Source organism: Gossypium hirsutum, chromosome D06 (assembly GCF_007990345.1).
Source record: "Gossypium hirsutum isolate 1008001.06 chromosome D06, Gossypium_hirsutum_v2.1, whole genome shotgun sequence".
Taxonomy (NCBI): Eukaryota; Viridiplantae; Streptophyta; class Magnoliopsida; order Malvales; family Malvaceae; genus Gossypium; species Gossypium hirsutum.
Genome location: NC_053442.1, coordinates 10,101,237 through 10,173,325, shown reverse-complemented (window position 1 = coordinate 10,173,325; position 72,089 = coordinate 10,101,237). Strand labels below are relative to the sequence as shown.

The 72,089-nt window shown below is 33.7% G+C and overlaps 2 protein-coding genes and 1 long non-coding RNA gene across 3 annotated transcripts; 2 read left to right on the top strand and 1 right to left on the bottom strand.

The window, feature by feature from the left end:
• Positions 1 to 41,566: 41,566 nt before the first annotated feature.
• On the bottom strand, positions 41,567 to 43,642 carry LOC121218286 (uncharacterized). The gene is made up of 3 exons (XR_005914485.1): positions 43,477 to 43,642; positions 43,215 to 43,307; positions 41,567 to 42,044 (listed from the first exon to the last, which is right to left on the bottom strand). It is a non-coding gene; the product is annotated as an uncharacterized lncRNA (long non-coding RNA).
• Positions 43,643 to 44,090: 448 nt separating this feature from the next.
• On the top strand, positions 44,091 to 46,726 carry LOC107901228 (uncharacterized). The gene is made up of 6 exons (XM_016827147.2): positions 44,091 to 44,327; positions 44,415 to 44,484; positions 44,571 to 44,676; positions 45,160 to 45,258; positions 45,345 to 45,479; positions 45,557 to 46,726. The coding sequence occupies exons 1-6, from the start codon at positions 44,192 to 44,194 to the stop codon at positions 46,571 to 46,573; spliced, it is 1,563 nt and encodes a 520-aa protein (XP_016682636.2). The 5' UTR covers positions 44,091 to 44,191; the 3' UTR covers positions 46,574 to 46,726.
• A 2-nt stretch (positions 46,727 to 46,728) lies between these two features.
• LOC107901229 (lysine-specific demethylase 2A) lies at positions 46,729 to 50,182 on the top strand. The gene is made up of 3 exons (XM_016827148.2): positions 46,729 to 47,388; positions 47,691 to 49,604; positions 49,736 to 50,182. Exons 1-2 carry the CDS (start codon positions 47,158 to 47,160, stop codon positions 47,877 to 47,879), a joined length of 420 nt encoding a protein of 139 aa, XP_016682637.1. The 5' UTR covers positions 46,729 to 47,157; the 3' UTR covers positions 47,880 to 49,604; positions 49,736 to 50,182.
• The last annotated feature ends 21,907 nt before the right edge of the window (positions 50,183 to 72,089 follow it).

The following is a 72,089-nucleotide window of genomic DNA, read 5'->3' as shown; positions in this document are numbered from 1 at the left end:
GTACACTTTTGGTTGAACTCTGAAAATGGCATATATAGGACTACCCTTTTGTAGTGGGTCATGGACCCTTTGGATTTGTATAATTTTGGATAGCCATGTGAAAATGGCTTATATATGTTTGAGCATAATGTTATAATCATTTAGTATGGATATGGTTATTGAGAGGTGTGGATATGCTTAACAAGGATTGGCCATGGGAATGGTCAATCACTATCATAATTTGTGCTATTTATGCTAAAAGGGCTAGTTGAATCATGGAAACTATTAATAGGTAAAGTCTACCTTAAAGGCAGATGCTGACAGCAGCAGTGATGTAGATTTGGAAAATCACTAAAAATAGTAGGAATAGAATTAAATAGTGAATAAATTATTTAAATGAACCTTGATGAATCCACTTTCATATGGAAGAAACGAAACGGTCATATGAGTGGTATGTTAAGAGATAATTAGGTTTTCGTGAGACAGGGCCAGAACGGTTTCTGGATTCCCTGTTCCGACTTTGGAAATTCATTATAAATTAACCAGAGATAATTAGGAGTCATGCCATATATGTATAGATTCCTCTCTGAGTCTAGTTTCTATAGAAACAAACGGCATTAGTATTGAAGCTCTGTACAGGGATATATCTGAATTGTAATGCATGAAGGTCAGTGTAGTCGCACCCTGTAACAGGGGAGACTTTAACTAATAAACTGTACTAATTGGCCTGACCAAAAATTCTAGAAAAAAATATGTAGATGGACATAGGAGTCTAGTTTCAGGAAAAAATCACGAAACTCATTTTCGAGTTGTGAAACGCAAGATATGATTTTTAAGGTGACAGCGACACAGTTAGCCAGCTGTCTAGAAAAATTTAAAATGGACTGCGATAGTAAGCGAATTTAGTCTGTGAACCCCTTGTGTCCGACTCCGGAAATGGTCTCGGGTACGGGGTGTTACAATTTTATTGGTATCAGAGCTACGGTTTAGTCGATTCTAGGACTACCGTAATACGTTTGGGTCTAGCTATACATGCCATTATGTGATTATTTGATAGTGTGGTGATTTTTGACAATTGAAAATGTGTTTATTTATTGTAATGAATTCCGATCCCGATCGAGCTGTAGTAGATGGTATTGAGAGGACTGAGACATGCTTATGACGTGTCAATATTGAGAAGGGTATAACAGAAGTAAGTTTTGAGTAATTGAATTTGGTATTTAACTTAAAATGCCATGATATACATGTATGATAGATGAATGATGTCCCATTGTCCTTATCATAATAAGGTTATTCGAGAAATGAACAAAGGAAGAGATTGGGGATATATGCTTTTGTGTGATTGCTTATTGAGCTGAAAGTTTAGTAAAAGAAGCATACATGTATTAGATTTGAATGATATTTACGACTTAAAGTCAAGAATCATGTTATATGTTTACATGTGAATGAATTGATTAAATTATAAATGTGATTTGTGCCATGTGAAACATGATAACATGTGAATAAATATGTATGAGACTCAGTGATGTGAATCCGAGTTTAAAGACCCGCTGACTATATGAAAAGATTATGTCCGGATTAAAATTTGCTGGCCTTGTGTGGAGATTTCATCCAAGCTAAAGGTCTCGACGATGATCCGGGCTAAGTCCCGAAGAGCATTCATGCTAGTGATGTACCCGGGCTAAGTCCCGAAGAGCATTCATGCTAGTTATGTATCCGGGCTAAGTCCCGAAGAGCATTCGTGCTAGTGATGTACCCGGGCTAAGTCCCGAAGAGCATTCATGCTAGTGATGTATCCGGGCTAAGTCCCGAAGAGCATTCGTGCTAGTGATGTATCCGGACTAAGTCCCGAAGAGCATTCATGCTAGTGATGTATCCGAACTAAGTCCCGAAGAGCATTCATGCTAGTGATGTATCCGGGCTAAGTTCCGAAGAGCATTCGTGCTAGTAATATATCCGTGCTAAACCTCGAAGAGCATTCGTGCTGGTGTTATATCCAGGCTAGGTCCCGAAGAGCAATCATGCTAGTGACGTGTATTCGGGCCTTCGTGCCTAGTAGGCTTCGTGCCGGTAATTTGAGCAAAGTTTAAGTATTCATTACTATACGAATTCAAATTTAAATAAGATGATATGTTTAAAAGTGTTCATACATGATGTTTATAGACTTGGTTAAGTCATTTCAATGTGTAATAACGAATGAATAAGAGCACTATGTGTGTGAATGATTAGAGGCACTGTGTGTGTGCGAATTCCTTTAATCGAGCACTATGAGTGCGAGATCGGTCAGTGAGCACTAAGTGTGTGAAGTGGAATTCATGTAAGACCTCGTCTGGGACGAAGGCATTGATTTGAGATAGTGTGTAAGACCATGTCTGGGACATGGCATCGGCTCGATGTGAGAGCATATGTAAGACCACATCTAGGATATGGCATTGTAAGAGCTATATGTGCTTAATGAGTATCCGTAATGATTTCGAATGATTCAACGGGTATCGTTAACAGTGATTAAATGTGCTAAATGAATTCAATGTTCAGGTATGTGGAAGTTGATTTTCTGTTGGAAATAGGTTAAGTTGAATAGTGAGATATGATGGAGTTATAAAGGATATTTATTAGGATGTTTGAGTATATGTGTACTTTCGGTCAGGTTACAGCTTATACATGAATGAAAATGTGGGTTACAAATATGTGGGTTGATTATGTGAATTATACATGTTAATATGTACTTAATATGTGTTTGAAATGCAATTGTGAATTAAGTTAAGTGATTATTGCTTACGAAATCAAGAAAATGAGATATATGCGCATACTTGTAGAAATGTTTATGTATTTGTTTTAAGATAAGAAAATGATTTTATAGATCGATGCGAAATCAATAATGAATTACAATTGCTATCGATGAGCTAATGTCTTTGTGGATATAATTCAATAAGAGGACGTTATCCTAAACTATGCATCGGTAGAAATTTTCGGGGACGAAAATTTCTTAAGTGGGGGAGAGTTGTGACAGCCTTAAAATGACCCTAGTCAGAAAGCGGTTTCGGGACCGCTAAACCGAGTCACCAAATTATTTGAATATGATATTTATTGTCTAAAATATGTGAATATGAATGTGTGAAAGTTTTGAGCTTCGATTTAGTCGATTGCATGTGAAGTTAATTAATAGGACTTATGTGTGGCACTTTTAAAAGGTGATAGGTTAATCTATAAGGACCTATTAGTGCATGTTATGAAAATAATGGGCTTGCATGTCAAATTTCCACCTATGACAAGTAGTGGCCGGCCATGCTATGGGTTAAAGCCTATTATAAACATTTTTGTGTTAGTGATTTATGTTAGAAATAATAAAATAAAAGGTTAGTAATAAAGTAATAAAAAGGGAGCGGTGATGAAAACAAAGTTGTCTCATCCTTGCTCCCCCTATTGCCGTGACTTGAGGAAGGAAGAAGAAGAGGATTTTCTTGCTTCATGATGGGTTGGCTGATGTTTAGGAAGAGGTATGTTAATGCTCTTTCATTGAAAGTCTTTGTATATTTGGAGTGGTCATCAAGTATAGAAGCTAACTCATGGCAAATGTTTTTGTAAATTTATGAAGATGACATTCGGTCATGGATGTTTGTATTTCTTTGATGTTGTTTCTGATGCTTAGGTGTATTGAGGGTTGATTATAGATGAGTTGAGCTTGGTAAAATTGAATATTTGTGGCTTAATTGCTTAATGACAATTGGCTATGTTGAAATGCCAAATTAGTGCTAAATTGTAAGTATTTAATTGAGTGTTCGAATATGAATTTAAGAAGAATGATACATTCGACTATACTTTGATGTGCTTGGATTATTGTTCATTGAGTAAGTGATTGAGGAATGATTAGAAGAATTTGAATGCTAAACTAGTTGATTTGTTTATAATGTCCGATTATGATCAATTATAGAGATGTGAATAAAAATTTGTTTGGTGATATATATATATGTATTCGGCAATGGGATAAAATGTGTATCAAGGTAAGTTTCATGGTGATTATGCTTGTGATGTTGGGTTAATATTCGGCATTGAGTAATGTTGGGGTAAGGTGATTAATCGGCTATGAAATTAGCTAAATTAAATAAGCATGAAATCGAGTCATGGTATGTTTTATCGAATATGATACATATTGAAATCTATTGTTTTAGATATAGATTAAATGATATGTGATTGCCCAATGTGATAGTTAAGTGAATAATATTGGTTAAGTACTTAAGCAAATCTATTGTTTTACTTAAGCTTAAGAGCAAAGAGGATCAAAGTCGGATGGGGGAAAAGAGAAAGTAAACAAATAGCCGTGGATATCTAGTCGTCGACCACTTCCGAGGTAAGTTTTAAGTGATTAAACGTTGAGTAAATTCAATCATAATAGGACATAATGAGTTGATTTAATAAGATATGATGTGGCCATGATATGTCTTAAACTCAAATGGTAAGTTCATATGTGTTTGGACTTGGAAAGTTAAGAGCAAATTGTAATAATTTGCTTTGGACAGCAGCAGTAACGTGATTTTAGAAAATCACTATAAATTGTTGGTGTGGAGTTATAGGCTGAATAAAATATGTCATCAAGGCTTAATTAGTCTAGTTTCTTATAAAAGAGACCTTGTGAGCAAACAAATTTCCTATAAAGAGATATTTAAAGTTGTGTGAGACGGTGTCAGAATGACTCCGAAATCCCCTGTTCTTTTTTTAGAAAATCATTTTAAATTGTACAAAAATGGTTATAAGATAAAATTTATATGCTTAGACTCCTTAATGAGTCTAGTTTCAAATGAAATCAAATACAACACATTTTGAATTCTGTAAACTGAGAAATTTGATTCGTAGTGAAGAATGGTCAGATTAGTCAAATAGTGAAACAGGGGAAACTTTAAGAAAAATATGGTATTGATTGGCCAAACCTAAAATTCTGAAAATTTTATGGATGGAAGATATACGAGTCTATATTCAAGGAAAATTAACGGCAAGTGATTTGGAGTTTTTTAGCTCCAGTTATAAATAATTTAGTGACTACTGCTCAGGAAAACAGCTCGTAGTGAATATGTGATTTTGTTGTAAACATGGATAAAACTTGTTTTAGTTACTCATAAGCTATTGATTAAACCCATACGTGAATTCTAAATCGTGATATTGTAAAACGATACATGAGTGTTAGATGGATCTTTGATATTAAAATTTGTGAAATTGTAAGTTTATGAGTATTCGAATATGAAATGATAGTATGGCGTGAAATTGAATTATTCATTGGGAAATGATTAATGTAGATTCGGCCAAGACAAAGTGTATACATGATAGTATATGTGATAAGGCCTAATGGCCGATGTGATGAATGTGAAAGTGTATATATATGTGATAAGGCCTAATGGCCGATGTGATGAATGTGAAAGTGTATATATGTGATAAGGCCGATTGGCCGATGTGATGAATGTGAAAGTGTATATATATGTGATAAGGCCTAATGGCCGATGTGATGAATGTGAAAGTGTATATATGTGATAAGGCCGAATGGCCAATGTGATGAATGTGAAAGTGTATATATATGTGATAAGGCCTAATGGCCGATGTGATGAATGTGAAAGTGTATATATATGTGATAAGGCCTAATGGCCGATGTGATGAATGTGAAAGTGTATATATGTGATAAGGCCTAATAGCCGATGTGATGAATGTGAAAGTGTATATATGTGATGAGGCCTAATGGCCGATGTGATGAATGTGAAAGTGTATATATGTGACAGGGCCGAGTGGCCAACGTGATGGATGTGAAAGTGTATAAATGTGATAAGTCCCGAAGGGCAATTGTGTCAGTACTATATCCGGGTTAAAACCCCGCAGGCTTTATGCGAGAGTATTATCCTGATTAATGTCCGTAGGCTTCGTGCTCGTACTATATCCGAGCTTTAAAGACCCGACGGCTAAATGCTAGGATTCAAGTAAGACTTTGATATTGAGTATCTGCATTAAGTTACCATCAGATAAGTATTATGTATTCAAGATGTTCAGGTACGTATTACTTACTCATCGGTGGAGTGATTTCGAGGTGAATTATCAGTATCAAAGAGGTAGGTAAATGTGATTAATATTATAACTCCAAATGTGAGAATGTGCTTTGGAAATATTTGACCATCTAGGTCATTATTATTCGAAAGTATATATGTGGCAGCCAAGTGTTGCGTTTAATGATATAATAGATCGAGATGAAGCTCTAGATTAACTTCATCGAACAGTTGAAATGATTGACCAATAATAGTGATTGAGAACACTTTGTCTTGCTTAAAACTTACTAAGCATTAAATGCTTACTCCGTTCTTTGAATCTCTGTTTTATAGATTGTGGTTCGTCAGCTATCGGACTCGGGATTATTGAAGTCGAAGTCGCCCACACTATCAAAGCCCTTTTGGTACACTTTTGGTTGAACTCTGAAAATGGCATGTATAGGACTACCCTTTTGTAGTGGGTCATGGACCCTTTGGATTTGTATAATTTTGGATAGCCATGTGAAAATGGCTTATATATGTTTGAGCATAATGTTATAATCATTTAGTATGGATATGGTTATTGAGAGGTGTGGATATGCTTAACAAGGATTGGCCATGGGAATGGTCAATCACTATCATAATTTGTGCTATTTATGCTAAAAGGGCTAGTTGAATCATGGAAACTATTAATAGGTAAAGTCTACCTTAAAGGCAGATGCTGACAGCAGCAGTGATGTAGATTTGGAAAATCACTAAAAATAGTAGGAATAGAATTAAATAGTGAATAAATTATTTAAATGAACCTTGATGAATCCACTTTCATATGGAAGAAACGAAACGGTCATATGAGTGGTATGTTAAGAGATAATTAGGTTTTCATGAGACAGGGCCAGAACGGTTTCTGGATTCCCTGTTCCGACTTTGGAAATTCATTATAAATTAACCAGAGATAATTAGGAGTCATGCCATATATGTATAGATTCCTCTCTGAGTCTAGTTTCTATAGAAACAAACGGCATTAGTATTGAAGCTCTGTACAGGGAGATATCTGAATTGTAATGCATGAAGGTCAGTGTAGTCGCACCCTGTAACAGGGGAGACTTTAACTAATAAACTGTACTAATTGGCCTGACCAAAAATTCTAGAAAAAAATATGTAGATGGACATAGGAGTCTAGTTTCAGTGAAAAATCACGAAACTCATTTTCGAGTTGTGAAACTCAAGATATGATTTTTAAGGTGACAGCGACACAGTTAGCCAGCTGTCTGGAAAAATTTAAAATGGACTGTGATAGTAAGCGAATTTAGTCTGTGAACCCCTTGTGTCCGACTCCGGAAACGGTCTCGGGTACGGGGTGTTACATGTGTACTTCTGTGCAAACATGAAATAGAAAGTAACCACCATCGTTTAGAAAAGAAATATAAAAGAAACAAGTGGAGAATACTATTCCTAGACAATCTCGACTTGAATCTCTCCATTCCCTCCTGTGTCACACTTACGGCTCATTGACAGGAGCTGATCTACATCCCTTTCATGCCGGTTCACCTGTAGGATACTTAAACCGCCATAGCCGAAAAGCTTCAAAAGATAGGTTGAAGAAGATAATACACCCCCAAAAAGCCTCCATTTTTCTTCCTTTTCACGTGAATATTTATATTATTCCCAATAGCATAGGTGTCCTTTCATCAGAATCATGTTGCCTCTGTACACACAAGTTGGTTATACTAGACTGGATAGCTCACACATTTTTGTTCTTATCTGGATAGCTGTCAGGTGCAGCGACAGTTCTGAGCGCAATCTGGAAATACTCATGCAGTGACATCGGTACCAAAACATGACAAAATTAAGGATAAATAGGCTAAGATCCACTGAGTTTTAAAATGCATTATACTGAACTGAAAATGCTAAAATATGTGCTAAAGATAACTAAATGGGGAAAATTTAACCAATAAGTAGTGAGAAAACATATGTTATTTCTAGTGTTATCACACACTCCTAAACTTGAATTTTAACTTGTCATCAAGTAAAACAGAAACTAGCAAGGTTACACAAGAATTCACTAAGGAAAATGATCATTCTAGCAACTTGAATCTCCTAAAACCCCAATGAATGAGTTACATTCAGATGACAAATTATAACATCGACAATACATAAGTATGAATGAATAAGATTGCAACTTCATCAAAACCAGCATCATGCTTCAAATCCTAAATTCTATCTACCAATACAGTATTTATTGTACAATACTAAGTATCTATGAAGACCATAAATATATGTCTTTTTTTGTGAATAAGGGATATCGTTTCATTACTGTACCCTTGTTCCTGAGAAGTAACGATGGAGTACAACAAACCCCAAATGAGTATGTAATTGAGCCGACACACACTCATGCAATGACAGCCTTTGGCCAGATTCATTTTTCTAACGCTTGCATTGGAGTGTTCCCTCTTTAACATTTCACAATACACCCACTTTAGAGTGTCTCTTATTCATAACTATATATATAAGTAGCTGTAAAAGGCAAATTCTTTCAAGATTAAAGGGATGCTACTAGTCATCCATTACTGATGAAACCTAAATATTTCATCAAAGAATTAAAGATACAACATTCAGTCAAATTTTTCCAACTCATTTATTAATAATTTACATGATTCATGATTAAGCATCGAATGTAAAAAAAAATTTCAAACACATTTGTATTAACCACAAATAAACCTTGCATGCTTCATTAAACTCAATTTTCTTTTTTGAAATGTTGCTGTATTTCCAAACTCCATATGTATTCCCCCAAACTTTAAGTTTGCATTTTCCTCAATGCACTAAAATTCAAATGCAATGGCAATAGAAATACAATGACAATGTGCCCTAAGAAATGAAAATTACAGCTACGTGCAATGCATGAACACTACAACTAAATAAAACTGAAAATAAACTAACTCAATTTTCCTCAGCCACAGATGTGGTTGCACGATGTTTGTTTTTCCTCCTCTATCTTATGCTTTTTGTCTATGGAGCACTTTCTCTTCTTTTCTTTGGGCATCGCACAGTCCTCGGATCGTTCCTTAGGTTCTAACTCTACCTCAACATCATTAGTTGCTTCCTCTCTAGCTTCTGCCGGTTACAATCGGCACAGTGGGGAAGGCGTTTATAGCGAGTGAAAAAAAGATGGAAAGGCGTGACTTTTGTGAAGGGACATAAAGCTGGCGGGAATAAATATGTCCAATGAGAATTGCGCCCGCTTAGGCAGATTCTAGGTCACTATTGATCAAACTGTGGGATCTGAATTTTTGATATGCCCTCATTCTTGATGAGTCATAAGTGACAGTACAATAGTATGAACTGCGTTGACAATAAATCCCAAGTGCGTCGACAATGGTACCTAATTATTCTGAAAATAAAAAGAAGTAAAACAAACTTGAACAAAAATAAAATAAAATAAAATCACTAGGTTGATGCTAGCTCCCAAGTCGCATAAAGCCTTGCCCAAATAATGGTTGCCAATTGAACATGGGATAGTAAAGCTCCCAAGATTTTTCATTTTTGGGGGCAACTTATTTGTCAAAAAAAACTACAGCATTCTGTAAGTGCAATAGTTTCAATATCACTGAGCTTCTTCTTCTTGGACAAGAGCTCCTTCATAAATTTCCCATAATTCAGAATTTGCACAAGAGCGTCTACTAAAGGAATGCTGACCTGAAGTTGCTTCAGTGTGTTCAGGAACTGTTGGTACTGCTTATCCTGCTCATTCTCCCTAAATCTTTGCGGAAAAGGTAAAGGTAGAGATACATCTAATTGCGCCAACACATTTGATTGTGTCGACAATTTCGAGGGTCGAACATTAGGCATATGAGTGACAATTTGTGGAACTTCTTTGTCTGGCACATCGGCAAGCTCTTCAAATTCAACCTTCTCACCAGAGATCACTTCACCAGTATCTTGAAGTGCTATAGTAGATTTTGTAGTCGGATCGCCAGTTTGTTTGCCATTTCTAGGCTTGATAGTCTTGCAGTGTTCTTTCCCCATCGAACTGGGATTTTCTGTGTCACTAGGTAGTGTGCCCCCTGGTCGAGTATTCAGATTTGAAGAAAGTTATCCTAATTGTGCCTCTAACGCCAGAATAGAAGATGAATTCCCTTGTACAATAGCTTCTATGCAGGTAATATGCTCCTACATTAAAGCCTCAAGAGCTGCTAACGGGTCAGAAAGAGAAGCTTGCACGTACTATTGTTGCCGATGTCCTTGAACATGTTGATTCGACATTGAAGAGTGTTGTGGCTACATCTAATTCTGGTGTGGATGCATCTGGCTTTGTTGTGGATGCATCTGAGTGTGCTGATTGTAGTTTTGTTGTTATTAATTGTAATTCCCTTGTCTTGGATTATAATTGCCTTGAGTAGATATATTCCCATATTAGAATGTCGCAACATTTTTTCCAGCAGTCTGAATTTCCAAAGATTGTTGATTGTCTGCAGAATTATTATAAGAGTTCCCATAAGAATTGTTGCAGATGTTACTAACATAAAAGGCATTCTCTACATGTTGTGGACAATCTTCATAGCTATGGTTATCACAGTAAATCTCACAACAAAAGGTAGGAACATCAACTTGTTGAGTGACTTGTATAAGTACAACGTCACTACAACGTCACTAGTCCATTGCATATTTTTATCATATTTGCAAGAGAAGAAACTTGAGCACTAAGTGCAGATATTGCATCCAATTCAATAACTCACGAAGCAGCTTTTGCTTGTATAGCTTTAGAGATAGGATATTGATAATCATTCTGAGTAATTCTCTGAAGAATTACAACAGCATACTTATAAGTACAATCCAGCAAAGGACCATTTATTGATGGGTCAACAAGATTCCTTGTGTGTGAATTCAGCCCATTATAGAAAATTTCAATTTGTGTTTCTTGTCGAATGTCGTGCATAGGGCAATGTCGAAGTAAAGATTTATAACGTTCCCATGTAGAGTGAAGGTTCTCATCATCCAGCTGATGATAAGCTGTAATATCATTTCGGAGATGAGCATTCATTGTCGGCGGGTTAAAGCGCAAAACAAACTGTGTTGCTAGTGCATTTCAAGAAGTAATTGATCCGGCAGGTAGCCCAAGGAACCAAGTATGAGCTCTTCCCTGAAAGGAATAAGGAAATAATTGAATCTTCAAAGCGTCATCAGGAATGCCTTGTTGACTAAAGGAAGCACAAATCAATAAAAATGATTTAAGATGTTCTTGTGCATCTTCATGTGGCAGTCCAACATATTTCCCATTAGAATTTAACATTTGAAACATTACTGGCTTGAGTTCAAAATTCCGGCTTGGATTGCTGGCCTAAAAATTTTCGGTTGCAAGTCATCCACGATAAGTACTACAAAGTCTCGTATAGTCCAATTTTGCATTTGAGCGTCTTGCGGCAATGGTGGGTCATTAGCATTTTGGTGCTGCACCTGGGATATAGCTTCATTGTTTCTTGGTAAAGCCATATTCCTTTGTTCTTGAAGTCTCCTCCAAACAGTTCTTTCAATTTCTGGATCAAAATTAACAATAAACTCCGAATTGCTTCGGGTCATCAAACACCTAAAATAAAATGTGAAAATAGCGACAAAAAGAAAACAAGTTAGTGACAACTAAATATTATACAATAAAAAATGCAAAAACAAAAATAAATATCAAACAAACGCCATCCCTAGTAAAGGCAGCAAAACTTGATCGGCTGTTTAACGTCACAGCAATAATGTGCAAGCACACACTATCGATGCAAGTATAGTAGACAGATATAAGTCTGTTGGATATTGATCCCATGAGGATGATTATCTTTTGTCTATCAATGTTAGTTCAATAAATTGATAGAAACAAGATAAATTGTGAGAGTAGTTTTCGAAGCAATAACTTGAAAACAATAAGATAAAATATGATAATGATAAACTGGGGTCCCCAATGTGAATATTCAACAGAATACTAAGTGTTCAAAAGGTATAAAAGATAGGTGATTGTCGATGCATTAAATTGTAATGAATATCTTACCAAGGTTAACTTTTATATTTAATCTAAGATTTAAACATGCACATTAAGCACACCTTCTGATGATGCCAATGGAACACTATTAAGAACAAGTGGATTAAATTCCTCTAATCCTCAAGCAACTTCCATCGTCATGCTTGTTAGCTTGAATTGTCGCTACACTTTCCTGTGTCAATGACCGCAATAACACTTCCATGCTAAAAACATTCAAACCCAAAGATTAAACAGTAGAAGCAGGATTGAATAAAAAAACATTTAACCCAGAATTCATGTGTACTTTTTTACAAACATGAAATTGAAAGTAATCACCATTGTTTAGAAAAGAAACATAAAAGAAATAAGTGGAGAATACTATTCCTAGACAATCTCGACTTGAACCTCTCCATTCCCTCTTGTGTCACACTCAGGGCTCATCGTCAAGAGCTAATCTGCATCTCTTTCATGTCGATTCACCCATAGGAGGCTTAAACCACCATAGCCAAAAAGCTTCAAAAGATAGGTTGAAGAAGATAATACCCCCCCAAAAAAAGCCTCCTTTTTTCTTCCTTTTCACATGAATATTTGTATTCTTCCCAATAGCATAGGTGTTCTTTCATCAGAATCATGCTACCTCTATACGTACAAGTTGGTTATACCAGACTGGACAGCTCACACATTTTTTTCTTAACCGGACAACTGTCAGGTGCAGCGACAATTCTGGGCGCAATCTAGAAATACTCATGCAGCGACATCGTTACCAAAACATGATAAAATTAAGGATAAATAGGATAATATCCATTGAGTTATAAAATGCAATTTACTGAATTGAAAAATGCTAAAATATGTGCTATAGATAACTAAATGGGGACAAATTAACCAATAAGTAGAGAGAAAATATATGTTCTTTCTAGTACTATTAGGTACCAAATGTGCTATTCAACTACTAACACTAATAGCCATATATGTCATTTATAACAAATGTACCAAATCACCACATTCAAATATATCACAAGACATTTATAACATGCATTTTAACTACCATTCCATCTTAAATCATTCAAGCATCATGAGCCAAGATATCAACCTCTTTAAGGCTAAATATTTACATACCAAAACTAGTTCATATCATCCCCCAAAACAAATGGCTACTTTAACAACCAAAATACCTATACATGTCATTATAACCAAACTTAGAAACATCCAAAAGTACCGATATAACCGATGGATAGTGTGATACAACTCCGACAAGCTTCCAACCCGAATAAGCTTTTGATTCACTATTAAACATGGAAAATAACACATAGTAAGCACAAATGCTTAGTAAGTTCGTGTACTGTAAAACACAACTTACCATTTCAACACATAATAAGTAAGTTATACATGACATAATCCAACCACAACTTGGTCAAAACCTAAGTATGTACAACAAACATGTTAGCCATTTAATCATATAACATAGGAAATATAATCATGGATGAGTACAACATTTAATCATGTATCTTATGCATATATCATCCATTTCAACTCTCAATATACCATGTATCACCATTTCAATTAAATTCACATGTGTCCATGTCTTAGTTCCTATCGAAATCTTACCACTTTCTTTTAGATCATGCCCGTTGAACCATTTAGAATACCGGTGGATAACCAGGATAGCTCACACATGGTGTGCTAACTCATATAACTGTAATCCGTCAATTTCTGTAAATGTTTGCTCACACGAGCTGAAATCAAAATGCTCAAACGAGCTATGAATCAGAATGCTCACACGAGCTGTGGGTCAGAACATAGCTACACGATTCTACTTACATGATTTATAGAGTATCCACAACACATGCCAGACCTTAGCCATTGGTAGGACGTTTTGGACCAGCACCTGAATCATGTAAACCCTAATGACATATCATTTGTATCCTACGAATTCCTAAGGTTCAAACAGGGCTCGATAGTCGACGTAACATCATTTGATATGTGATTGGTATATATATATATGGCAATTCACAATACATTTATAATAAAATTAAATACATATAAGTAAAATTTAATTACACAAACTTACCTTCACGATTAAAGATAGATACGGAGGGGACTAATCTGAAACTTTATCTTTCCCCCGATCTAAATCCTTATGAGGTTTGTTTTGATCTAAACAGATAAATTCAGCTCAATTCAATAATTATTCTATTCAATTTAATCCAAATTCATAAGTTAGAAAAATTGCAATTTCCCCCTATACTTTTTATTTCTTTTCAATTTAGTCCCTAGCTCATGAAAATGGAAATTAATGCAATTTTCCCAAAACCCATTATAGTTGGATTTCATATAAGTCCCTAGCAATCCTTATATTTCATTTATTTCACTATCTCACCATGTATAATTTCCTTTTTTCAATTTAATCCCTAAGACAATTTCATCAAAAATCATTTAACAAAAGTTGTTTATCTATCAGCAACTAACCATTTTCTTCCATAAACCATAAAAAATCATACACATCCATTCATGGAAAAAATTTGACAGTTTAAAATTTTCACAAATTAGTCCCCGGACTAGCTAGATTAAGCTACAACGATCCCGAAAACATAAAAATTAATAAAAACAGGACAAAAATAGATACCATGCACTCAAAATAGGGTGGGCCAAATGTTCAAGCTTCCATGGATGCTTTTTACTTTGCATTTTCAGTTGAAGAAAGTGTTAAAGATGATAACTTAGTTTTTTTTATTTAATTTATCCTTTATTTACCAAATTACTATTATAACATTTAAAAACATTCACAATTTCACATATACCAAGCCACCACATTCCAATAACATCATTTATGGTCTAATTACCACATAAGGACTCATACTTTAAGGTTCTATAGCTATTTAATACTTTTAGCTATTAGAACTCAACTTTTTCACTTTACGCGATTTAATCCTTTTTATTCAATTAAGCATGTAAAAGGTAAAATTTCTTAACGAAATTTTTATATGGTATTACTATCATGCTTTAGAAAATAAAATAATAATAAATAAATATTTTGATGTCAGATTTGTGGTCTCAAAACCACTATTCTAATTTTATTGAAAACGGGATGTTACAGATATATTGAAATTTATACATAACCAACAATAGGCTTTTTGGAAATATGCGAAGATTAGAGATGATTCTGTACGAAATAATTTCAAAAATATCTCTAACAATTTTTTTCCTGAGTTTCCAGATTATATCTTCGAGTCATGGAAGGAAGATGAGAATGAAAGCGAGGATGAAACATCAAAGGAGGAAGATGAGAAGGATAAGTCAAATAAATAAAAGGGGGAATTTCTTGTCTTTAGTTTTTCTTTTTTGTAGGTGTTTATTTTTATTTCCTAGTTAGAATTTTGCTTTCGCATAATAAATAGGAAGCATGAATAAAATAAGCTCTATGCCTCTTCATTAGGAAAAGCAAAATGATGTAGTAATGGGAATGAACATGTCTAGGATTGGATTGTTGAGAAAGACTTGGTACTTAAGCAGTCTTTATGACTCACCTCTCTTTTCTTACAACCCTACATGGTGTTCAGTTTTCATTCATTACTTTGTTTTTGCAATGAAGACATTGCTTCTTTTTAAAGGGGGTAAGGTATTTTACATGAATTTTAAAGTATGTTTCAATCTTTTTACATAAGTATGCTGAAATAAATGAATGTTCAGAGAGAATTTTTGTTCATTAATGTGTTCAAATGCAAGCATGATTCTGATTTTATCTAAGTTATTCTTGTTTTATCTTGAGTGATGGAATGCTTTTATGTTCTTTAGTCTTATATAGTATTTGCCATGAGAATTTGATTTCTTTAGAAATAGACATGTATAAAGGTTTAATTCTTTATAAATGGCTTAGTAACTTTCTTGAGGCGAAATCCTAAGAGGTATACGAATCTAATATGATATAGGCACACTTTCTTTGGATCGTTTGAGCCTTTCAAGCCAACCTTATTAAATTAACCCTTAAAACTTTATTTTTGAGCTTAACGACCTGTTTATTGCAAATTACCTACATTATAAACCACATTACCATCTTTTTAATTTTATCCTATTTTGTGCACTTGTCTTAACTAAATTTGCCTTGGTGATCAAAGTTTAAGGAAAAATACAAAAAGATGTACATGCTATTCTCATGTTTTAGAAAAAAAAAAGATGAAAGAACAAATGTAAGTTTGTTCAAAAGAATAAAAAGCAAAGTTTGCTCAAAATTTGAAAAGTAAAGGTTGAACATGAGTTCGAAATAAGTTTAGGGGTGTTCCAATGACCCATTTGTATGAAGGTTGTGACGCAAAAGGATTCAAGACAAAGTTAGGGTTAAGATGATTGAACCTAAAAATTCACTTCTCTTTATCCCTACCTTTAGCCTAGCCCCATTACAACCTAATAAAAGACCGATTGATTTGATGATTATACCGATTACATTAGTGGAGAGGAATTGCTAAGATCAACATATGAAGACCACTAATTAAACCTTGTGATTGCTATGTTTAGCTGATAAGAAAATCATATTGATTGATGAATATTATGTATGATTTGGAAATGCATGCATCCTATGACTCATGTTGACAGTATGTTGTACTTAATGTAAAGTTTGGAAATAATATTTGCATTCAAGTTGTTTATTAATAAAAAGCATTTTTTACCGTGATTTTGTTTATGCATAATTATTTGTGAAGATAGATGTTACTTTATCATTTTGTAAAATTGCCTTAGCAAAAGTTGTGTTGCGTATGAACATTACTCGGAATGAGTAATGATTTAAGTTTGGGGGTGTGTAAACTCAAAATTATATAGGATTTTTCTATATATTTTTACCACCTTTTGACTTAGTAAATATGTTAATCTTGAGCAATTTGTATTCAATTAAGTGAATTTTACTTAAATATTAATGTTGGACATGAATTTATAAAGTATGTGAAATTATGTTTTACTACATGATTTTTTGTGCATAATTTATATTGTTTCATGTTAATTATTAATATGTGAATTTTCACTATGTAGAAGGACTATAGAAGATCAGATTAATATAAATGTTGCATGGACATGCAGACATCCACTTCATCTAGACAACAAGACCATGCAAAACTAGGTCATAAGGATGTTAATTTGACCCAGTAAAAGTGTTACTATATTATGGACATGTCTGATTAATTATTTGACTAAGAAACCGTCCAACAAGGAGGAATTAAAGCCCAATTTCAGCACAAGAAAATGATTGTTCAAGAGTAAGCTTTGGGATATTTTGTTGAAGGTCTCTGTAGTTAGAAGATGTTAGAAATCAGCACACAAGTTTACCCTTTGAAACCGTCCACCTTATGGCTATTTATAGAAAATTTTGAATTCAAAATGAAGCTACCAAGTCATCCCCTTTTCCACAATTTGTGGCCGACCAAGCATGAGTGAAGAAGGAGGAATTTCAAATTCTATTTTTAGTAAACTCCACCCTTACCTTCACCTATAAATACCATACAAATCTCACTTCTCAAATCATCCCTCAATCCCTTAATTCATTCATTCACTAGGATTCTCTAATTTCCTCTCTTGTTCCCTTTTCCCCTTGCATAGTCGTTTGATCTCCCTTTCCATTCTTTCGCCAACAAAAACTTTGTCAAGATACTACCTTAGCCAGTCACATTAAGAAACCTTAGCAAAAGAGCAACGAGCAGAACAGAGGAACACATCAGTCAGAAAGATCTGAAAGGTTACTGAATTGAATTAGTGTTTACTCTTTCCTTCTTGTTATTTAATTTAATTATGTTTGTTAAGTATTTATTGTTCTTGACATCAACAATGTTAGTTTAATTCCATTTTTTGGGATGATTATGTTAATTCAATAATATTCATTGATTCATGTTTAACATGTTTGTGCCTCAATTGATCATGTTTTCAATTAAAAGCAAGATGTATTTCATTTATACGTGATTGGATACATTCAAATTAACCGAGTGATCTTAAATAGACGGTAGCTAGTAGACACATAATTGAAAAGTGCAATGCTCAATTTAGATCATTAAACCTGACTAAATTTGAGGTTTATAATATATTTAGTTAGCTCTATTATCTTACATAGTTTTTTTTGGTTTATGTGATTAAATTGTTTCAAACATAAATGTCTCTGTTACCTCGGATAAATACTAAGAAACCCTTAGTTTAATATGATCAGTAAAATGCATATTTCACTAAGTAAAAGATCCGAGAGGACTTAATTTGGTTTCCAAACTCATGAAAGATCGAGTTAGCATGGAATGTTTTCTGAAGATTGTTAATCATGATGGAAATGATTTGATTTGATTAATATAATTTTTGTTGCTAAAGCCATTCATTCATGCATTTAGATCATTTGCATTTAGATTTAATTGCATTAGAGATCAATATTTACATCTAGTTAAGTTCACTTAACTTAAACATCACCATTCAAATTATTAATTTTTTATATCAAATTGTGAACTTATAATTTTACAAATAATCGATTAACATACACAGTCCCTGTGGAGACAATAACTTATTTTACTTACTTATTACTTGAACGACTGTGTACACTTGCACAAACCACGTTACAAGTGCAATTCTTTAAAACGACTTTACCTTTTTAAGGTAACACACTTCTTTAAAAAGGATTTAGATTAAAGAGGATTTAGATAGCACACTTCTTTAAAGTGACTTTACCTCTTTAAGGTAACATGCTTCTTTGAAGCGGACATAGATAGCACACTTCTTAAAAGTGGCTTTACCTCTTGAAGGTAACACTGTTCATTAAAGCAAACTTAGATAGCACAGTTCTTTAAAATGGCTTTACCTCATTAAGGTAATAATAGAATATGTATATATATTGATGAGTCTATTTGAAAAGTATTTGTAAAATTAAACATAATATTTCTTTAAATGTCTCGCATTCCATGTGCGAGGTACAATTTTATCATTCATTTCAGCTAATCTATAAGCTTCAAAGCCTAGAACATCTATGACTTTGTATCGGCCCTCCCAATTTGGTGTCATCTTTCCTTTTTGAATAGCCAATTTGTTTGCTTCTAAATTACGCATCACCAATTCTATGGTATGTCGCAATACATTGTAGCATATTGAACTAGTTTTCATACTTAATGAGCTTGTAGGAAAGGAATTTAGTTATGTTTTCATCTTTAGGATGTAGATAATAATAATAAAAAATTTAGTAATTTATATGACCTTGGGGGCCAAAGTAGGCCTAAAGATAGACTAACATGTTCGGTGAGTCTGCAGGACACCATTCGGGGGTTGGAACGACGAAAATGTGCAAGTGTACACAATCGTAATAAATAATAAAGTGATAAGTATATCGAGTTATCATCTCCACAAGGACTTTAAACAATTCTTTGTGAAGAGTTAGAATTTATACAAAGCTTAAGTAAAATAATATGAGTTAAAAATATGGGTAAACAAATAAACATGAGTTAATTATTCTAAAATAATAAACTAAAGATTATCTAAGTATGAAATTAAATACAAAGTTAGGTAAGTCTTAAGAGTTTATCATAATAGCATATAAGTGTCAGAATAATCATCTTTCCTGGTTTAGAATTATTCAATTTATTAAAAGATGTTACGAAAATTTCATGACTAAATCGAACATTTATTAACTGTAATCACATTTAGTAAAATATTTAACTTTATTAATTATTAAACCTATCTCACATATTTCTATGTTTAATAGATTTAAAATTTCATAAGTAAAACAATTTACAGGGTTATGTAAGGTAATAATAGTTTTGGTATTGTTACAGATTTAATCCCTACATGATTAAACATTACACCATATAAGTATTGTGTCGATTAATTAAAATCTTGTTTAGATTAATTAATTAATTCTTACATTCCTGCACATAAATCATGCAAAAAAAATTATTCGTGATTTTACTTGTATGAATAAATAGATCAAAAAGCATAGAACATCACTTAACAGAATTAAACAAAACAAAATAAGGAAATCATATCATTCCAACACAAATAAATTTAAGTAATCATGATATTATTGAAAATCAAATACTTAATTGAAATCATGTATTCCTTCCCTCGTTCTTCTGAGTTGCCACCCCAACTAAGCAAATTGCTCCCAACAAAGACGACTAAGGCTGCTCCCAAGGCTATGCAAAGGCTCTTTTTCAATAGAGGAAATGGAAAGGAAAAAGAAAAGGCTACTGAGGAGAAGAGGGAATGAGAGTGAATTAGATGAATGCTTGATGAATGAATGAGTCATTATGAAAGGCACTTGAGGGATCTATTTATACTAGTGGGTAAGGGCTAAAAATAGAAATTAGGAGCCTTAAAAATCTCCATCAAGTGGTCAGCCATGCTAAGGGAAAAGGAGGTTAGGATGACTTTCTTATTTTTTTGCTTGTGGCTAGAAATAGAAGGCATTAAAAGGGGAGGGGTTGGAATGACATTGAGAGAAAGGTTTAGGGGCTATTTTGTAATTATTAAATTCAGCTTAAATAGCTAATTTGGGCAGAAAATTGGGTTGGCTTGGGCTGCTCTCTCACTTGTTGATCAGTCCCCTTTAAGTTAATTATTCTGGCCTATTTCTCTACATCAGACTAAGAATTAATCCAACCAATTTTTATTGGATCAAATCAAATTTTTATTGGGCGTCTGTGGCTTTTAAATAATCATCCATCCTCATGTGACAAATGCTTCAAAATATGTTTCAACAATTCGATCTTCTCAAGGTGCCTTTAAGACTAGGTTTTCTTCATTTGCGTAAAACTGCTGAAAATTGTCAATAGTTTGAAAGTTTAGCATAAGAATACTTAAAAATATAAAATTGTTTCTAATTTTTCCAATTTATATATTTTGTAATAAAATTACAAAAATATGTTAAAAGGAGCTCGAAATTGGGAAAATTATTAGTCGAAAAGTGCTGAAAAAGTTTATAAAAGTTTGAGTTTCCGCACCCCAAACTTAATTCATTACTCGTCCCGAGTAATGCTAACTTACAAGTAAACTTTAAGAAATCATTTTTGAGAAATTCCTTTCAGCGAATCAATTTATCTCATAGTTGTACATTTAGTGAAATTATGCTCAAAAATAGAAATTCGCTACTATGAAACTTAAGTATATATGTGTTGTCAAAACCACTTTTTGAAAACAAAAATGTCGACTTAAAAAATGAAAATTGGAGTCGCCACCAATCTTTTATTAATGTGTGATCGGGTCACCTTAAAAATGATTTTGGTCTACGAGTTTTAGAAAAACGGATTCGGGAGTCAGTTACGTACGAGGAAGAATTAGCACCCTCGTAACTCCCAAAATTGGTACCGAATTGATTAATTAATGTCTTAAAGTCGAATATCGAAAATGCGAAAAGATTAAAACGATTCCCTTTTTATTAATACTGTATTTCAAAACAAAGCTTAGATAAATTTGAACGGGTGTAAAAAGGCTTTCTCGTCTCGAGGCAACAGAACGTCGTATCCCGTAAGTTAGAATGCAACATTTGAACTCTCAAGAACAATCTAACCTTGAAAAACTTTATTGAAATTTAGCGATTTTTGCAAAATGAGAAATGTTTAGCCGTTTTAGATCAACGAGAAAATCGAAACCCCGTAAGTTAGGGTACGACCTTTTTGAATCAAATACGAAGTTTTATTTATTTTAAAGGAATTTTTTTTATGCATAGGATAAAGAACTGTGATATGAATTAAAAAATGGTAATGAAATAATGTAAGGTGATAATACAAGTAAAATATTAAAATGATAATTAATAATAAAATAAAAGGCTATAAAAAGCAAGGGATGACAATATTGATAATCACATTGTAACAATAGAACGTAAAATAGAATAAAATGAAAATAAGGATTCGCACAAAGGAATGTAACATGAGGATCTAATAATTAAAAGAAATAATAAACCAATAAGGAAAACGAGCAAACTAATAATAAAAAACCCACTATATGAATAAAAAATCTATTTAAAAAATTTATTTTCAATATAAATAAACAGTTAATGAAAATAAATAGGTAAAAAGTAAATAAATAAAATAATGAATAAAAAATAAAGTATATGAAAACTTAAAATGAATCATAATAAAATAGTTTAAAATAAATAAGTAATAAAGAAGACATATAACGGTTTTTTAAAGGGAAATAATATGAAGAAATTTAAATGATAATATGCATATAATAGTTTAAAATGGATAATATATGAAAAACTTAAAATAAATAATAATAGAAAATTTTAAAATAAATAATATAAATTTTAAAATAAATAAATAAATTACAAAAATAAATTGAAATCTAATAGATTTTGGGACTAAATCAGGACAAAAAATGAAATTAAAGGGTAAAAACCATAATAAAATAAACAAAGAGGACTAAAATCAGAAGGCGTGCAAAGGTCGAGGACTAGATGGGTAATAAAACCCAAATCCGGACACGTGTCCGTTGTTTCAGCGCGTCAATGAGTCAGGGACAGGACTGAAAAATAAGCAAAATTCTGGGGCTAAATTTAAAGAAAAAGAAAAGAAAGAAAAAGAACCAAATTGCAGATCATCACCAAAGCGTAGGGTCCACACGCGTAAATAATCCCTTTTTTAAAAAAACAAACGGATCCTAGCGGTTTGGGTCGGGTCGGTCTGGATAGGCCCTGAACGGCGCCGTTTTGGCACTCCAATGGCCAAAGTGAAACGGCGCCGTTTCACACTGTTATAAAACCCAAAATTTTCCCAAAAACTTTCATTTTTAACTTCTTTCTCCAAAAAATAACAAAAAAATCCTCTTCCTCTCTGGGTGTCGGCCTTGGTTCCGGTCGTAGGCCACCGTGTCGGCCACCTGCCACCAGCGACGGGGCCGCCATCCACGATGGCCAAAAAGTAAAAGAAAAAACCATTTTTTGGGTTTTTCAGCTCCCGAGCCTAAAAAAACACCTATTTTCATCGGAATCGACACCTCTCACACACAAAGGTACGTTTTGTCTTTTTATTTTATTTACTATTTTTTATTTTTTATTTTTAAAAAAACAAAGAACAAAGGAAAAAAATAAAAATAAAAATAAAAATATAAACTACCTTTGTAAATCACTGATTTGTATTGAATCTTTTTGCTATTCTCTTTGATTCATTCGTGTCCCCCTAAAAATACATAAAATCGGGGCCTTTTTATAGCCTGAAATTTCCCAGTTTCCCTACTTTTACACTGTTTTTGTTGCTATTGGACTCTCTTAGTCCGTTTTGCAGGTATAATGTGGCGGCACACGCGGAGAAGGCGGCACGCGTGGGGCTGTCGTTTGGCTACTATTGGGGGCGACGGCTGCTGGGGTTTCTTGTTACTATTTAGTGTTTAGGTTATTTTGGGTATTAGGCTGTTAGGGTTTATTGGGTTTGGGTCTTAATTATTTGGGCTGATTTTTGGACTGGTGTAATGAGTATTTGGGTTGAGTGGGTTTTGGGTTTTTAGACAAATGTAAATGAACTTTATAAATATTTGAATTTTTTATTTTTTATTTGGTTTAATTTTTTATGTGTATGCGGAACCGGGCAAATTAGGCCTATTACATGTGTCATTCGATTATTTTCAATTATCAATATGCTAACAAAAAGATGAACTAAATGCATTCTCTTAATTAATGTATACTTAAAATTTTTCAATCAATCCATTCCCCTTAATTTAGCTAAGTAGCAGTCCTTATGTCTAAATGATTCCTTTATATGTTGATTTCAACAATTTCTCTCCACTAATGTAGCATACATAGCAATTCAAATCATTAGGTCTTTTGAAAGGTTATAATGGAGCTAGGTTTCGAGAAAGGAAATAGAGATAGACATTTTAGGCTAAAATACCTTAAAACTTAACTTACCTTAGGCCTTCGAAACTACATAATCATCCCTTCGACTACCCCCTTCTTTGTTTCTAAATTTTGGAACCATATGCTCGTTTTGACCTTTTTCCATAATAACTAATGGTTTTTTTTATAGCATATAATAAGGGCATATATTTTTTCTGAGCATAACATTTGCTTTTTAGGTCCCCTAATACTCCTTTTAAACTCCCCCAAACTTAAAGACAGAAAATATCCTAAAATAAGCTGAGTATAAAATTTGATGAGAAAAGTCAAGATGAGTAATTTCATAATTAAGGGATGGTTTTTTTTAATGTAAGGATTAAAAAGAATAGGTCATCTGGCTCAAAAATAGGTTTCAAAGGATAAGTTTTTATAGGGTAGGCTTAAAAGGCTCAAACGAACCAAACAAAATAGGTTTCAAGGGATAAATAGGATTTCGCCTCAAGAAAGTTCTTAAATCAATTCTAAAAGTTTAAACCTTCATGCATACCTAATTTAACTAACGGAAGAAAATTTCGTCGTTAATTTATACACATTTATTAAGATAAGTATGTTTGTCAAAATTAAGCTATCATAAAAATAATTTAAATAATGAAATTTTATATAAACAAAAGCTTACATAATTCAGTCAAAAATCTAAAATTTTCGAGCAAAATTTACTTAATCACAACTTTGATGGAAAATTTAATTTTAGTCAAAATTCTCAAAAAATTTTACAATTTTAGCAATCTAAGAAAAATAATATATTTTAATTTTTGGTCCCCCCCCCCCCATTTAGGTGAAACAATGTTCGCATTGTAAAAAAAAACGAAAGGTAAAGGAACGAAAATAAAGAAGTTAATGGATACTGTACACCAGGTAGGATCCCAAGAAAGGGAGGTAAGTCAAATTTGACTGCTTAAATACCAAGCCTTTGCTAGACAAATCCAATCCTAGACATGTACCTATTCATTGCCACACTTCTTATTTTTCAAGAATTTTAACAAATAAAACGCAGTTTATTCAATTTAATTAATGATTCCAACTTAGTGTTTATTATGCGAGAAATAAAAATAAAAGTAAAAAATAACCTATAATAAACTTAAAACATCCTAAAAGAAAAGAAAAGTAAACACCCCCCTTTTTATTTATTTGCAGACCTTTCAGTACCCGACTCATTTTTTGCTTCATCATTCTTATTCTTGCTTGAGTCATCTTGTTCCTTCCTTGACATTGGAGTCCATGGTTCAAATATAAAGTCTGGAACTTCATACACAAAAGCAAATAGATTATGAAATATTTTCTTAAATTCATCTCTGAATGAATCATCTCGTATTTTTTAGTATCTTCAAAAAGCTTGTTGTTGCCATTGTAAGTGTTGCAGAATGTCCATTATATTCAACTGTTCACATCATGGAATGGTACTCGATGAAGGAACTCTAAGTGTTGGAGCTTCCCCCTCTATTTCAAGAATCATTTCAATAGGTTTGGCCACGTCAGGAATTTCAATCGGCTCTCTTGGTTCTGGTTCTACAGGAATTTCCACGTTTTTAGTTTTACCAACTAGGTCAGACTACTTTTGAAAGATAGCCTCTCCTGCTACTCTGGCAAGGTCCGAATCAGTAATTCTTCCTTAATTATACCCTACCATCTTTAGAGTTGGATGGACATGAGCTTTCATACATAGTTTCGTGATTATATAGGGGAAATATGTTGAGCCAGAACGTCTTACAACACAGTCTCAAACTTCATTTAGGATAATCTTTCTCACATTAATAGTTTTTGCTTTCATAATGGAATATAACAAAACCATTCATTCCACAGAAATTATGGTACCATGTGAGATAAGCACTAGACTAAAACGTACAAAATAAAATCACACTTTTGCTAACAGAGTCAAAATTTCACTATGACAAGTATGACTCCCATATCTCAACACAGTCCATTTAGCCCCAATAAATGTAAGTGTTTGTAGAATTTCTTGCAACATCACCTTTTCGACATTTCTCACTATAGAGGAGTAATCATTGTCTTCAAAGTTAGGTAAGTCAAAGAGATCATTAATAGTTTTCTAATTAAAATGTACCTTAACTCCTTAGAAAATTACTTCTGTTGCAATAGATAATGTTAGATTTGCATAGAATTCTCAAACTAATTCAAGATCTGGGGTCGGTTTCTTGTCACAAAACACTTTCTAATTTAATGCTTCAGCAATTTTTCGAATGCTCGCCATGAAGTTAGTGGGATTACTTTCTCTCAAAGTAAATCCTCTTTTCAGAAGCATTTTTTGTTTCTTGAATATGATTTCATATCTTGCTTTTGCTCCTTCAGAATGGAACTTGTTTTATGATTCTTCAATTTGGACAATGGTTCGAGTTCTTTTCCGAGACATGATACAATCTCAACTTGACATAAGATGGAAACAAGTGATAATTTCCCAAAATTTAATTAGAAATTAATATTAACAATTCGTATAATATTAAAAAGTTTAAAAAATAAAATTGAATTAAAAATTTGGGAAAAAAATTCTTACCACCTTTTTTATAACTGATGAGAACATGAAGAATAAATTGATGGTGAAACAAGGTAGCGTCAGGTTAGGGTTAGAGGGTGACTTACGGTGGCTTGAATGGTGGGGTTGGGAGATGCGACAACTGGTGGCGTTGGAAGGGTGGTAGATATGTGAGGGTTTATGGCTTACGGAAGGGTGTTTGGGGTAGCAGTTTTGGAGTGGTTAAAGGTAAGTGGCTAGTGGTTGAAAGAGAAGGTTTGAAGGGAGATGTGCAGCTACTATTCATTATGGTGGGAAACTGCTGCATCGTCTAGGTGGGAAGAGCTTCTTAGGTGAATGAAGGCTGCAATAGTGGAGCAATTTCCTAGGGTGGCTGACGATGGAGAAGATACATGGGTGAAGGTGTTGTGGAGAAGAAGAATAGTTTATGGTATTTAACAGGCTAGTAAGAGATGTGATGCATCATAAACTAACTAAAAATTTGACTAGGTCAAGTGCACCTATCAATTAATAATATAGCTACAATGAGCAAAGATATCATTCTCACAAAGACTAAAAGTACTAGTAATTATTGTCTTTCTATCATTTAATCGGATAATTAGAGTGATTGATTAAAAACTAAAACTAACTAAATTAATTAACTAACAAAAATGATTAAGAAAAAAAACATGAAAATAATCAAGTAGTAACCAAGAAGCAAAACAATACCCTGGAAAGAATTCACCTAGATTTCATTTGTCACTATCAATTTAAATTACGCAATTTCTTTACTTAGTATCCTGATCTGTAAAAATCCCTAAATTATGTAAATATCTATTTCAAGAGTAAGAGCAACTAACTCTAGGTTGATTATTTGAAATTTCTTTCTAATTAAAACCCCTCTTATCGCATTAACTCGATCTATGGATTCCCCTATTAGATTTGACTCTAATCCGGTAGATTTATGTTGTCCTATTTCTAGGATTACATGTAATAACACTCAATTACGCAAGATCTACTCTTAAATAGGGTCTATTCCTCCTCTGATTTAAGCACATCAAACATGAATCAATAGTCTATAAATATTAAACCAATAATTTAACACACATCATTGAGAACAAGAAACGAAGTGTTTATTGCGTAAAATAAAAATCAAATGGCAAAATCTATCATAGGGTTCATCTCCCTAGGTATTTAGAAAATTAGTTCATTGATGCGTCGTGAACTAACTCAAAATTTGACTAAGCCAAGTGCACCTATCAATTAATAGTTTAACAACAGTGAGCACAGGTATCATTCCCACGAATACTAATAGTACTAGTAATTGTTTTCTTTCTATTATTTAACCGATAAATTTGAGTGATTGATTAAAAATTAAAATTAACTAATTTAACTAACTAATGAACACGAAAAGTAACAAAACAAGAAAATAAACGATTAACAATTGAGAAGTGAAACAATACCCAGGAAAGAATCCACCTAGATTTCATCTGTCACTATCAATCTACATTACGCAAATCTTTTACTTAGCATCTTGATCCGTAGAAATCCCTAAATTATGCTAATATCTCTTTCGAGAGTAAGAGCTGACTCTAGGTTGATTAATTGAAAACTCTTTCTAATTAAAACCCCTATTATCGCATTAACTCGATCTATGGATTCCCCTCCTAGATCTGACCCTAATATGGTAGATTTATTTCGTTCTATTTCTAGGATTGCATGCAACTCCACTCAATTACGCAATATTTACTCTTAAACAGGGTCTATTCCTCCTCAGATTTAAGTACATCAAACATGGATCAATAGTCTAGAAATATTAAACCAAGAAATTAAGTGCACATAATTGAGAACAAGATCTAAGTATTTATTGCGTAAAATAAAAATCAAACGACAGAATCTATCATAGGATTCATCTGCCTAGGTATTTAGAAAATTAGTTCATGCTTGAAAATACAAATATCCAAGATAGAATATAACAGAAAGAAATAAAGAAACTCATGATAATCTCCTAAGAAATCAATTGGAGATCTTCAATATTGACGAAAATCCGTTTCAAAATAGGCTTCGATAGTGTTTTAAAAGTTGTTTTCTTGAGTATTCTATGATGGCTCCCTCTTATCTTCTTATTTTTGTCATATATATGTCTTAGAATGCCCAAAACACCTAAACAACGTGATTTCCCACAGTTTAGGGTGGAAATCTACAAAATCGACATGACCTGCCACATGGCCGCATGGTAGCCCATGTGGGTCACACGGTTGTGTAGAAGGGGTCAACCTGTGCAACTCTAATTTTTCTGTTTTCACTCATTTTTCACTCATTTTCTCTTAAATGCTCTATTAATTATAAAAACATGAATTTAAAATATTAGAAGCAAAAAATGCACAATTTATATTGAATAATAACCCAAAAATGCATTAAGAACGAGATTAAAATATGTTACTTTTAACATTTATCAATATCCCCACACTTAAGCGTTTGTTTGTCCTCAAGCAAAATCTTCAACCCACATTCAAGTTAACCTCCATTAATTTATTGTTCTCACCGATAATGTCTTAAGATAATTTACAGATAATCATGCATTGGAAACTCAAACTAAAATGACACTAAAGAATACAAGCAATCCAAGTAGGAATTTTTAAAGCACAAAAAAAAACATAACCATCTCCCCTATCTCAATAATTACCTGAAATCTAAACTCAACAAGATTTAACACCTCACTAAGATTCACTGAAAGCACTCAAAGTGTTTAAGGTTCAAGTAATATGCACTCAACAGTGAAATGAGAAATGCTATTACCATAGGCTTGCTTGAAAATCAAATGTCCAACACTATAAAAAATGAAATGACACCAATCAATAGGTCTTCGCAAGGTTGTAATGGAGCTTAGGTTAAGGGTGTGGAAAAGGTCAAAAAAGTTGGATACAATCGAGAATCGAATTAATAAGTTTTCAAACTAGAAAAAAAATCAGTTGTTTAATTAAAAGAATTTATATCCACAAGAAATAAAGAGTGTATAAAGCTTTTCAAAAAAATATGAAACTATAGATTCAAGCTAAATCAACTTTTTCATTCATTTTTTCTTCTTCTTCTTTTTTTAATTTTCATTTTTTAGAGAAAATAAAATTTAGCAATAAAATAATGAAATATAGTCAGACAACTAACCAAATCTGATCTCAACAAAAAAAGGGAGTCAATAAGAAAAACGATTTACAACATTAATGTGGGTTACGGGTTAACATTAACGGGTTATAAAATGTGTTAGGATCAATGAGGTTTACTAAGGGTTAATTTAATAGGTAAGTTGTATAAAGGTTAGGTGGGGTAAATCCTAAGTGCCTCTATCATCTCAATATATCAAATCAACAATGTGACCTCGATAAGTATAACCGAAGCAAGTTCTAGAATAACAAATCAAGTTGTCATACTCACGATCAAAAATAAAATGAGCACAAAAAATATATGTCCTATAGGCTCAAAAACTCACAAAAAATTATGGTTTTGAAGTCAAACTTGCAAATTTAAAGTTTCAATATAATATTTCAATTCAGGGAGACAACCTAAAATAATAATTTTTGAAAAGCAGTGTAACACCCCAAACTCGACCTAGACGTTACGATTGAATTCAGAAGTGTTACGAAGAAAAAGTTATAAATCTGACTTCCTTCGTTTGAAATCATCGTAAACCATTGTTACTTAGTAAGCCTGATATGTTTGGAAAGTGTGTTGTTGTACTTATTTAATTTAAAATTGTTGTTTGTTGTCTTTCAAATAAATCGAATATTTTGCAGCGAAGTTTCTTAAAACGTTATATTTTGGTAAATCAATTTGTTCCTTGAAAACAGTTATTTTCAGAAAAACTATCGTTTTCATAAAAAAAATTGTTTTATCAATCGTCATGCTAGAAAACCAAAATAAAAATCTGAAACCAAAAATAGTCCCAAAATTCCGGAGAGTCCAAATTATACAAAACTCTCAGAATAAAATTTTAAGTAAGCCAAATTTAAGTAAATATAGTTTTACAGCAATGTGGACACAACTGAGCTCTCGTCGCACCGGCCCGCCTAAGTCTTAGGGTTACCTGAAATTATTAAACAAATAGAGAATGAGTTTTATAACTCAGTTTGCAACTCATAGAAATAAAATCTCAAATTTAGTTACATGGCAAATTAGATACAGACTTATTTCATATCAGAATTAGAATTAAAGCAGATTAATACAGAAACAGATAAGTATATAAAATCCTACCCCCATCTTCTACACGCCAGCTCCAACCATCCCAACATACTACGTAGAGTATAAAACACCCACCCAGCCCTACACACCACTTAGTGTCCATAAGACACTTTTCATAATAATCGCAATTATGCTGCCAGTATAATTGCGAGATATCGCCTCACATAGAACACTTCCTCCACATAATACATATCTCACCCCCTAATTAGACATAAACAGTGCATAACAGATTTTTGGATATACATAACATACATACTCCTAAAACAAAAACAGAACATGCTTGGTACATAACAGATCATACATGTTAGACATTATTTGCGTCATGTTTCACACTATTAAACTATCAGATTTCATGCTCAATATCTTATTTAAACATATATCGACTCCACGGAAGGCTCACAGTCGATCAGGATGACGTGTACGACCCTAGGGAAAAGTTCTAAATTTTGGGCTCATACGGCCTAAAATGGTTTGCCTGTGTGGGCCCACACACCCAAAATGGCCTAGCCCGTATAGCCCACACGGCCGACACACGTCAGTGTAGCCCACACGGCCTACCACATGGCCAGCAACACGACAGTGTGGTGTCGATAGGCCCCAATTTTGACTTTCGACAATCGCTATTTTTTAGGTTTCTCCTTACACACCTAGCCTAGATTTGATCCAAATGTCCCCACGACAAAACAAGTACCTAAAAACATCACAAATTTAACCAATTATTCCCTACAAAAGCTCCAATTTACGAACTAAAGTTCTTCAACTTCTAAAAGAAACAAAACTTCAACAACCGCAACCAAACTAAATTGATAAAATCACTTACCCTTGAATGAACATCACTTCCTTACGAGGATTAATTCGTCGAAAGAGCATTAAACTCTCGATCCTCACCTAAAACATCAAATCCACAACCGTTAATCTCTCGATACAAAACCTCTACCACAAATTCGTCACTCCTAGAACTCTTTAAACTATGCAAACACACATTAACCCTACTTACCAAATTGAAAGGAGAACCAACAAAAGGAAGATTCAATCGAGCAATAGAAGGCCAGAATTTAAGAAAGAGGAAAAAGAAAAAAGACCCAAAAACGTCAACAAACACTTTGTAGGGAAACCAAAATGTGAGAAAACAAAAAAAAATTTGGAAACAACTCAAAAATAAATTAAAATTTTAAAAAAAAATTCTCTCACCTCCCCACTACCTTTATTACCAACCAAATCCCACAAAATTCGACCCATTAAACCTCATCCAACTACCATAGAATATCAATTTCATCCAACTTCTACTACACAAACGGCACACACACACCGAAGCAAAAATTATTGCCAAACGCGAACTCGAGGATTCAAACATAGGATCCTGGGCAAGCTAACACTAACCACTTGAACCAACAGACTCATTCTAATATAAGTTGATCGAAAATATAATATAAGTCCCACAATTAAGAATAAGGCTAGGAACAAAAAATAGTAGAATTTCCAAAAGTGAGACTTGAACCCAAGACCTTAGACACAAAATTAAGGCATTTAACCACTGATACAAATACTTAATTATGATAGAATTCATAAAAAATAATAATTTAATAAATCAAGGCATTACAAACAGCTTATCATGCTTGACTCTAAAATAATGCACAAAAATCCACAAATTATTCCAAAACAGGATAAATAAAAACTCTACATTAAAAAAATTAACTTTAATGATAGGTGTGAGAAAATTACTTAAACACAAACAATAATTCAGAAACTTCATCGCATAAGCATATAAACATCCTCCTCACACTTAAGAGATACATTTCCATTAATGTACAAACAAATATAAATAGAATAAGCAAAATATCGTAAGGGAGGGAGAGAACTGAAAATGCCTTGGATTTGGCTGAATTCGCCGAAAGTGAAACCCAAAATCATAAGCTATTCGAAATGAAGTACATGTTTCTGAGCAAACTAATAAGAAAATAAACAAAAATAAATACTATAAAGAGATTTAAAAAATAGAAAAGAAGCCGAAGAAAAAACAAAAAAAGTGCATAATAAAATAAAATAAAATAAAATAAATCTAAATAAATAAAATAAAAAATAAATAAAGCATAGAACTAAACGAAATCACTTTGGTTGGGGTAGGAAGGAAACAAAAGAATAAAAACTAGGTTTAAAGGGGAAAAAAAGGGTACATCGTCATGTGCTAGACCATGTCAGCCACACGGCCGTGTGGCTAGGCCATGTATCTCTCTGAAGCAATGTGGCCTATTAAAAACTTTTAAAAATTGCTCCAGTGTTCACACGGCCTGTAACATGCCCGTGTATGTAGGTTGTATGTCACACACTAGCATGTGACCAGGCCTTGTAGATCACCCCAGACCATGTGTTGTTGTAGTTCGCTTCTCCCACAACCGTGTACATGGACGTGTGGGTCACACAGTGCATGACACGCTTAAGGCCTTATGTCCCACATAGATATGTGGTCTACCCCAAACCATGTGGACCTTTTTTTTTAAAATTTCTTCAATATTTTTAAATTTATTTTTTTACTTTTTTTTCAATTTTTTAAATTTTTTTCTAGTAATAATGAAAAATAAGTGTACTAAGCATGCAACATAATTAAAATAAAATAAAAAACACACTCGGGTTGTCTCTCAAAGAGCGCTTATTTAAAGTCTAAACTCGACTTCCCTTTCCCAGCTACAAATAAAACAAGGAATAGTAAAACTCCCTCGATCTTTAAGCTTGGTAGGTAGTTTGTTTTAGAGAATGGCCAAGCAATCCTTATTGAGCTCCACAGTTGACAAATTGTCTAACTTCCTTTTATTTGTTAGCAACTTCTTTAAAATTTTTCTATACTTTTGCATCTCTGAAAGGGCTTCAACAAAAGGTAAGTTAATATGCAATTTTTTCAAAATTTCAAGAAATTTACCATATTGTTCGTTCATGCGGTTGACCGCCTCCGAAAGCACTAAGGTCCAGAGTAGAAATCCTGCACAAAATTTATGAAAGATCAGTATCCACAAGTATACGAGTCAGGTTGTAATATAGGTACAACAGAGTAGATGAGTACTCTGAGGATCGTACCCAAGGGAGGCGAGTACTAAATTAATTCTAACCTAAGCATAAATAGATTTGATTAGAACTTTAGATGAATTATATTACGATCAAATAAAAAGAAAGGTTTTTAATATTCTTAATAACAATAAAAAGAAAAAGAAAATAACTAAAGAAACAATAAGAAATCAAATAGTAAATTTATCAAATCTGAGTATAGGTGATTAGCTTACTTCGATACTCATAATCAACTGTTGTTTTGGGTTTTCTTATTCAATCAACTAGTTGCTATAGCAGGATCTTCCAATCTTCCACTAAAATAATGAGTCAACAAGAACTACTTATCTCTTGACCTCACAGTCCAGACCGATTCAGGGTTAAGGTGTTCACAGATAGGCTATACCAAATTTGGGTTAATTCCCACCTTGATGACTTCTTAGGGTTTTCAAGCCTAGGATTTAGGTTCTTCATTTCCTAAACAGTTGATCCGCTAAGAAAACCCTACAAAGAAGTTAATTAATCATACCTCCACTTGCTAATCCCCCCACAAGAGGATTAGTTCCTCATGGATCTCTTAAAAAATATAAACTTGATAAAAATAGTAGACATGAATAATAATTCAAGAGTATAGAGTTCAGAAGAAGGTTGATTTTATATTAGAATAAAATGTTGAATCCTCACAGAGTTTTACCACGTTTCACAAATTTGATTTCTTCCACAAAGCAAAGAACGAAAACTGAAATAAATCTAAAGCCTAATAAAAGAGAAAAAATAAAGACTAAAACTAGAAAGAAAATTATACAAAAGCCATCTAACATGTGTTAAATGAGTCTATTTATAGACTTTAGAGTGGTCATCGTCCTTAACCCTAGGTTAGCTGACGTCCTCGTGCTTAATGTTTGATTGTGTGGACCAAAATGCCTCTTGCTTGTAATTATTTCTCGTACAAAGGTGATGTCTCAACACACTAGGTCCTATGTCGCGACATCGAGGGTAGTATGTTTCATCTTCAGGGTGTCTTCAGGGGTGTGTCGCCACATCCTCAGGCTATGTCATAATACCGAAGGCAGTCTTGAAATTCTTCTATTCTACTCCCTATATTGCGACATCCAGCTTTCCATGTTGCAACACATCAACTAGCATCAAGTTAGCACGCCTTCTAATGGTCTTCTACAAGCTCATAAAGTATATTAGTTCACCCTCAGGCCTCATTCGGCCACTAAGGTCAATAAAAAAACTCAAATTACACACTTTGTTGGATTTAACTAAAATTGCGAAAACATAATTAAAACTTAACCAAAATGCTTTTGTTCAAGCTCCTAAAATACGAAAACTAGTTTAATTTGCTACACCGAATCACGGCATATCAGTGGTCTTGCTTCACTTTCGCCATGGAATTCGTGGTTTGTATTCTGACTGCCTCTAAATGTGCTAATGTCTAAAGTATGAATACTACAACAAAAAGATAAAGAATTGAGGCGGTGTCTGCAAGTATACGGGTCAGGTTATAATATATTTTTTACAACAAAATAGGTAAGTACACCGAGGACCGTACCTAAGGGAGGCGAGTACTAAATTAATGTTAACCTAAATGCAAATAAAATTAATTAGTAGTTTAAATAAATTATAGTAGAATGAAACATAAAGAATTTTTTTTTGGATTTTTATAAATGAAGAAATAAAATATGCATAAATAAAGTAGACTTCGGAAAACTTAATTTATAAATTTAATCAAATCTAGACATGAGTGATTAGCTCACTTTGGTGATTATAACTAATTCCTATTTCAAGTTTCTATTTAATCAACTAGTCATTACCCTAGCAAGATCTCTCAATCTTCCACTAAACTAACAAGTCGGCAAGAACTACTGATCTCTCGACCTCAGAGTCTAGACAGGTTAAGGGCTAAGGTGTTCACAGATAGGCCATACCAATTTTGGATTAATTCTCACTTAAATGACTTCTTAGGGTCGTCAAGCCTAGGGTTTAAGTTTTTCATTTCCCAAACAGTTGATCCACTAAGAAAACCCTACATAACGATTAGTTAATCACACCTCCACTCGTTAATCCCTCATAAAAGGATTAGTTCCTCATGGAATTTATAAACATCATAAAATTGACAATAAAGATAAGCATAAAGAATAAATCAATATTAGATTTTAGAGAATCTTGTTTGTATTCAATTGATGAAGTGCAATAATCCTCAAACGTTTGATTGCGTTTACAAAGCAAGTTATTTGAAGAACGCAAACCTGAACAAAACTAAAAACAAATCTAAACCCTAGAAGAAAGTAAAAAACTAAAAACTAAATTACAGGAAAAAATTGAGAATATGAAAACCAGTCCCCCAATGAGTGTTTTAAGAGCCTATTTATAGATTTAGGGTTGTCTTCGTCCTCAACCCTAGGTTAGCTAACGCTCTTGTGTTTAACTTTTGATTGTATAGACCAAAACGCCTTTAGCTCGTAAGTTCTTCCCGTACAAGACCAATGTCGCAACATCCTAGTGCATGTGTCGCAACACCAAAGGCAGTCCCAGAATTCTTACATTATGCTCCCTATGTTGCGACATCAAATTCCCTATGTTGCAACACAGCAACCATTATTAAGTTTTATGCCCTCGGATGGTCTCCTGCACACTCACTAAGTACATTAGCTCACCTTTAGACCTTATTCGGCCTCTAAGGTTAATAAAAGACTTAAATTACACTTTTTATTGAATTCAAACTAAACTACGAAAACATAACTATAACGTAATGAAAATGCTTGCATTCAAGCTCACAAAGTGCAAAAACTAGTTTAATTTGCTACACTGAATTATGGCAGATCAGTAGCTTAGGATTAAAAGTTAATAAAAATAAGTATTTTTAACACAATCTTGAGTGTTGATGACCTATTAGGCCGACACGGGCCTTAGGTAGATTTAATTTGGGTATTTAAATGTGCATGAGACTTAATTTTAGGCCCAATTGACGTAAGAACTTGGGGTAAGTGATGCACAAGCTTCCCAATTCATGAAAGCATGAGAAAATGCGCAAAGCCACAAAATGCATTGTGTAGGGGGCGAGGCCCCTAAAATGGAAAATTTTCCATTTAGGCCCCTTTAAATTTTATAAAAATTTAAATTAGTAAAGGTAAAATTACACTTTGGCCCCCCTAAAATGATAAAATTTTGATTTAATCCTTTAAAAAATATAAAGATATAGATATTAAAATTGTGAAATTACATTTTCCTATTGTAAAAATATATAATTTAATTCTGACCCCCTAAAAAGTTTACTGGCTTCTCCCCTGCATGGTGCAACATGCAATGTGTGTGGCGCGACACACAATGTCTGTGTTGCAACAAGTAGCCTTATGCTGAGCCACAGCAACCCTATGTTGAGCCCCATCAACCTATGTTGAGCCATAAAGGCTGAATGTGGGTTACAAGCAAGGATAACGTCGGCAACCATATTTTGGTAGATTCTCGAAGATTTTATTTCTTACTTGCACCCAAAGTATCGAGGGCATATTAGGCATAAAGTGTACATATTTTAGCCTATAAATAAGAGGCTTCTATACAAAAATGAGGGCATCAATCAACCCCTTCATCAAACACAACTTTTCTAGTATTCTTTTCTTGTATGTTTTAGTCAGAAGTTTTCTATTCCGATGTAAAGACAATAATGACCAGAGATTGCTTCGGCATCAAGCTTTAATAGTATTCATGAGCATTCTCCTATCTTTTTCTTTATTCTTTTATTTATGCTTCGTTAACTAGATTAATTAATTGTTGTATGAATATTAGAATAATTTATTGTGCTTTATTTATATTTCGCATGATTCGATTATTAAACTAATTTATTTGTTAAGTAATTATTTATCTAAATTTGATTATTTATTCAAGGGTACTTAGTATATTAGGGAGTGATGCCCCTAATAAATTATCGAGACAAGTGAAACCAGAAAGATATCTGTATGCCTAGGAAGAGATCATAAGGGTGACTTATGTGGTAATCCTTAGTGAAGATGAACCGGGAGGGTAGTCTTAGCTAAGGGTGATAAATAACTCAATCTAAGATAATTAATTATTTAATTAGATAATTATAGATTTAATCGATCATAGACTAGAGGCTCACATTATTGGCTACTAGGAATAGAAAAGTCTATTAGGTTAATTTAGGGTAGTTAAGCTAATTAGTTTATTTAAAATATTAATTTGGATTCGCACTACTAAACCGTGACTTGATTAGATTAGTAATTATTTTTCGTAATTAATTTAATATTAATTTCTCCAATCTACAATCCCTTGGGTACGATCCTTGGAATACTTACCGGTGTTCCGTTGTAACATATACTATATTACAATTTGATCCGCATGCTTGTGGACACCGTCGTTCTTAATTCTTATATTTTTGGTGTTACATTTATTCTATAAATTATAAGACGTTTATAGCCAGACAAGGTCTCAAAATTTCGTAATGCTCTATTTGACTTAAAATTTGTGTTAGAATCATTGTCAAAACATGATAGAATTGAAATTGATTATAAAAAGCCATTTGTTTCCTCATTGAATTTGTTGATAACCTCTATTTGCCTTTGATCGTTTCGAGAATCATTGAAATGATACCCTTGTTTCCCCTTCCAATTATAAATGCTGAGAATGATTTCTCCCAACTTTGTCATGCAATGGGTGTCTGCCTCTAAGAGAATTATAAAAGTCTCCCAAGGTTCGTGCACTAGTTCATTGCATTGCAGCTTAGCTTTTTCTTACTCATCATTTTCAACAAAAACATGAGTTTTCTCAAATAATTCTGACAAGTTAGAGAGGGGTTTATCAATTAAATTATATTTCAAAAATTGGCGACTTGTTCCAGACATGAAAGCTTGACTAGCGAACTCTTCAGGTCATATTTTGTGATCATAGTTGTTACATCGAACTTTTACACAAAATCCCTTAAAGGCTCATCCTCACATTTTTTAATGAACATGAAGTAAGCAAGAGATTACCTTAATTTTTTGTTTACCAAGAAGCTGCTCATAAACAGGTCTGCCAACTACTCATAACTCGTAATGGAATGTTGTTGCAATTGCAAACACCATGCATGGGCTGAATCTTTTAGTGCCATTGAAAATGCATTGCACTTAACTTCATCTAAAGCCTCAAATAAATTCATATGATTTATATAATATGCTAAATATTGTTTAGGGTCTCCTCGACCATCATTTAACATTTTAGGAAAATTGAATGTGGGGGAAACATGATGTCGCAATATCTTTTTAGCTAGGGGATCATTTTTATACTTCTTCACTAATCTAGAAGATTCCATTTTTTGAAAATCCTGTAAATGTTTTTCTAACTTCTTTACTTTTTGTTCTAAAGTATTTTGACTAGCACCGCTATAACTATCATCATAATCCTTATCATAGCTATCATCTCTATCAAACATATCAACATCCTTATCTGATAAATTCTCATTACCTTTGCTTGCATCTTATCGATCCTGCCTAGAATGATTGGATTCTTTCTTTCTATGCCTGGGATTTTGATTCTGATTCATCATGTTTGCTCTAAGCTCCTGAATGAGCTTTTTATTTCTTTCATTTCTCTCATTCGCCTACCTTTGCCTTTCCATCTACTCCTAGATAAATTTGTGTTGTTCATCGTATTTCTTTTGTTGGGAAGACATTTGCTCCTCCATAATCCTTATTCTCTCTTGCATTTCCAAATATTGTTGACTACCGAACTGGTAATGTTGAGACCCTTGATTCGTCGGTGATGCTTTGGCATGGTGCTGGTTTTGGGATCATAATACCGTGGGGTATATTGATAAAACTATTGGTATAGATTTTGTTGGTAGGGATTTTGTTGATTTTGGCTTTATAGGTCATTTTAATTTTGTGGGATTTTGTTTTGGTTGCCATGCAATGAGGCTGAATGCTGAGTTGTTATAGTTTGGCTAACATATGCTTCTATGTTGTGACCGGTAGGATCAGTAACTTGGTTATTGGTGGGGTCAAACTCTGTAATAGGAGGAACATTGATACCTGAATTCGACATGTCTATCCACGCTCCCCACACCAATTGTTAACCAATGAGGTGAACAGAGGGAAGAAGATGTTAATCTAATGAAGAAGGAAGGAGTTTGAAGGTTGAAAGAAAACTTTGGTCTTGTGGAGATAGTTTTGAGGTTCAATTAGGGAAGTATGTGAAAATAAACCTACGTGAGTTGTTTGAATGATCCTTTTATAGTTGGGAATAAACTTAGCTACATGTCCTAAGATTGTTGATGTGGAAGTTTGATTTGATACCTTTTTTAGTGAAGGTGATGCGACGTCCTAGGACGAGACATGTTAGGACAAATAGCAATCAATTACTCTAGTCTCGACGTAGTTCTCATTTTCTGTTAGCAGAGATGCACAGTTCTAAAGTTCATCAAACTAGGGTTCACAAACTATCTATGGGTTCGCGATATCATTGGTTCCATTGAAAGACACATGTCAAGCTCTTTATAGGTGTTCTGGGAGGTTTACTACATAAGGTATAACAAAAAGCTACTTTATGTAACCGATATTTTAAAAGTTTTTTTAGATTAGGATTCGATTTTTAAAGTTTTAAACTTGCTTATTTAAGCAAGGACGACCCGTAGGATGTAAAGATTCAAAATTTTCCTTTATTAATAAAATTTACTCATAGCAAGGTTTTTTTAGATTTAGTTATTATTTCTTTTTTAAGATGGCAGCAACCTCATTCATCTTAGGGAATTAGTTAGTGTCCAAAAATTACTTTATTAAGTTACAACGAACTCAATAAGAGAATATGAACAACATCAAATTTATATTGAATCCTTTCAATTCTATATTTGATCTTATTTAATTCTAATTTGATTGAATTTTCTCTTAATTCTTGATTTTACCATTGTTTAATTCGAAACAACTTCAAGAATACAAAGCCCTGAGCTTGATTCTCTTATTCTTTTTTCCTTTGTTCCACCTCTAATATTTAATTATTATTTTCTTGGTTTATATTATGACTTTAAATTCTTCAATTTTCTAGATTTTGATCCTAAATCTTTGAAGAAGTCATTCAAGCTCTGATCTTTTTTAGCTAATTTTTCCATTCACTAAATATGGTACTAAGGTTCAAGATTTCGTATCATTCCTTCTCGTAAAAATGTCGCTACATCTTTTGATTTCATCATATCCTCAAAGTAATCAAATCATCACTGGCTATTCAATTAAGACCATGTAACACCCCCACACCCATCTTGATGATTGGTTTCGAAGGACAACTCAAAAGAACATCTTGAAAAATACTTGAATTTTAAACATTTTAAATAAATCAAATAAATTCATATGAATGGAATAAAATCATTTTAGAGGTTTCAAAATCAAGTTGAAATCATTTAGAAACAATTTGGTAGTTGGAGATGTCTGGGACCGAAACAGGCTTCAATAGGCCCAAAATACCCAAAACAATGTAGAGGCATTGCTTAAGGGTTAGGTATCGATACCCCAGCCCCATTTTTCGATACCCAAGGGCAAGGTATCGGTAACTGGGTGCCAAGTATCGACACATGGACTCAAGTACTGTAGCTTTTTAACTACTATCAATAAGGGGCAATATCAGTTCAATTCGGTCAGATTTTTTGGATTTTTTGAACTGTCCATCATAATTCAATCCAGCTCTTGATTTTCCATATTATTTTTTTGTTTTCTTTAGACTTATTTTGACAAAATGAGTGTTGCTTATGGATTTTGAATATTATTTGACAAATTTTGAAAGTATTTTTCATAAATATTTCTAAAAAATAATATTATTTTAAAGAAATTTTAAATTATTTTCACCATTATAAATATAAAATATTTATTTTTATATCATTAAAAATTAAAATTAATTATATATTAAATAAAAAAATTGGTACAATTACTTGCATTCCATAAATTGTCCAAACACCTTGGTTCAGGTTGGTTTTTAGTATTTTGGTTTTTCTTGCTCAACCTTATTGTCAACCCGAGGTCCAGTACTAAATAAGAGTGCCAGACCCTAGATCCGTAGGATCAACTTTTTGGCCATTGACTTACAAAGTGTCGATACAAATAATATGGCTACCAAACCTTTGATGTAGGGGAACCGAAATTGCACTTAAAAAACTCCTCAAACACACTCCAAAACACCCCTAAACAACACCTACGTAAAACCATCACAAAGATAAATTCAAGGTATAAAATATTAATCTCAAACACTTCTTAACATACACTAAGCAAAATCATCATGAAAACATTTAGCCATCTTTTAAAGGCTTCTAGAGTGAAAAACACACATCCAAAAATAGCCCAAATTAAAATAGTTGAATGAATGCATGCATGCTTGCGAAATATTTCATACATCTCAATCGTAAAGAATCATCAAAGGAATTCGCAACTCAACAATTCAAATCTCAAATGTCTTAACGATAATGTGGAGATCCAAGAATTGAGCTAAGCTTCAAGAATCCAAAAGTGAAATCTACATGCAAAGAAGACAATGTATAAGCATAAAATGCTTAGTAATTTCAAATGGAAATCATTATGCTTACCTTGCGTTGATGTGAGCATACCAACATATATTTGTTGCAATAATAAATTAAACTAAAACAAAAAGGATGCTAAGGTTAAAGTATTCAAAACAAGTATAAACATATCAAATTTCACATGGCTCTAATGCATACAATGGTTATCAACACATTCATTCTCATTCCACATTTCAAGATTAAAACATAACTTTCCATTTAGTAAATCAAAAGCATAATTTCAACATTCATTAGGCCCACACATACTATAGTCACATTCTAAATTTAATTAGTTGGTCATTATCAGAATTAAGGATATTCACCCATTGTAACCTTAGTAAAATTGAACTTGGGCACATAGGTAACTGCTAGAACACCCCAAAGAGCTTGTAAGAACTTAATTCTCTAGAACATACTAGAGTGCACATAAGTGCAATACCCGAAGGCAACAAAGAACACATCTAAGTGCAAAACCTCTAAAAATACCAATAAAGTCTATAAAGAGATAGTGTTCACCCAATGGTCCCATAAAGTGCCCAACCATAAGGTCACATAGCAAAACTCCAAACACCCTAAACCCATACAGAAATGCGCATATGATCTTAATTGGCATGCCAACCGTATCCTAGTCTTCTACCAAGTTTACATGGGCACAAATGACATAATGTTCTCTTTATCAAGATTACTTACTGAACAAAGTAGAGAATCATATTTTTTCTTATGAACAGTATTTTCAGAGCCAAACCAAAAATGAAATACAATTTCACATTTTCATAAAAAAGGATCATACAACCTCTTAAAACCAAAAGAAAATAATCATAGCCATAATTACACACTTTCATGCCAATATTATAAAATAACATGTTAAATTTTCCATAACACTATTCAAGCTTGATTGAATAAGATCACATAAGTGTTTTTTGCCACATATTACTCAAATTATCAAATAACAAATCATATAACTCCTTTAAGCATGGTAACCCAACCTATCTTAAGTAACACACATGTGAAACCAAATTCTAAATGAACCAAGTTCTTCTCACATTTATAAGCAAATATAACATATTTAGAATACATTAATTCATAAATTTAATAAGGAAACCATAGTAAGTTTCATGAGAACTTACATTTCAAAACAACATAAAGGAAACATCCTCCAAGGCCTTCACTCCACATTTTTCTCCTTTCTTTGCTAGAACTTTCTCTAACAACTTCTTTTTCTACAAAAATTACAACAAGCAAAATAAATATATATCAAAAGAACATGAGACTAACATGAAATAGCCATATGAATGGCTCAACAACCAAATAGAAGTATATAAACATGAAATGAGATGATAAAGTGTTGGGAAAAAATCAAGAACCCTTAACAAGACTACACTTTCTCACACTAGAGTTCAAATCCTAAATGAGTGGGTGATGAAGATGATGAGGAGAATGACTCAATAGAGGCTTTTATGGAGTCAATTTTGCAAGAAAATGGCGAAAAATTGAAGAGAAAATGAATAGAGAATGATAAGAAAATTAGATAAATGTTTTTCTACAGTATGGTCAACTGGTAAGGATATATAATGAAGGGCTTTACCCCTTTTCCTAACCTTTTAACAATTTAAATTACCCAAAAAAAAATTTAACTTAACAAGTCAAATTTCATAATATGTGGCCAAGATGTTTTTTTAGTGTGAAAATTGGTTCATAATGTTCTAAAAATTAATATTAAAATAAAAAAGAAGAAGATTCGGAATGAAAATAAAAGTGGCCCCAATCCATTAACCTAAATTCCAATCATTTTAATATAAGACGGTAATAATTTAGAGTTGAAAAATAACAATGAAATTGGGCTAAAATAAGCCGAATACAAATAAAAATAAAAGGATATAAAGGTATAAGCCAGTCTTTGTTGAACACTAATTACTGTGCCTGTATATAATTTTCACCTTGCTTTTCCTTATTTTTACGAGGGAGATTTAAAAGGTTAAAACACGAAAAGAAAAAAATAAACACATTTGAAAATGTTTGGCCGCCCGCTCAAAAATCATAATCCCCCAATATTTCATTTTTAAAGCTCAGAAAAGAAAAAAGGTCAAACCAGAAGAAGAAGCAAATGGCTCAAGAAGCAAGGCTAAAACTAAGAATGCAAAAGGAGCTGAAGCTCCTTCTTGTCGATCCTCCTCATGGCGCTTCCTTTCCTACCCTCTCTTCAAAATCTGATATTACTGATCTCTCTTCCATCCATGCCCGTATGTTCATTCTCCCTCTCGCTTTTGCTTCACCCAAAAAAATTATTTAAAATAATTAATATCCAAAATCTGGATGTTGTTTAACAGAAATAGAAGGTCCTGAAGAAACTGTTTACAGCAAAGGAATCTTCAAGATTAAGATTCAGATACCTGAAAGGTATATCTAAGTTGCACAGTGAATTTCAATTTTTCTTTCGCATTTTCTTCTATTAAAAGGAGGAGGGTTTTTTTTTCGCCTTAAAGGTATCCGCTTCAGCCTCCGATTGTGACTTTTGCGACGCCAATTTATCACCCGAACATCGATAATGGAGGTCGAATTTGCCTTGACATTCTCAATCTTCCTCCCAAGGTTAGTTTTGTTTTTGTCCCCAAGAAAATTGTAGTGATACTAAGTATTTATCTTGCATAATTTCCTTTGTATGCTTTTATTATATTTGAAGAGACAGTGAAACGATTATTTCAAAAACTTTTAAACTGATGGTTGGAAGGACTCAATTGTTCCGTTTAAGTTTCTAACTTTAAAACTTTAGATTTATATTCACTCAAAGAATGTTGTTGACCGTATGTGCAATATAATGGATCCTTGATCTTCATCCGAGTGGAATCAAGTTTAAGGTTATTGAACTTTCAATTGTTTACAGGGACCATTAAACATGAAGAATAGACTGTCTGATGTGTAAGTTTAGTAGAGGACACTGAAAATTTTATGCTAAAAAACCATGTTTGCCTCGTTGATTTCTCTTCTATTTCACTTCTAAAATGGAAGTTTTGTTTCTTTAAAGTACCTGATATATGATATGTGACATGGAGAGTATGGTCCTCATCTAAACAGGGGGCATGGCAACCATCATTGAACATTTCAACAGTGCTTACAAGTATAAGGCTATTGCTCAGCGAACCAAATCCTGATGATGGCCTAATGTGTGAAGCAGTAAGTAGAATTTCTCTCAAGATAAATTGATTTTCTTTTCTTTTCTATGTTTTCCCTTTGCTTTTGATATGTTGATGAATCTACAGAGTAGGGAATACAAATATAATAGACAAGCTTTTGACCAAAAAGCACGATCAATGACTGAAAAATATGCCAAGGCTGGAGCTGGAGAAAGCAGTTGTAGCTATCAATGCACGGAAACTAAAGTTGATTCAACGATGGTATTAGCAGTTGATTTATTTGATTTTTATGTTGTTTGTTTTGGATTCGTTATTCTTCATACTTCTTTTGATTGCAGGTGGAAGTTCAAGGATTGGACCTAGCATCAAACCATGGTGCTCTGGAGCTTAGTCCTAGCAATAAAAGAAAACATGGCATTAGCCAAAAGTTATCACTGGAATCTACAATCTTAAACAAGAAAAAAGATGCTGACCGGAAGGTGCCTAATCACAACTTATTTCTCTCGGCATCGGGAACTCAAATGGAATGTAAACGAAAAAGAGAGAAGGAAGATGATGTGTTGAGCGAATACAACCTTAACCATGAAAAAGTTAATGGAAAGGGGCGGAAATCATCTTCGAAAGTGTCTGGTCAGTGCAAGGACGATTTTGATAACAAGGAGAATGTGGACCCAAATTACCTATCATCACTCTACCAACATCAAGCTTCCTCTGAATCCTCATTTTCTCAGGCTAGCCACAATCAACAACTTGACCTGCATGAAGATGGTAATTTAGCAAACAGCAGCACAAAGAGCAGTTCAAAGCTATGCCAAAGCCAGAAAGATCCATTTGGGTCTATGGAACCAATGCAAACATTTGAAAAAGTGAAAATTCTTGGGACAGTTGAAGAGAGTCATGTTGACAGAGCCGAAAACATCTCTGCCAATAAAAAAACTGAGAAGCTTAGTTCAGTAGGTAAAAAGCTTTCACTGGGACTCAAAGGCTCATCACATAGACAACAGGTGAACAACAAAGAGAATGTGATGCCGGTTCAAAACTTGCCATATTCAAAGCCCCAAACTCTTGAAAAAAAGGGGCTTGGTCGTAAGCTATCTTTAATTCCTTCAACACAACAACTGCAACAGGGATGCAGGGGTGACCAGAAGCCGCAGTCTCATCAAGTTGTTCAAAGCATGCAAGCTGATGTGGAGGTAAAGGAGAAAGGAGCAGAAGAAATGGAACAAGAATCTTCAATATCTGAAAAGGTAGTAGTGCTAGATAGTGAAGACAGCGAGGGGGAAAATCAGACTGCCCCATTGAGGTGGAGAGTGCCACTAGCAGCTAGGAAGCGCCTTGGGAGGTGGAGAGTTTAAGGCTTGAATCAAATAGTTATAGCTTTCTCTAGTACTATTTGGGTTCTTTGGTGTATTTGCATGGATGCTTTATTGAATGAAACTTTTAAAAGTGTTAAAAGACTCTTTGGTATATAACATGGTCCATGGTTCTATGGACAATAGAATCTTAAAGTAGAGATTTTGCAATTTCATCAGAAAAACTGGTTTTGATTAAAATTAGTCTGTTGATGTAGAACGCCATTTGGTAATAACTCTCTAATGTAGAAATGAAAAAACTTATTACCTCCTATTGCATCCCGAAAACGAAAATACAGGAAAAATACAACCTGAAGATATTTAAATGAAGTAGAAAGAGTTCTGAAATTTTTTTAAAGTTAAATGACAAAAAAGTAAACTTATCAGTTAGTTTTTATTTAGGGGGTACACATAAAATCTGAAAGAGTGAGAGGGCTGAGCCACCAGAAATTAGAGTTATGGTCATTGTTTGAGAACCCACTCTTGAGTAGCGCACGACTTGGAGAAAAGGCGGTCGGATTTGTATAAGACCCTTTCTTAACTCTGTTTCGCCCCAGCTTGGGAAGCAGTACACCCCACCAAATACCATGGCATCTTCCATTTGCATCTCCTTATCCCCTCCGTCCATAACCCTAGCGCCGCCCTCAACCACCTCCACCTCTTCTTCTTACACTTCCTCAGGTGTCATTTGCAGATACCCCCTCGCCTTTAGAGTCTCTAATGGCCATCAACGGAGCAGGAGAAAGACACGTCATGTGGTTTGTATGGCTCCCGAGGAAGAGAAATTGACTCGCCGCAATCCCCTCGATTTCCCCATTGTAAGTCCTTTATACTCTGTAACTAGTTTTTTATTTCCTTGCTAATGGGTTTGGGAAATTTCAAGTTTTTCGCAGTCGGGGCAATCCCTAACTACATGATACGATACCTGTGGTCAGCTTTTGTGAACAAAAAAACGTTATGCAGTAATAGTTAAGATGATGGTTTTTTTTTTTTGTTGTTGCTGTAATACTCTGTTTTATTGTGTTTGATTAATGGGTAGTGGCAGTTTGGCTTAGATAAATCAATCATTTGAGAAACATGTTGTTTTCATTGTTATTTTTTTCCTTTGTTTAAATGGCAGGAGTGGGAGAGGCCTAAACCCGGGCGTAGACCTGATATATTTCCTCAATTTAGCCCTATGAAGACACCATTACCACCACCAATGCCATACGATCCTCCGGAAGAAGATGAAGAAGAGGAAGAAAAGAAAGAGGAAGAGGAGGAAGATCCTGAAAAGGAAGAAGAACCCGAGAATCCTGATAAACAATAGTTAGAATGTGCTTGGTTGTGAACCTGAAAATACTTGTCTGCCTCACTTTTTTTGTAGTACTGAGTTTCAATGGTGGTTCCAACTTGCTTATTTGCTTAGCATATTTGAGTGGATGCAAGAGTCATCCATTTTTGGAGTATCTTCCTCAGGCTAATATAGGCTAAGTTAGGTCGTCTAAGTTCCTATTTTCGGAGCATAATAAGTTACAAGTCTTTCCGAAATGGAATATACTAGTTTCTTTTGGCTACTCTGTTCTTAGCTGCTGTTTTCTTGTTCATTTGTTCTGAAAAATCCAGAGTGCAATATAAGGGTTAGGACTTCATGGTTTGATTGTTGGTTATCTTGATGAGAGGATGAGCGGATTTGGATTCTCATCGTGGAGCTACTTCTATTGCATCTATGACTTGAATCTTTGATATCCTCTTGTATTAGCTCTCCTTAACCCTCATCTTATGATTTAAGTCTTCTCTTGCAAGATCCACAAGAGGAATAAACAGAGATGATCTTTGCTCACAGCCCGATCCCCAGAACAGAATTGCTTCATAACTATTTATCAAACTTCCGGGTCCCCTTCTAAAGTTCATACATTTTGTTTTTTTAAAAGAACATTTTTTGTAGTTGGAATTTGATGAAAATGACAAGGATCATCACAGTGAGCAGCAGCATTTAGCTTCATCTTCTCTCAAAAGGCATCATGGATGGGGTGTCTGCGCTTCTGAACATATAATCACAATGAAGAAATACAATATGATTGGATTTTATGCTAAACATGCCCAAATTACATAACTATAGACATGATTAGCTAGAACTTTTAGAGGGAAAAAGGAACACATATCTCTAGTTAGCTTCTATCATGGATATATGGACGATATTTGCCGACAGATTGCCTGATTCAGTATCAGGAAATGTTACCCTTGTTTCAGTTTTAGTAGCATATGCAGGTTCTTTTGGTTCTTGTAGAAATTTAGGCCCAAAATATAGTAAATGTTATGTCAAACTTTTTTGTTTATATTACTATGTGCCAACTCACGCTGTTTGTATCATGGACTCGATTGTGACGAAATATTCTTGGCATTCCAAAATCTGATATTTAGGGTTCACATCATCATCATCAAGAAAAATATTACTAGTTTTCCAGTCTGTGTATTACTCATAATCTAGAATATATATATTGTAAACGTGAAATGTGGCAGTTAGTGGAAGAGAAAGAATCAATGAAATTAGATGGAAGGCTTGGAAAACAGGAAGAAAATCTACGTAGTAAAGGCATTTTCTCCTCTTCTTGCATTGTATGTAACAACCCAGAAATCTAACTTGGTTCATATTCAAATTTTCAATAATTGACTGTTAGAGTTGATTGAAAATGGTACCCCGATAGCATTGAACAAGAAAATAATGTATAGTACTGAACCAAACAGTTAAACCCATGATTCCCAAATGGCCAGGGAGGGAGGAAGTCGCTTGTACTAATAGGCAATCAAAAGAATATATATTTCACAAGTACAGTAGAACGGTTTGACCCCTCGTTTTTCTCTAGCTACCAGTTCCCAATTTTTTTCATAGTTCCTGGTAACTACAAGGAAGGTTAGGTCTGAATGTCAGCTGGTTCCTAAGATTGGCAGTTAAAGAACCCAAACCCAATGGCCCAAACTTTCTTTGACTACCTGTTTCAAGTTCCTATTTCCGGCATTCTTTCAGGCTCTCCAAACTCCACAGTAACCCATGGTATACGCTTCTTTTCCTTGGCCATCTCTTCTTTCATCGTTCTTTATCATCATAACATCAATATTCATTCATACACGTGTGTATAGATAGATAAGGCTCACCCTATACTTGTATTTCCTTCTTTATTGCAGTCTCTGACACCCCTTTTGTTTCGGTCTCTGTTGCGGCTATTGATGTCGTTACTCACCGAGCCTGCAGCTTCTGTCACAACCTTGCTATATTACAGTGATAATCTGCCTCAGAACATCATCTGGGAAAGACTGGTTCGACATGAAATGTTAGACCAAGAAAATTACTTGTTCCATTTCCTCATCAACTTCTTGAGATGTTTTTGCTAGACTATGATTACCACCACACCACTACTTCTCAAGCAGAAAGGCAAGATTTCAAGTGCCTCATCTCCGTTTCATGGATAGCTGTAATTGTTTGTTCATTTTGGTGATTGAGTAATTTTATTTTCTCTAAAAGAAAATATTGTATACTAATGAGTAATGACACCTTCGATTCAAGCATTTCGAAGCAATTTTGTATCAGGAAATGAAGTCTATAGAGATGTGTATGACTGAAACTTTTGATTAGGGACTGTGCAGGGCTTTGCTTTAGTAATTTTTGTTTTTGTTATTATATTCTTAAAAGTTTTACTTCCATCATGCATCCAACCAAAACATTAAATTTGTTTTCTGTAAATCTCTTATCACTTTTTAACATCTAGAAGATTAAAATCTAATGATTTAACTTTTGAATCCTACATTACTCGCCTGCAAAAATTTGGTGATGGACATTGAGATTCCAGCGTTGAACTCAGCCACCCTTGGAGCGATTAGGGCTGCTAAGAAAGTATGGTGGAGGGAAGAAGTGTAACGACCCCAATTTGGTTCCTAATTTATTCAATTTGAATCCTAATTTTTAACTTGAAGGGATTAGGGTTGCTAAAATTTATTTATTCAATTTACATTAGGTCTTTTTCAAACAAGCTAGTTTTGAATCCTACATAATTTCATGATTATCAAGTTAGTTTGGCTTATTTGTCAACTTTACTACATTAGGGATCAAATTTAATAAATATAAAAATTGTCATGAAATTATGTAAGAAATAGAAAGTATAAGGTCCCTAACGAGAACTTATTAAATTGAATTTTAATCCGAAGCTAGGAATCGAAAATTATGTTTTTCCCGAGTTCGGTGACTAAATTGAATAAAATGTCAAATATGAGGGAAATTGAAAAATATAATTATATGAGATCATGCATATCATAACATTGTATAAAAGTGATTGGTATTGATTTGTTATATAAGATAATTGTATAGATCAAGATTTGGATGAAAGTGGATCTAATAGGGGAAAAACTAAAATTACGGATTAATCCAAGAAGTATCCACTCTTTTCACATTTTGAACAGGTAAGTTAATATGAAACTTTCTACCTTATTTTATGTTATGTGTAATTTTATGTTTGATTTCATATATATATATATAGGTTTGAATATAATTAGAATACTAGTGAAATTGACATGCATGGCTAGTAATGGACTGAATTGAAATGTTATATGAGGGTTGGTTATTATATGGTCATGTACATGGTACAATATGAATTATGGTTGATTACACAGATTGGTAATGATATATATAAGGAAATGATGTTTGTGTGAACTTAGTAAAAGGTTAGGATACGATTGACATGCCAATAGGGTTATACGCGCGCTTGTTAAGAGATTTTACATGTTATAACAAGATCTAGCATCTATTGCAGATTCTCGGGTGGGTAACCTAATGTAATTTCAACTTGTGTGAGCAACTTAGTTCACCCGTGTATCCGAGTCCGTTTTACTCTAGTACCATCAAGCAATATTTATCTTAATTGAAATGGAAAAGCTCGAAAATGTATTGATAAGAAATGATATATGTTTATAACTTGTTATGTGACATGAAATTACTTTGATATTAAGTGATGTTATTCATTATATGCATGTGTGTCTAATCTATTTTAATGGTAATGTTGGCAAGTGACTAGTTAAGGCATTATGTGCCAAAGATAGTCAAATTGCATGGCAAAGTGATTGGTAGTTGTTATACTGATAAGTGATCAAGGTAAGCATAGTATTTCCATTTAAACTTACGAAGCATTGTTTACTCTAGTTGTTTCCTTTACTTGTAGATTATCGCCTTACGGAACTGGTCAAGTCCGATCAGTGTGAAGCACACACTATCGGTGAAACTGTAGATATATATTCATTTTAAGTCTAGATATTGTGGCATGTACATAAGGACCTTTGTTGTGCAAATGATCAATTTGGAGTTAATGGTTATGTGGTAATGTGATAATGGTTGAACTTGTGTATTAAGTATGGTATGAGACCTAATTGATGCATGGTTTGGCCTTGTGTGATGCTAGCATGTGTAGTGATCTTAATTGGTATGGTTTGGCATGTTAAAGATTACAAGTAAGATAGTTGGAATAGCCAAGTTGATAAATAGCTTGAGAAATGGTATAATTGAATGTTAAGTATGAGATGTGATTGAATATATGCTTTGTGTGATTTATGTTGGAGTCATTTAAGTGCCAAGCTTCTAATTTGTACAAACATGGTATGTTTGAATGGTAAATGCAATAATTTAGCATATCTACTTGCTAAATGAATGAAAAATGTTTGTTTGATGCTAACTTGAATGCTTGATTTCACATGTTTATGAACTTGAATTAGCATGGTTTGATGTGAATTGATTGATTTTTGAATTGTAGAAGGTTACATGAATGGATATAAGGGTTGGATTGAAAGCATGAATTGGTACCAAATGTGATTTTTACCAAAACAGGGGCAATGTCGCAACTACCTAACCCTAACGTCACAACATAGTTTGAAAGTGAGTGGCATCGAAATTGTTGAAGTCGTGACGTAACTCACTAACTGATGATGTCACGAGGTGGGAACCATGATATTGTGACGTCGATCCAAGATTCTTAAAACTTTACAAGTTGGTCCTAATTCAAGCTCAGGTTAGTAAAAGAGCTTTTGTAAGCTTGTGTAGGACCTTGAAATAGTTATGTAACATATTATGTATGTGAATTACTTAAATATATGTGTGACTGATTGAATAGTGTATAATTTTTTGTAGTTGCTCTAGCAACTAGTGTAACTTTTTGTAGCTTGAACCTGACGATCAGGTCGAGTAAAGGGTGTTACAATAGGAGCCATCGGATAAAGGAGGAATGACGATGGACAATGCTTTATCACCTAGTCAAAATTCACGTATCTCTTTCAAGGACATGCTCATGAGAAATGACTCATGAGGGAATAAAGTCAACCATGAAAATTTAGATGAAGGTGATTTGGTTACCGACGTCATTGATGGCATTCCTTTGATCTACTTTTTTTATAAGATCCATGCTTTGGTGGAGAAAAGAATGGAGAACAAGGTAGTGGTAAAACTATTGGGTAGAAAGATGGTATTTAATATGTTGGTGCGTAGGGATAAAAAATAAACTTATGAGAAATTAACCAAAGCGTTGACTCAAGTTTTTGAAGTGGTTGTTTATGTGCCAATGGAAGTGGTCACTTCCACTATCACTGTGTTAGATACATAACTTGCCTTGTTTGTTGACATGTTTGACCAAAATATTATGATGATTTGCTTGCATCTTTTGAGGATCTTATGAAGCCAATCTGGTGTTTATCAGTGGAGAAGAGATTAAATCAAACAAGATTAATTTTCTAGGATTCTTATATGGTCCATTTACCTTATATGTTGAGATATACAATCCATGAAGATATGAGATAACTTTATGATCTTTTGTATCCTTATATTAAGGACAATTGATTATATATTGAGATATGTAATCCATGAAGATATAAGTTGATTTTATGATCTTTTGTATTATTATATTAAGTATAATTGATTTGATGAGATTTGGGCAAATCAAGATGAATTAAAGTTTACCTTGTAAAGATAGATTCATGCTTCAAATATAAAAGGTTTGTTCAACCTTGATAGAGGTTTTATGTTAAGACAAGTGTCTTTTTAAGTGGTTATCGATGTGTCAAAGGAATTGACCACTTCAACTAGCACATCAACAAATAATATAATTTGTCTTATTTAGAGTTGGAAATCTTTTACACTAAATTAGTTGGGCAATGACTTAAATAATTTTGTAGACGGTGTGTTAGCCCATATTTGAGTATCTATTTTGTGGAGCAACAAATCTTTGAAGATTGGATCAAATTAGATCAAGTAATAATATTTTGTTAAACATAGAGATTGAATCAAGATTAATTTGAAGACTTACCTTAAAGATCTTTGATTTATTTTGGACCATATAAGGATATTTGTAAAGCCTTTTATGAGGTTATTTTAGTGGGATCTTGAGTGTAATTTATCTTTATCATGGTAAGCCTTAAACTCTTATTTGGGAGAGTGCATTTGTGTTAGTAAAACCTTTTGTTGTTGGTTCTACAAACTAAATTCTCAAAGGGAGAATTTGATGGTGAGATGTCTAGTCTTTGTGATACAATAGTGAGGATTCTTCACTAAAATGAGTTAGAACTAGGCTCATTGGTTGTATTTGTTTCAAAGATAGTGGATTCATCTCACTGAGCTAAACCCTGTAAATGTAGGGAAACTAAATTACATAATCAATTTATTGTCCCTTATTTTATTGTGGATGTTGCAGTTTGATCAAAAGTGCCCACTTCAGCTGTCACTTTTTCTCATATTCTATTTCTTGCAATTATCAACTGATCCATGTCAAGATGAAGGCTTTAAGGCGTGTAACAATGACACTATCTTTAAGGTTCTATTTTCATCACCTAAGCAAAAGAGTTACTGAAAAATGAACCTCGAGGATACAATGAAACCCAAAAAATACTTGTGTTTTGCACTAATGAAAACAGTCCACTAAGTGTTGAGCAGAGCATAACAAGAGTATCAAATTCTATAACGAATTTCTATAGCAATTCTTTATAGAATAATATTTGAACATTAGAAGAAAGAGGAGAGTAAAAAAAATAGTTTTTTTGTGTGGTTTTGTATTTTTTATTATGTTATGCAAATGAAAATCCTCTCTTATTTATAGGAGTTCTCATGTCTCTTTATAAAAATCATAACATTTTTGTTAATAATAAAGTAACATAAATTTTAGTAATAAGAGACATAATTCATCACTTTTGAATAGTGATAACTAGGGATGGCGATGAGGAAGGGCAAGGGTGGATATTACCAAATCCACTACCGCTTCACAATTGGCACATTCTACTCCACTACCCACCTCGCTCTGCTATAGATGTATAATCTTGAAATCACTGCCACCTCCATAGATGTTGGATGCATCCATCCCCGCCCTACCCCGCTCCACTTCAATTTAATTGTTGCTACTTATCTTTAATATTTTCAATATTTTTAAAGTCAAGTAAATATTTAAACATAATTCTTCAAAATATATGCAAACATGAAAATATGATTTTTTTTCTATGTTACATTATTACATTTTTTTTACCTTTTTAATAGTTTATATATACAAAGATAAAATGATAATTTTATATAGTGGAATAGGTCAGAGCAGGGCAAGAAATTACTATAAACGCTCCATACCCACTATCCAAAAGAAAAAATTCCATCCTATTCCACCCCGCATCCACTTTTCAAACAAAAAATCAGCTCTATTCAAAACAAATTGATTGAAAATCCATGGGACGGTTTGGGTTTTGTCATCCCTAATGATAACTCTACTTAACAACCAAGTGTTATAACTTTTAGTTACTTATCAATGAAGCTTATGGACATTGAGAATGATTACTTCTTGGTTAAAATTAGATCCAGAGATGATTATATGAAGGTGTTAGTCGAAGGTCCCTGTATTACTTTTGATAAATATTTGACGTGGAGCCATGGGCACTAGATTTTACAACTTCACGACCTTTTCCATTGAGAGTGATAGCCTATATTAGACTATTTGATCTTTCCGCAACACTTTATAAGAGAAGTATCCTTACAACCATAGGGGAAATGATTGGAGTTGCTATTAAGATTGATTTCAAGACAAATAGTGGTAGCCAAAGGCGTTTTACGAGGATGGGCTTAGTATTGATTTGAATAAGCCACAAATCATCATTAATTGGACAATTCAGATTGTTAAGTACGAATCCTTACATACTACTTACTTGTTCATGTAGAAAGTATGACCATGTTAGAAACAATTTTTCTATGGCTACGAAAATAGAGGAGCAAGAGAGTAGTTTATCGATGAACAAATTGTTCGTAAAAAAAAAGGCTCCTTGTCAATGAGTCATAGTTAACAGAAGATTGAAGTTCAATACTAAAATAGGATTATGGTTGCCTTCTAAAAATTAAGGAAATCATATCGTGAAGTCAAAGTTTGATTAATTATTAATTTATCAAAGGAAAATTAAGAGGTTCTGAGAAGGAGAATTAGGAGGCTTTGTGCTAAAGAAATCATTTAATTTGATGCAACAAATTATTGAAAAGAATCAACCTTTTAGTAATGGATAGACTGAGCCCAATCGAGAGGATGCTAAATGTAACAGCCCGTTTTTCAATGGTATCGGAAATAGTAGTTTTGGGGCCACCAAATTTGACGAGTAAGTTCGTAAATATTATTATCTAATATTTACAAGTCAAATATGGTTTTAAAAAGGTTTTTTACTTGATAAATTATGTTATATAAGTTATTTATTAAGTTCAAGTGGTATGACCCTAAGGTCAAGTGATTTTAGAAAATGAGGTACCGGGACCTCGTTTCTATAAACCGAGTCGTATATATTTTTATAAATATTTAAGAAGTGCCATTAAAGTGGCATTAGAGTTTCGTTGAAAAATTTTAATATTTTGATGGTTAATTAATTAAAAAGGACTAAATTGTAAAAGATGAAAATTTTGATCACTATTTGATTTGAGTGATTAAATGGTTAATTTAATAAATGAGAAGGGACTTAAATGGTAATTAGACCATTCAAGAGGTTAGTGGACAAATATGGACATGACTTTGGTGTTTTATTTATTTATTAACCAAGGGTAAAATGGTTGTCATCTTCCTTTCTCTTTTTTTTTCAACCAAAAGCCATGGTAATGGAAGCTAGGTTCGGCCATTCTTCATTTTGTGCATGTAAGTCCCTAAGCTATCTATTTCTAATAATTTTTATGTTTTTGAGATCGTTGCAACTAGGTCCAGCTAGCCCGTACCTTCGATTTTGAATCTGTTAAAGATTTTGAATGTTTCTATTGATGAACCTTGTGATTTTAGATGTTAAATGATGAATTTGAGATATTAGTTGTTATTTAAAAGGATTTTATTAAGTGATTTTTGATGAATTTTCTAATGAGAAACTAAATTGTTAAAATAGTAAAAGTATAAAGATTTGATGTGAAATTAATAAAAATATGGGCTGATATGGGTGCCATGAATATTCATCTGTTATATTTTGGCATTAAAAATGGTTAATTTACAAGTTTTGGGATCATGGACTAAATTGAATAAATGTAAAACTTTAGGGGTATTTTTGTAAAAATATCAAAAATAACCAAATTACATTAAATACATTTTGTATCGTCTAAATTGATAAATTGAATGAAATTATTAATTTAGATCAAGATCGGGTGGATAATCGAGGGAAATAAAAAATACCAGAATGCCCCTAAACTTTGGTATTTCTGCAATTTAGTCAAGTAAGTATGTATGAACTGTATTCTTTATAATTTTGATTAAATTGAATTTTAATATTTGATCATATTGTGATTAAATCAATATATATGTTAGTATGCAATTTACCGAGTTATGAAACGACATAAATCCAATGACGTATGACGACTACCGAGCCCTATTTGAACCTTAGGAATTTGTAGAATACAAATGACATGTCATTAGGGTTTACATGATCCGGGTGCTGGTCTTGAACATCCTATCGATGGTTGAGGTCCGGCATGTGTTGCGGATACTCCACAGCTCGTGTAAGCAGACCTATTGTCACAGCTCATGTGAGCATTCTGATTCACAGCTCGTGCGAGCGTACATGTACAGGAATTGACGGATTATAGTTATATGAGTTAGCACATTATGTGTGAGCTATCCGGGTATCCAACGGTATTCTAAATGGTTCAACGGACATTATTTAGATAAGAAACGGTAAGAGAATTATATATATTATTACATGTACATATATGAACATCTTTGATATGATGATACATGGAAATTATGTAAGTTGAAATGATTAAATAACTCAAGTGTTACATGTTGAGAATAAATGGTTATCAATTTTGAATTTATATGAAATATGTTCATGTATGCTAACATGTGTCGTTGTTTGATGCTTTGGCATGTGCCAAGCTATTGGTTGAATGGTATTATGTTTACTTATAAGTTGCATTGAAATGGTAAGTGCTCAAATGGAAATATGCTTGTGTTCATGAAAGAGTGGTAAGGTTTAAATTATGCAATTTCTTATGAAATGGATTATCTTGTGATTAATTTGAAAAGAGTTATGTTTAAATGCACTAGCTTGTGGTTATGGTTGAATGATATGCTTATGTCTTGTGTGTTATGCATATGAAATGCGAAAAGGTAATGAAATAGTAACTTCATACTTGAAGTGTAAAATGATGAAAAAGTGAATGATGTGTTGAATTGATGTTGTTATTTAAGTTAAAGAAAGTAGATACAATGGAAAGTAATGAAATGCAAATGAAAATAAGAAAATTTGAAAGGGTTTAAAGTTATTTTGTAACACCCCAAAAATTTAAGAGTTTAATTGTAAGAATCTACAGTAATTAAATTTTGGTATCTCTGGTCTTGTTGTAACACCCCAAACCCGGCCCAAACATTAGGGCCGAATCTGGTGATGTCACATTGTAACACCTCTTACCCGTATCAACCCTGGAATAGGGTACGAGGCATTACCAGAATAAATACACTTATAGACTTATTAATCCAAGTTATAAAATTTTATCCAAATTAAAACTTTCCAATTCTTACTCTTGGGTCGTTAATTAGGGTTTACTTGGCTAAATATACTCACAATCTTTCATTTCCTCGTCGTATGAATTTATAAATTTTCACTTACTTTTTGAATTCGTCTTGAGTACCTGAATTGATCCGTATCATTACATATTCTCATATCGTCAAATTTTCCTTTTTAACTATTGTAGTATATCAATAGTTCACTATCTGGTAAGCTAATTGTCACATACAAACATTAACCATTCATCTCCCATACAGCTAACAAAATTAGCCACAAAGATAGTACAAATTTTCTCTATTCGATATAAACCAAAACCTGTTATATCTTTTCCAACAAACCTTACTAAATATACACTTTATACTAACCCAAGTGTTTAACCATTCACCCATAACATAAATGTATTTTATCCATTATTGCCGAATATAAATATGCTTCACAAATCATAATTCACCTCACATAGTAACCAAATTAATTTTTTTTATCATTTGTCAAATAGATTACAAAATAAGTTATATAACAAAATATAGATACATTTTAAACCACACAATTAAACAAATTTTCATGGCATTACCTGATCATCACATATCAAAGAAAAATGTTCTTGACATTTCCATCACCTAAACCGAATTAATCAATGCAACTCAATAATATAATCATCCATACATCATTATTATCACACATATATATATCATGACTAAATTTCTTAAACATTTGATCATTTTCTTTTCAATACCGCAATAGCTCCTTCAGTACCAATACGTATTTACCATTCAATTTAACATTTTTCGATTATAATCGAGCATATGACCATTTATACGCAATTCATTCATACATTTTATTGTCCTCCTCCTCCTCTCCATCCCACGTCATTTATGTATATAACATGCTTAAATAGCATTATACATAATTTCACTATCCACTTATATTTAAATTTAAAGCTATCTAGTCAAGTTACAATCACTAAATTATTTTTATCTAGAGCTACAAAGCTCCAAATTAAGTTATGTTAATTTTCCCTGAAACTACACTCACATATCTTCTTACCATAAAATTTTCATAATTTTTAGTGTAGCCAATTAGTACAGTTTATTCTTTAAATTTTCCCTTGTTTCACTGCTCGACAGCTCTGACCCCTCTTCACTAAAGTTTACTTAACTCTTTTTACAGAATTAAAAAGATGTTCTTGTTTGTTTCTCTTGAAAATAAACTCATTTAGAAGTTCAAGCATGTATAATACAAGCCATAATTATTTTTGTACAATTTTTTTGTGATTTTCCAAAGTTAGAACAGGGGATTTCGAAATCAATTCAACCCTATCTCACTAAAATTAAAATATTTCTGGAAAATATGAAAATTTTCAAAACTGCAGGAGTCACGCGGCCGTGTGACTCATAAGGCTGAGAGACACTTCCGTGTCTCAAGCTGTGTGGACATTTGAAGTAAGGACACACGGTCGTGTCCCAGCCCGTGTAACTCTATGACTTGGGTCACACAGCCAAGCTACACTCCCGTGTGCCCGGCCGTGTAACTCTCAAAATGAAACCTTTTAAAAAAACCTACAGGGGACACACGGCTGTTTCGACTGCCCGTGTGTCACACACGACTAAAACACACGCCCGTGTCTCTGACCGTGTGGACGAAAAATAGGCAATTTCCAAGCCATTTTTCTCACCCATTCATGCACACACCTATAACCAATTTACCACATGTAATCAAGCATCCCAAAGTACACCAAACCATACAACAACAAGTTATCCAAATTGGTACATATTCATACAACCAATATGTCCAAAAGAAACCTCAATCACAACAATTAAACATGTATAACTAAATGATTATTTTAGCCAAAACTTACCATTTTGTACACATCAAATCCACACTCACATGTACCTAATTTACCATTTAACATTTAGCATCATAAGCCATAAATACCAACTATATTTTTAATACCAAAATGATCATGTTCAACTTCTATCATCTAAGCATTATAAATACTGTAAAGTCTTCCATCAAAAGGCCACATACATATATCCACATATCAACCATTCCAATCATTCAAAATACCAAATTTACAAGCCAAAACATAATAGTTAAAACATCAACCAAAAACACCTATACATATGGATATTTATCCAATTATCAATTAACTTGGTTTCATGCCAAAACATAACATAATTGATACATAATAACCATACCACTTTGGCCATTTAAAGATAGAAATCTAACCATATCCAGATGGTTCCAACAATTAACATGTATAAAACCATATTTCAATCATGCAAATCCATTCAAAACCTTTCTAAAGCATACCATATCTTGACCATGTTGAGGTCAATTCATCATATATCACTTTGGCCATTCAAACATGCTTTAACACATTATCAAATTAACACATATCAACAACGTACCAAATTACCAAGGCTATATCACCCCAAATGATATATACATGCCAAACTCATCAACTAACATTTAACCAATCATCAACCATAAGTCCACCTATACATGTCATTATAACCTTAACAAAGACATCAAAATCTACTGATATAATCGCTGGATAGTGTGATAGATCTCTGACAAGTTGCCAACCCGATTGAACTTCCAATAATCTAAAAAGTAAGGAAAACAACTATGTAAGCAATGAATGTTTAGTAAGCTCGTTAGTCATATCAATCTATTTCAAATATTAAATTTATACATATCAAGAATAATCCTATACCGATACTGTAAGATTCATAAAACCATATTCAGTAACTCATAAAGTTAATAAATCCACAACATCACATATACATATCATCCTTAGCATGGTATGATTTTAAATATGTAACACCCTAAACCCGACCTAGACGTCCAGACCAAGTTTGGAGAGTAGCGTCATCCATACTAAAATTCATACTATCATAACGTAGTCGAATTGAACCATTCATTATGTAACGTTCACCACAACAATAATTTAAAACATAAAACCTTCATAAATTCCATAACATCATAGAACATAAATCCCAAATAGTAATGCTTAAAAGGGAACATAAAAGTTGCACCGAGCTTCCGCGAGACTGGCCCGATCAAGACTAGGTACGACCTAAAATCCTATCAATAAAAGGGTGAGTTATGAACTCAGTGTGTAAAAGGAATGTAATTCAACAATGGTGGCTTATAAAGAAATTCTGGTTTAGAGATTTGATTTGACATAGAAGCATGTTCAATCTAGATTCAGAGCAGAGATGTGACATATATGTACATATATACAATTCTAGTTCAAACATGGTTCAGATCCGATTCAGATGCAATATTCCTATTTTCGACCTCTACACACCATCTTCAACCATTCCAACACACTATTATGGACTTTTAATGCCCCTCCATCCCTGCACCTTTAGAGTGTTCATTGCCACTTTCATAGAAACGCAGCTTAGCTGCTAGATTAATATGCGACAAGTGCCAAAATTAGAGTAATACTCACTATGGCATAGCCACGATTTCAGTACAGACTCCTTCCCTTTTCACAACCTCCCAACACATGCCAATGCAGAACACAAATACCCGTAACATATGTTCAATCATTCTAACTCATTATACAATTAATAAAGATAGTTCCAAAACAGAGCAGATATCACAGTGCACATATAATATTGTTACTCATGGATTAGTCCCAATGTATTAGACAGTTCTCATATAATTAAATTGATTATTCGTATGTTGAGGAAACCAATATCAAGGTTAAGTAACATTCTCGGCCTCAAAAGATAGTTTTCAGGCTCGATAACCTACCACACGGCTTGGGCACATGCCCATGTACCTTGGTTGTGTGGTTTTTAAGCATAAACAGTGAGTTACACGGCTTGGACACTCGCCCGTGTCCTTTCCTGTGCGACTCACATGGCTTGGGTACACGCCCGTGTCCCTGCCCGTGTGGCTCTTGTGCCATAAATAGTGGGTTACACGGCCCAGACACACACCCGTGTCCATTGCTCGTGTGAACCCTTCACTAGCAATTTTAATATTTAGCAAAATCAACTCACCGCTAAGATTATGTCGAAAGATTTGATGCAATTCCAATTTAATTCGTACACTCACATCGCACGAAAAAGGAGAAATCAGACTAACATGGTGGATTAACGTCTCTTGCAATATCCTTTCCTAAACAAAGTAACTTATCGAGTGTTTAACAAACGTCAAGTAAACGAGCAAAATCCCATTTCGACAGAAAAATGGCTAACACAACGGAAATCGTAAACGAAAGAGAATCACAATGGAACTTACACAATATTAACCTTATAGGCAACAAGACGTCCCAATTCAGAAAAAAATCAGTCGCAGAAAAGAAGAAAAAACAAAAAGAAGAAAGAACAACAAAAACAAAGAACTTAAAAGTTTAGAAAAGAAAAAGAACGATAACATTTCCTCGGAATATTTTAAATTAACCACCACCCCTTCCGACATTTGCAAAAATATTTTTGCTAATGCCTACGATGGGATCCAAACTCGGAACCAGACAGAATACAGACAGATGCTTAACCAGTGAACCAGTAGGCTTATTCTTTACACTGATTACCTAGAATTGCACTTAACCACCTAACACGTGGATAAAGGTTGTTTTAAAAATAATAAAACTTTTAGCAACGCGACTCGAACTCCAGAACTTAAACATAGAAGCAGGGCACAAGACCAGAGATACCAAAATTTAATTACTGCATATTCTCACAATTAAACTCTTAAATTTTTGAGGCGTTACAACTCTTTCCCCTTAAAAAAATTTCGGCCTTGAAATTTTACCTGAGTCAAACAGATACGAATACAGTCGTCAGATTGATTCTTTCGATTCCTACGTGGCTTCCTCAGTACCGTGGTTCTGTCATAGGACTTTCACTAGAGGAATCATTTTCTTCCTTAACATCTTAATGCCATGTTCCAAGATTTGGACAGGTTCCTCTTCGAATGTTAAATCTGGTCGCAATCCAATCTCGTCGACAGTAATAATGTGTGACGGATCTGACCGATACCATCTCAGCATCGAGACATGAAATACATCATGAATTCATTCTAATTCTGATGGTAACTCCAACCGATACACAACAGGTTCGACACGCTTCAGAATACGGTAAAGTTTCATGAACCTCGGGCTCATCTTACCTTTGCGCCCAAATTGGAGAACCTTCTTCCAAGGTAATACTTTTAGAAACACTTTGTCACCTATCGAAAACTCAATATCCTTTCTTTTTAAATACGCATAAGACTTCTATCGATGAGAGGCTGCTTTCAGACGATCACAAATCACTTTCACAGTGCTCTCTATTTTAGAAACCAGTTCAGGACCCAATATTCGGTGTTCACTTATTTTATTCTAACATAACAGAGTACGGCATTTACGACCATATAAGGCCTCGTAAGGTGCCATTTGAATACTAGACTAAAAGTTATTATTGTATGCAAATTCTGGCAATGATAGATACTCCTCCCAACTGCCCCTGATCTCTATCATACAACCCCGGAGCATATCCTCTAGGATCTGAATAACCCACTCTAATTGTCCATCAGTCTAGGGGTGATACACAGTGCTGAAATTAAGTTGGGTGCCTAAGGCCTCATGGAGTTTCTTCTAGAACTGAGATGTAAATCATGGATCTCTATTAGAGATAATCGAGACCAGAATTTTGTATAGCCTCACAATTTCGGCGACGTACAGTTTAGCTAACTTCTGCAAAGAGTAATCTGTCCAGATAGGAATGAAATGAGCCAATTTGTTCAATCGATCAACTATGACCCAAACTAAATCCTTTTTAGTAGGAGTTAAAGGAAACCCTGTAACAAAATCTATTGTTACCCTCTTTCACTTCCACTGTAGAATCTTGAAGGGCTGAAGCAGTCAGGAGGGCAACTGATGTTCGGCCTTAACTCTTTGACATGTCAAACAATGGGATACAAAAGTGACTACCTCTTGTTTCAATCTGGGAGATCCCGATACATCTTGTTCCTACCAGGATGCAGAGCATAGGGGCTATTATGTACCTCTTGCAGGATCGAATGCCTTAATTACTTGTCATTGAGTACACAAATCTAACCTTTGAAGCACAACACATAATCACTGATCAAGCTAAAATCATAATTCTCGTTCGAGTCAACATGCTACATACGCTAAACTAAGGACTCGTTGCTTAATTGCTTAGCTCGAATCTGCACTACCCAAATCAGTTCTACCTGTAATCCAGCCAACAACTTTCCATCCTTAACCAAACTCAGATGAGCTAACATTGCTCTCAAATCTGCCACCGCTCTACGACTAAGGGCATCAACTACCACATTAGCCTTCCCTGGATGGTATTATATGGTGCAATCATAATCTTTAAGTAACTCAAACCATCAGCACTGACGAAGATTTAACTCTTTCTGGGTTAACAAATATTTGAGATTCTTGTGATCGGTGTAAATAATAAACCTTTCACCATACAGATAGTGTCTCCAGATTTTTAAAACAAACACAACCCCAGCTAGCTCAAGATCGTGTGTGAGGTAGTTACCCTTATGTATCTGAAGCTGTCGGGACACGTAAGCGACCACCTTATCGTCTTGCATAAGCACATATCCTAACCTAACATGTGAAACATTACTGTATACGACAAACTCTCGACCCAATTCTGGTTGAACTAAGACGGGAACTTGTGTAAAAAAGAACTTGATTTTATTGATACTAGACTGTTGTGCCTCAGACCACACAAATGGAGAATTCTTACGTAACAGCTTCGTCAAAGGTGACGTAATCAGGGAAAACCCTTCAACGAACCTTTAGTAGTACCCGACTAAACCTAGGAAGCTATTAAGCTCAGATACATTTTTCGCCAGTTTCCACTCAACAACAGCTTCGATTTTTTTGGGATCAACATGGATCCCCTCTGCCGTCACCACATGACCCAGAAAGGTAACTTCCTGCAAGCAAAACTCATACTTACTGAACTTGGCAAACAACTATTTTTCTTGGAGTATTTGAAGTACAATATGAAAATGATCATCATGTTTAGTTTCAGTTTTAGAGTAGATCAAGATGTCATCGATGAAAACCACTACAAATTGATCCAAGTACGATTGAAATACCCGATTCATTAAATCCATAAATGTCATTGGGGCATTCATTAATTCGAAAGGCATTACCAAAAACTTGTAATGTTCATAACGAGTTTTGAAAGTAGTTTTGTACACACCAGTCTCTTTGACCTTGAGCTGATGGTAACCAGAGCGTAGGTCAATTTTAGTTAGATGGACACTCCTCGAAATTGGTTGAACAAGTCCTTAATCTTCGGTAACAGATACTTATTCTTGATTGTCAACTTGTTCAACTGCCTATAATCAATGCACATTCTCATCGACCTATCCTTATTCTTAAAAAACAATACTGGTAACCCCAACGGAGACACACTCGGTCGAATAAATCCTCTGTCAAGGAGTTCCTGAAGTTGCGCTTTTAATTCAGTCAGCTTTTTTGGTGCCATGCGATAGGGCGCAATGGACACTGGAGTCGTACCTGGTAACAGATCAATTCCAAACTCCACCTTCCTATCCGAAGGTACTTTGTGCAATTCCTCTAGAAAGACGTCTAGAAATTCCCTCATGGTACGGGAGCAGTGTCGGATACGTAAGCAAGGTATGCCTTGCACCCCTTTTAGACTAACTTATCTCCTACAAGAGTAGAGATTACATTAGAAAGGTAATCCCGATGCTCACCAATCATAAGCACCTCGTCATTCTCCATCGATCTCAGAGTAACCCTCTTGGTTGCACAGTTTAGACTGACCCGATACTCCATGAGCCAATCCATTCCCAGAATTAAATCAAACTCATTAAAGGTAATTCCATTAGATCAGCTGGAAATTCTAAACCCTGGAGCTCTAGTAGTACTGGCCTGTATACTCTATCAACCCGAATTGATTGGCCTAAAGGACTAATTATGGAAAACTCTCTAGCAGCATCCTCAGTAGTTAAACCCAGATTTGCAGAAACAACACTAGCTATGTACGAGTGTGTGGATTCACTATCAATAAGAGCATAATACAGAACAAAACGAATAAAGAAATTACCTACAATGACATCAGCATCATTGCTCTACTCACGACATCTAGCCGCATAAACTAGTGCCGGCTAACGAGCCTCAATCTGACCTGCACCTTTACCTGGTGCTCTCTGTCCTCTACCTAATCCATTGCCACCCCTACTAGTACCAAGACCTCTAATTGGTTGCTAAACCTCTCTCAGAGGCCGAATAAAATTCAGAGCCGGAGTCTGTGCCGCAGCTGGTACTGAATTAGGTTGATGGAGGCAATCCCTAACTCGATGCTCCATTGAACTGCAACAGAGGCACACTCCTAATTTCCTCCAGCACTCGCCCGGGTGGCGCTTCCTGCAATCACTGCATAGCTAAATCTCAGTCACTACAACTGATACCTCGTCCCTTAAGGGCCTATCGAATCCATGTTAACCTTATTATGATCCTTCTAAAGGTCACACCGCTCGTGTTCAGTGCGCTTCACATCTTCTGCTAGTTTTTCCTTGTCCACTAGAACAGCAAAAACTCGATCCCTTTGAGAAGCTATCAGAACCTGCAGATCATATCTCAGTCTTTCCTTGAACCTCACGCACTTGTTGTAATCAATTGCTACTAGTGTCCGTGCATACCTACTCATTCGTAGAAACTCGGCTTCATACTCAGCCACGGACCGATCGTCCTGAACTAGGCTCATAAAATCGCATCGGCGAGCCTCAACATAACTCGCCCCCATATATTTACCCTGGAAGGTGTTCTTGAAATAGTCTCAGTTTACTTATTTAGGTTGAGCACGTTGCTCAACGGTTAACAACCATTGATAAGCTTCGTGTCGGAGTAGGGACATAACACCCCTCAATTTCTGAGTAGGAGTACAATTAAGGTCTGTCACAATACGCTTGGTAGCCTCGAGCCAATATTCAGCAATAGTAAGAGCGACTCCTATAACGCCCTTGAACAGTTTAGCACCATTCGACCGGAGTCATTCAAGAATCAACCCTTGGCCTGCTGACCCCGAATGGGTCACAGCGACCCTCTCCAGTACCCGAATCATAGCTTGAGAAAATGCGTCATCCCCAACCATCAGAGTTTAGGACTCTGTCTTAGCAGTGGGAGTACCAAGTTGGTCTCTAGATTGGGCATACTACCTATAGAGGATGACTCAGCTCAAGCTCCTCCTTGGTGTCCTCGACGCCCCCACATACCACGTCTACGACTACCGCGTGAACTGTAATGACCCAAAATTCACGGGCATTGAAAAAATACATTATCGAGCCTCCGTATTAATAAACTGAGTCATAAATAATTATTAGAAGTAATTACAAGTTTAGCTAAGTGCTTAATTAGGTATTAATTAGGTGAATTTAGTCTAATTAAGAATAATTAGGAAAAATGATTAAATAGAGTAAAGGGTAAAAGAGTAAAGGGTAAAAGTTTACTTACAGATTAAAAGAAAGTATAAAGGATCAAAATGGCAATTAAGCCATACTTGGAATATGAGGTGGCAAACATTAGAACAAAAATCTATAAATATATTATTTTAGTTATAAATTATATTAAATTAATTCAAAATAACTATATTATAAGATTTTTATATGATAAATAAGTTATGATTTTGACAAATGGATGGTGATAAAATAATACATGTGTAATTAAAATATGTATATATTTGTAGTTTATAGATTTAATTTACTTATTAATTAAGCATAAGATCTTTATTATTTATTATTAGTTATTATTAAATTAAAAGATATTTAATAATTAAATAATTAGTATAATATTTTTGGTTAATAATAAATTATGATTTTGCCAAGTGTATGGTAAAAATAAAATACAAGTGTATTACATTTATTTATTTACTTGAAAATTAAGTAAAAGATAATTAGTAATTAAATAATTATATCATGAGATTTTTATTTGATAAACAAATTAAGTAACAGACGCATTGAGTAGAAAAGTAGCGATTGAATTACAGACAATGTTTGCTCGGCTTAGTATCAATGATGATGGAAGTTTGTTAGCTGAAATAAAAGTTAAGCTAGTGATGTTTGATCAAATTAGAGTAGCTCAGATGGTAGATGAGAAGATAATGAAGAAAAGGGAAATGGTACAGCATGGTACAGCATGGTACGGTGGAAAATTTTTGTATTGATGAGCATGATTGTTTATGGTTTCGGAATCAGATTTGTATCCCAGCTACTTCTGAGTTTAAAGAGCTGATTCTCCGAGGAGCACATGATAGTACTTTTGCTTTGCACCCTGGTGGAACAAAGATGTATCGTGATCTACGAGAACTGTATTGGTGGCCAGGAATGAAGAAAAATATAGTTGAATATGTCAGTAAATGTCTGACTTGTCAGCGAGTAAAAGTAGAACATCAGGTGCAACAAGTTTGTTACAGCTTATTACTATTCCCGAGTGGAAATGGGATTGCATTACCATGGACTTTGTTACGGGATTGCCATTGTCAATGAGTAAAAAGAATGTCATCTGGGTGATTGTCGATCGACTCACAAAGTCAGCTCATTTTATAGCAATTAGAATCGACTGGTCACTATAGAAGCTTGCCGAGGTTTATATCCGAAAAATCGTTATATTACATGGTATTCCAGTATCGATAATTTCAGATTGGGATCCTCGATTCACATCAAGATTTTGGAAGCAATTACATGATTTGTTAGGAACTTGGCTCAATTTTAGTACTGCATTTCATCCACAAACTGACGGACAATCCGAACGGGTAATTTAGATTCTAGAAGATACGCTTCGGGCTTGTATCATCGATTTTGAATCAGGTTGGGAACGATATTTGCCACTAGCAAAATTTGTTTATAACAATAGTTTCCAATATAGTATTCAGATGGCTCCGTATGAAGCATTATATGGTCGAAGGTGTCGATCACCAGTATGTTGGACAGAATGGAATAAAAGAAAAGTGATTGGGCCAGAACTGATTCAAGAAATAGAAGAAACAGTTAAGAAGATTAAAGACAAATTAAAAGCAGCCTTTGATAGGCAGAAATCATATGCAGAATTGAAACGACGAGACATTGAATATTCCGTTGGTGATAAAGTATTCCTCAAAGTATCGCCGTGGAAGAAAATTTTGAGATTTGCTCAGAAGGGAAAACTGGGTCCACATTTTATTGGGCTGTATGATATTGTGGAAAGAATCAGACCGGTTGCTTATTGTTTGGCTTTACCTCTAGAATTACAAAAGATTCATAATGTTTTTCATGTTTCGATACTTCGGAGATATAGATCGGATCCTTCTCATGTTATTCCCACTGAAGATATTGAAATTCAATCTGATTTGACTTATGAAGAAGAGCCGGTTCAAATACTAGCTCGAGAAGTGAAAGAATTAAGAAATAAACGGGTTCCCTTAGTAAAGCATTTATGGAGAACTCATAGTGTGGAAGAAGCAACTTGGGAACCGGAAGAGACGATGAGAACACTATATCCGCATCTCTTCTCAGGTAAATTTCGAGGACGAAATTTATTAAAGGGGGAAGAAATGTAATGACCCAAAATTCACGGGCATCGGAAAAGTACATTATCTAGCCTCCGTCTTAATAAACTGAGTCATAAATAATTATTAGAAGCAATTATGAGTTTAGCTGAGTGCTTAATTAGGTATTAATTAGGTGAATTTAGTCTAATTAAGAATAATTAGGAAAAGGATTAAATAGAGTAAAGGGTAAAAGTTTACTTACAGATTAAAAGAAAGTATAAAAGATCAAAATTGCAATTAAGCCATACTTGGAATATGAGGTGGCAAACATTAAAACAAAAATCTAAGATTTTTGTTAAGTTATAAATTATAAATATATTATTTTAGTTATAAATTATATTAAATTAATTCAAAATAACTATATTATAAGATTTTTATATGATAAATAAGTTATAATTTTGACAAATGGATGGTGATAAAATAATACATGTGTAATTAAAATATGTATATATTTGTAGTTTATAGACTTAATTTACTTATTAATTAAGCATAAGATATTTATTATTAATTATTATTAAATTAAAAGGTATTTAATAATTAAATAATTAGTATAAGATTTTTGGTTAATAATAAATTATGATTTTTCCAAGTGTATGGTAAAAATAAAATACAAGTGTATTGCATTTATTTATTTACTTGAAAATTAAGTAAAAGATAATTAGTAATTAAATAATTATATTATGAGATTTATATTTGATAAACAAATTAAGTAGTGACAATTGTATGGTATTCATGGTGTATGAATATATGATTAAATATTTAATAGATATTTAGAATAAAATATATTATATTATTATAACATAAAGTAAATAAAATGAAATGAAATAAAAGAAAGCAAATGAAATAAAAGAAAGAAAGAAACAGAATAGGAAAGGGATGAAACAGAGAAGAAATAGGGGAGAAAGAAAGAAAAAGAGAAAGAAAAAGAGAAAGAAAGGAAAAACTAGGGTTTAAGGTTTTAAAGCTTTAAAGGTATGTCAATCAAGTTCTTTTCTTTTAATTTTGATGTTTTAGAAGTCCTAGAACAAAGTTTTGTTGAATTAGATTTTTTAACATGATTCATGTTGAACAAATTCTTAAATTAGGGGTTTGGTTGATAGAATTTCTAGTTAGAATTGATAAAAAGGATTAAATTGTAAACTAGTTTATAAGTTTTACATATTTTGGATTAAGTTGTAAGAAGTTTTAAATTAGAGTTTTATTATGAATATTGAATAGTTGAGTTAAATATGGCAAAGAATTAAGTAGAAAAGAAGTATGAATTAAGTTAGAAAAGTAAGTAAACTTAGTAGAATTAAATTGGGAATAAGTAGGAATTGAATAAAATTTAATTGTTATTATTATTATTTTTATAATTTAATGTTGTAATTAATAGTGAAAATAATTATTATTTTCGTAGCTAACAAAGAACTCGAGGCATCAACATTGAAAGGAAAGGAGAAAGCTATCGAGGACTAAAACGGGAGATTTACGGTTTGTATTACTATATTTCAAATTATTTATTATTAAATGCTATATTTAAATTTATATGTATGGTAAGTGAAATATATGGTAAGTATTATTATTAAGTTGAAAGAAATTCAATTGAATGATGAATATATGTATGGAATTTAATTGAATATTGACTTGAAAAATGGAAAAGAGAATTTTGAATTGAATTGTGATTGAAAGTGAAAATGTGAAATTGAATTGAAATGTGAATTTGGAGACCCTATTAACTAGTCGGGCTGAGTCGGATATAGTTGGCATGCCATAGGATTGGAAGAGTTCAGGGATACTTCGACCTCGAGTCGATGAGACACTGGGTGTCACTATATTTCTTTGGATAGATTCGATGAGGTACTGGGTACCAACTTTCTTCGGCTTTGCCGATGAGACACTGGGTGTCAACTATTGCTTTGAACTATCCGATGAGGCACTGGGTGCGATACTGGAGTGTTTGGTTGGATCCGTGTATTCGCCAAAGTCTGAGTTTTGTT

What these genes read in the sequence shown, in the direction of transcription:
- LOC107901229 (XM_016827148.2), top strand. Translation starts at nt 47,158, where the DNA reads ATGGCATCTTCCATTTGCATCTCCTTATCCCCTCCGTCCATAACCCTA. An exon ending in ATCCCCTCGATTTCCCCATT is followed by an intron (nt 47,389 to 47,690) that starts GTAAGTCCTTTA and finishes TTTAAATGGCAG; the next exon opens with GAGTGGGAGAGGCCTAAACC.
- LOC107901228 (XM_016827147.2), top strand. Translation starts at nt 44,192, where the DNA reads ATGGCTCAAGAAGCAAGGCTAAAACTAAGAATGCAAAAGGAGCTGAAG. An exon ending in TTCTCAATCTTCCTCCCAAG is followed by an intron (nt 44,677 to 45,159) that starts GTTAGTTTTGTT and finishes TCATCTAAACAG; the next exon opens with GGGGCATGGCAACCATCATT. An exon ending in ATGGCCTAATGTGTGAAGCA is followed by an intron (nt 45,259 to 45,344) that starts GTAAGTAGAATT and finishes ATGAATCTACAG; the next exon opens with AGTAGGGAATACAAATATAA.